This window comes from Labeo rohita, chromosome 11 (genome assembly GCF_022985175.1).
Source record: "Labeo rohita strain BAU-BD-2019 chromosome 11, IGBB_LRoh.1.0, whole genome shotgun sequence".
NCBI classification, from domain to species: domain Eukaryota; kingdom Metazoa; phylum Chordata; class Actinopteri; order Cypriniformes; family Cyprinidae; genus Labeo; species Labeo rohita.
Window position 1 is genome coordinate 26230270 of NC_066879.1, and position 72089 is coordinate 26302358.

At 36.9% G+C, this 72089-nt stretch overlaps 4 protein-coding genes, 1 long non-coding RNA gene and 1 pseudogene across 8 annotated transcripts in view; 2 read left to right on the plus strand and 4 right to left on the minus strand.

Annotated features, from left to right (window-relative positions):
- Positions 1–29046: 29046 nt before the first annotated feature.
- On the minus strand, positions 29047–30642 carry LOC127173430 (uncharacterized). Its single transcript, XR_007828751.1, has 3 exons — positions 30253–30642; positions 30086–30158; positions 29047–29822 (listed from the first exon to the last, which is right to left on the minus strand). It is a non-coding gene; the product is annotated as an uncharacterized LOC127173430 (long non-coding RNA).
- Positions 30643–30746: 104 nt separating this feature from the next.
- On the plus strand, positions 30747–35808 carry trib3 (tribbles pseudokinase 3). The gene is made up of 4 exons (XM_051122533.1): positions 30747–31579; positions 32420–32707; positions 32804–33096; positions 34365–35808. Exons 2-4 carry the CDS (start codon positions 32420–32422, stop codon positions 34825–34827), a joined length of 1044 nt encoding a protein of 347 aa, XP_050978490.1. The 5' UTR covers positions 30747–31579; the 3' UTR covers positions 34828–35808.
- Positions 35809–36501: 693 nt separating this feature from the next.
- Positions 36502–43688, minus strand: maf1a (MAF1 homolog, negative regulator of RNA polymerase III a). The gene is made up of 7 exons (XM_051122534.1): positions 42989–43688; positions 42687–42815; positions 41479–41641; positions 39635–39756; positions 39361–39480; positions 38860–38964; positions 36502–37470 (listed from the first exon to the last, which is right to left on the minus strand). The coding sequence occupies exons 1-7, from the start codon at positions 43069–43071 to the stop codon at positions 37449–37451; spliced, it is 744 nt and encodes a 247-aa protein (XP_050978491.1). The 5' UTR covers positions 43072–43688; the 3' UTR covers positions 36502–37448.
- Positions 43689–45223: 1535 nt separating this feature from the next.
- On the minus strand, positions 45224–55411 carry zc3h11a (zinc finger CCCH-type containing 11A). 4 transcript variants are annotated; one of them, XM_051122606.1, is made up of 17 exons: positions 55263–55411; positions 53881–53950; positions 53593–53740; positions 53325–53444; positions 52520–52643; positions 50674–50862; positions 50402–50467; positions 50220–50321; positions 50040–50141; positions 49887–49955; positions 49687–49782; positions 49077–49601; positions 48920–48987; positions 48455–48836; positions 46784–46947; positions 46552–46691; positions 45224–46461 (listed from the first exon to the last, which is right to left on the minus strand). In XM_051122606.1, the coding sequence occupies exons 3-17, from the start codon at positions 53644–53646 to the stop codon at positions 46251–46253; spliced, it is 2412 nt and encodes an 803-aa protein (XP_050978563.1). In that variant the 5' UTR covers positions 53647–53740; positions 53881–53950; positions 55263–55411; the 3' UTR covers positions 45224–46250. The 4 variants fall into 4 exon arrangements, with proteins under 4 accessions (XP_050978563.1, XP_050978564.1, XP_050978565.1 ...); XM_051122607.1 differs by having other exon boundaries at positions 53593–53950; XM_051122608.1 differs by having other exon boundaries at positions 48920–48984; positions 53881–55375.
- An 8284-nt stretch (positions 55412–63695) lies between these two features.
- On the plus strand, positions 63696–65797 carry LOC127173505 (uncharacterized; annotated as a pseudogene).
- ovgp1 (oviductal glycoprotein 1) overlaps positions 65755–72089 on the minus strand; it is a 10369-nt gene continuing 4034 nt past the window's right edge. The window contains exons 3-12 of the mRNA XM_051123428.1: positions 72046–72089; positions 71890–71940; positions 71596–71761; positions 69927–70051; positions 69713–69833; positions 69441–69623; positions 69239–69355; positions 69024–69156; positions 68821–68931; positions 65755–65918 (exon numbers count right to left, since the gene is read on the minus strand). The exon at positions 72046–72089 is cut by the window's right edge and continues 161 nt beyond it. Of these exons, the coding sequence (XP_050979385.1) occupies positions 65755–65918; positions 68821–68931; positions 69024–69156; positions 69239–69355; positions 69441–69623; positions 69713–69833; positions 69927–70051; positions 71596–71761; positions 71890–71940; positions 72046–72089 (1215 nt within the window). The remainder of the gene's footprint in view (positions 65919–68820; positions 68932–69023; positions 69157–69238; positions 69356–69440; positions 69624–69712; positions 69834–69926; positions 70052–71595; positions 71762–71889; positions 71941–72045) is intronic.

The window sequence follows — 72089 nt, forward strand, 5'->3', positions numbered from 1 at the left end:
AAGTTTATATCTCGCAATTCTGACTTTTTTCTCAGAATTACTTGATGCAAACTTGCAATTCTGACTTTTTTTCATATTTCACAATTGTGAGTTTCGAGTTTATATCTCACAATTCCGACAGCAACTACGATTATTAAGTCAGAATTGCGAGAAACTCGTAATGCTGAGAATATATCAGTCTTTTTTCCCTTTATAACTAATAAATGCAGTTTATATCTCACAATTCTGAGGAAAAAGTCAGAACTGTGAGAAAATAGTCAGGTTTGTAAGATATAAACTCACAATTGCGAGATAAAAGTCAGACCTGTGACATACAAATTCAAAATTGTGAATTTTTTTCTCAGAATTGCAAGAATTGTGACTTTTTTTTTCTTAGAATTACAAGTTTACAATTTTCAGATAATGTACTCACCCCCTTGTCATCCAAGATGTTCATGTCTTTCTTTCTTTAGTTGTAAACAAATTGTGTTTTTTGAGGAAAACATTTCAGGATTTTTCTCCATATAACGGACTGGTATGGTGCCCCAAGACTGAACTTCCAAAATGCAGTTTAAATGCGGCTTTAAACGATCCCAAATGCGATTGTAAACGATCCCATCCAAGGAACAAGGGTCTTATCTATCTTTTTTTTTTTTTATTAAAACGCTCTTATTGTCTTACTCTCCCTAAACTTTGTTTATTCAGGCTCAAGACAGTTAGGGTATGTCGAAAAACTCCAAACTCCAACTTCAAAAATCATTTTAAATTATCCTACATCACTGCAGAAGTTCCGACCCAGCCTTTGCAAAGTGAACATGCAAAGAAGATCAAACATCCTTAACAAAAAAGGTAAAACAGCGATATAGGGCGATTTTGAAGTTGAGGAAGAATGAGATGCGAGTTTTTCGACATACCCTAACTGTCATGAACTGGAAAAAAGAGTCGGGAAGAGCAAGACAAGACGAGTGTTTGACATTAAAAAGTATATAAATTGTATTATGTTTTTGAAAATAACCAATCGTTTCGCTGGAATCATTTACAACTGCATTTGGGATCGTTTGAAGCCGCATTTAAACTGCATTTTGGAAGTTCATACTCGGGGCACCATATTAGTCCATTATATGGAGAAAAATCTGAAATGGTTTCCTCAAAAAAACATAATTTCTTTACGACTGAAGAAAGAAAGACATGAACATCTTGGATGACAAGGGGGTGAGTACATTATCTGTAAATTGTTGTTCTGTAAGTGGACTTCTCCTTTAATAAATTGTGCTGCACGACTAGAGAAAATAGAGAAAAGACTAGACTATCCATGAGCAGGGATACAAAAATGCGTAAGTACATTATGTAGATTTCACAAAAGCCCTGGAGTTGCCAAAAGTCTGTCAGACGATGTGAAACTTTTTTCTTGACAAATAACTGGGATATCTTATAGTGCAGGTAACAGAGAAAAATACAGTACAAAATAATACACATTTTTCATTTACTTGAACAACCGACATTGTAGCAATATTGGTTGAAAACTGGTGAACTTACTTTTTACTTTAGTGTCAAATGCTATTTCTTTGTATTGAATTGTAAAATTTATTAGCAGTTTCTGACTAAAATTTTTTTCTGCACCAATTTTTTTTCCAGTGTATTGCCACATTCAGAACCACAAGTAAAATACTTATTTTTGTCCTGATGACATATCTAAGCTGATATTTATGTCAGAAGTTCATTTCTATCAAATACTTGGTAAATACCCAGTCATGCACTGATCAGTTGCACTACATAAACATATGCACTTTCGTATGACATAAAATGCATGTAAACACGAACCACAGCAGTGCACATGCATGCAAAGTATTTTCGGGGCATTTTTTCACTCAGATCGAGCTCAATAAAATCAATTGAAGGCATTTTATGAAGGCATTTCAGTCCCATTGAATCACCAATCTAAAAATAAATGGATTATTTGGGTGCATGTAAACGTAGCTAGTGATGGATAGGAAAGCACAGCGAGTTTAGCATCTCTCTGCTACTCCACAGATGGGACTGTGATGAAAATATAGCAGACAGACATTACCAAATGACTCTCTTGTCTAATGATAGGTCACATGCTGAGTTGTCGCAATCCTGTCATCATATTGCCCCAGTGATTGCAGTATTCTCACAACTCAAAATCATGACTGGAATATCTTTTTAACACAATCAAAGGAACTTCGTCAAAGAACTTAAAAACGCGTTGGGAATTGGAGCTGATGTCAGCCGTTGCTTCGCAGTCTGACGATAAATTATTCAGGTCAGCTACCTTTTTATGCACTTTTCTGTGCAGTGTTTACAAAGTCTCAATGGGTGATAAATGGATTGGGTAAGTCTCCGCTGTGCTCTGGGAACTAGGAAGTCCAACACATCCATGGGGTCAAAGTTTGACGTACTGCACACAGTCGACCTTCTATGACACAGTGAGAGTGTAGACTGCCGGCTTCCCACTATGGGAAACACAAAGCTTCTTTATTAATAGCCTGGACCGGAATGTGTAAACACTGGCCCCTTCACACTGTGCGTGTGCACACACACACGTACAAAACTCAGTCCATAAAATCAAGTACATTGAGGTGCATAAAGAACATTACATGATAAATATATAAGAGGAATAGTTTTTATGCATATGCATATTCATATTTATTTATTTTGCTACAATTTCACCAAACATTTAATGAGTATCTGATTTCCCCTTCCTGTAAGTTTGTCTCCACCTCTATAATTTGATGATTTCCTGGACCAGTCCAATCATGTCCTGTTTTTAGCTCTTCCTCTTGTCTATAGGGGGTATTTAGAAGATTTAATTGAGCTTAAAAAACATTTTAACATATGTTGGATTATTTAGATGTTTTTATTTGTTTGAAGGTATATTACACATATATTTATTATGTGTCTGTCATTTTTTTTTTTTACTTATAAATCCTGATGTCTTTAATTTTTTCATCCTTCCAAAAAATGTTTGTGTGAAAACAAATGTTAGAATCATAAAGCAACTACTATCTGCATAACCTAGTCAGTGATTACTAGTAAAGTGCTCAAAAACTACATAAACTTTCTTTAAATGATTCTTTATGGACTTGATGAAGTCTATAACATACTTTGGTTAAAATTTCTCAGTGGTAGTGTAAAAAACACAATTTTCAGAGCAAGCTGTTTTTTTTTTTTTTTTGCATTTGCATTTGCCTTTAAATGCTAATGAACTCTGCTCGCCCCACCTCACTCTTCCATGGCGTAATGAGCGATAATGTTTACTTTAGCCGCATTAAGCCGCAAAACTTGCTAACTATCACATTATTAAGAAAAAACCTTTATACTCACTTCTTCTGTAGGTGATGCTGGATCACAAATGATTCACGCAAGCATAGACGCATTTATGTAGATAGCTGGGCGCGTTTCCTTCAAAAACGAAAGTAACGTTAATCCTCTGCGTCTTCAGCATCTTAGATGTCGGGAGTAAGTGATGACTACTCTGTTCATTATTGCATTCAACGACAGAACACCTCAATTGGAGACAATCTTGTCTTCCCCTGCACCAGAGTTGACACAATTGGTGGTCAGACTGTTCTCAGCTCACTCAGGGCGGGTCTAAGTTAAGACGGCCATGTCAGTCAGCTATCGTGAGAGAAGCCTTGGTTTTTGTGATGTCACACAGACAATATGCTGAATGGGTTGATCTGAAAAAGGGGATATTATAAAGATTTTTATCATTATAGAGTGGTTGTGTACACATACTGCTGACACACATTTGTGTTCAAACAACATGCAAAAATGAGTTTGCATCCGATGACCCCTTTAAATGTGCACAGGGAACAAGCTTCACTCTTGTAGTTTGTGCTTGGCATCAGACAATATGCTTTATTTCTTTCCCATCCTCCTTGCAAAGTATACTATTTCACTGGTCATGTCCACACAGGAAATCTGATCCTCTAAATGGTCAGACATCCATAAAGATCCATTATCCTCAACGGGCTGAGCAGTCAATGAAACATCAGTGCATTTACTGGAGGCTCTTCAAGGTCACTGTGAGGAATATAATCCTTCCTGGAAGCAGACCAGTGCTTTATTGACAAATTAGCCTTTGGGAAAAATAATTAGGTGATAGAATGATTTCAAATGCTCTCTAAAACCCATTCACAAGGAGCCTACAGTCACAATATCACACACAAGAATCCGTTTCCACTGACTTCTCAGAGTATTTTGCTATATAAGCAGGTCTTTGCAGTTTTTAGGACTCTATCTAACAGCCGACCTGTAGACTTCCTTTTAGTAACTCAATCTCTCAGAATTGAGATAGCTAGCATGACACAACAAGACATTTTTGGAAGCAGGGCCTAGACACTTTCATATATATTTATATACAGCATGGTCTCCATTTAAAGACAGATTTCCTTCCTGTATTGACCTACACTTAAAAAAAAAAAATGTTTTTAACTGGCTTCTATGGTTCAATGAACATTTCAATCCACTGAAAGACTTTTATATTTCTTTTATAAAAAGGACCAATAAAACAAGAAGTTAATCCTGCGTAACTTTTTAGAAACAGTAAGACCACTTACTTTCTATTTTTGTTCCAACAAAGAAAATAGTTCCCAACAAAGCCAAAGTAGAATCAACTGTTGTGCATCTCGTAGCATTCTTGAAAAAATCCAACTAATTTTTGAATGAACTGGCTGATTCATTCATTGGCATAAAGACAATGGCTGCATCTGAATATGCATACCTTCCTACATAGTGAAAAAACTGTATGTGAAAAGTATAGTATGTTTTTCATTAAAAACAGTATGCAGAAACTACATAAATGACCTATGACTTCCGAAGATATCCCATGAGGCTATGGAAGAGAATATGTAAATAAAAGTGACTTTAATTAATTAAATTAATTTATGAATGTAGTCGATTACACATTACAGATTACAAATAGAGAGTATTTATACTTTTTAATATTTATACTTTTTTATGTATGTAATAATGTGATTTTGGGCTGCAGTGAGTCACTGTGTTTTTTTAATAAACTGGTTGAGTCAATTATTCAATGACTCCCTTATAAACAGTCTGCGTTTATTCCTAAATGAATCTGTGTTTCTTAACAAATCATTTTTTGTAAATGACTCAATAAACACTTACATAACATGCAGAAAGATTCACTAAAAATACCACCACTATACAGACTGGCTGTCTGGAATATGCAAACACAGGCAAGCAGAGCGATATAAAGCAGTGTTGCTCAATATCAGCAATCAAACGAACTATTAAGAAAGATAAATATAATTTTAATTATGCTATATTTTAACAATGTGAGTCATGCTCAATCTAATTTAGGTCTAGGGAAATCACCATAAACAAGGTCATATATATATAAAAAAAATACTGCATCAGAAAATGGGTTTCCCTGCATGGAATCAAACACTATTTAAAAGTGAGATAAACTGATTTAATCTGTATCTCTACTCTAAGTCTTTCCTATGTCGGTTTCAGCTTGAGTCACATGGAGCGACAGTCTGTGTGTTTGCGTGTTTGTGTGCTACATACACCTTGTGACAGAAAAAGCCCTATGGGCTGTGTGTGTACTGTCTCAACTGAAATCAAGAGTGTGTTGGCGAACACAGCAGTGCAACATTCTACACTAATATGACATTTCGAAGCCTTTAGTGCTCCAAAGATTGTTCATATAGCGACAGCCAGGTCTCTGTGAATGCTTCTAGAATGACTCATACATTTGGGCAATTCTGCACAAATCGCAAGCTGCCATCTTCAGGAAGGAAAGCACAATCTTAGAAACAAAACAAGGCAATAAATCAAAGCACGAAACTGTTGCAAACAGCGTCTGCGATTTGAATTTTTACTCGCTCACTTATGAATGCAAACCCTGAGCCAAAAGAATCTACCGAGTTGTAGTTAAAGTGTAATTTTAGAGATTATCCAGGAAATAAAATTCAATAAAATAGCCACAAATTGCAACGGAGGTCAACTAGGGTCATGAAAAAGCCAAAGAGGAACCCAAAGGTATGATTATTCATCCACTATTATGACACTGCGATTCATGGAATGACTAATGCTTTCTGACAGGTTCAAACAGCAGCCCACATAAAACTCCTATGCAACTTTTTCCAGTGAATGTAACCACAAAAAATAAGCCAGCCAGATTTAGACATGTCAGTCTTGATAGGGGAATACCAATCACTGTGAAGACTTCACTCGCAGACAAAAAAAGCTTGTTCAGGCTTTGTTCATAAGAAGAAGGGAAACCCTGAATGTTTCTTTACACTTCGTTTTTCTGGAAACCACAGGAGCGACTGAAAAGAGCCATAAAAAAACAGAAAGAGACTTCCACTTTAGCCCGAGGTGCACTTCCTATGTACCTTGTGCTGTGTGAATTACTGTCTAAATTACCTCCTGGTATTGCTTCACTTTCTTACAAAAGCTAAGTAAACAATTGTCCTCTTCTAAAACCTAGTGAGATATCACAGGTGTTTTAAAAAATCATATAATGCATTAGAAATTAAATTCATTTAGCCAAAATGGAAAAATAAATGTTGATTATAAACCAAAAATTTGGATATTCACTTGCAAGTTACTGTGACGGTTATTATGCCGCCTCAGATGGCAGTGAGGAGCGGAGTTTGGAATGGAGCTCATGTCATCAAGAACAGTAAATTTGCAGTAATTAAAAATATTATTATTCACCTTATTCTTCAATGCAGAAGTAAGCCTATGGGTGGGACTTCCGGTTCATTTTCCACTATAAGGAAATAACAAGAAGAATAACAATGTGCAGTAAACAGTAAAACTGTTTGCACTACAAACCAGTGTGCTCATAAATAAGATAATATATTCACATGATATGGTAAGACACACCAATTTGAAATATCAAGCAGCAAAACAAGGTGTTTTGTACAGCTAAAATACCAAAAGCCAGACCCATTAAGAGAAAAATAAGGTGGATAAGCCTACTATGAAAAAAATGTATTGATAATAATCGTATAATATGATCAGTTTACATATTTCAGCTTATATTTGTTTATACTATTAGGAACATCATAACAAACCACTTTTAGGGTAGATAATTACTTAAAGACACCTTCATTGTGTGTAAGGCCGGCCACTGGTCGGAAAATAACGGGAACTGCAGCTGAACAGTCAGTTAAACTAAATTCATCACAGCTGTCGAGAATAAAAAGAAACATAAAAGAAAAGTGTTGATCGCAGCATTAAATTTAATATCTGTTCATCATGCATGATAAGTATTTTTAAGGGGAGACACTGCAGGCAAAAACACTGTTTTTTCATGCACCTGTCAAGTTTGAGATTAGTGGAAAGAAAACATCCAAAGACTTCCTTTTATAGCACTTTATCCATTTGTGTTAACAGATTTCAAATACAGTACATATTTTTTAAGGCCGTTTTCTGAAAAGGCCGTTTTTTCTCCTACACTGAGCCATAAATCTCCACTGCAGTAGCACTTACACACACCAAACTTTACATTTTTATTCCCATCTATATCCTGAAGGTTTTTACAGAGGGATCTGTTCATATATAATTTGCTTGATTGTATACATTTCATTCCCCTCAAAATTGTGATAATATTGTTTTCTGTTTTTCCTAAGTATTTTCTGAATTATGGAGTGACAAAAATGAGATACTCCAAATTCCCTTTGTAAAAACATTTGACTCTAATATGTCAAAAAATTAAACAAGAATTTGGAAAATGATTTTGAAAATGCTTCATCCAGTGTTTAGTTTTTTTTGTATTAGAAAAATATGCAAATTAAATAATGCTTCATTTGCATATTTAAACCTAACATTTAAAAAACTGTAATACAAAAAATGCTGGCAGTTATCATTGTAATCTATCAACTGGGTAAGTAAGGCAATAACTATTAATAAATTAGAATTTTTTTTTTACGCTATTCACCTGCAGTGTCTCGCCAGTGTCTTTTACATTATAACCAATCACACACAACTCTGTTGAGTTTATGAATGCAGCGGCCAATCAGAAACCTTTTGATGAGTCATTGCTGAACCTCCAGAGGTTTGATTAGTGCACGCTGACTGAATTCTACATTCTCGCGAATTCTTTCATCATAAACAACAAAGTGCAGATGTATGTGTAATGTAAGTAAGTGATTCATTCATCAAACAATATATAGACGGCTTCAATGATTGTAACTCAAGTTTTTTTTTCCTTAAACTTGCCGTTGACTGTAGTCAGTCATACTGTTCTTTGCTCGCTTTCTCTGTAGGCTATAATTTATTCGCTGTCTGAATAACCGTAGAAGTGAAAGTGTTAAAATTAGTAACTTACAATGTTTTTATAAATTATGATCATGTTAAATACAAATCCAGTCGTATTAAAGACTTATCACACCCATATCTGGTACTTGCCTAAAAACACGGATTTTTATGATGTGCGTTGTTAAAGGAGAAGTCCACTTCCAGAACAACTCATAAATAATTCATAAATAATTTACTCACCCCCTTGTCATCCAAGATGTTCATGTCTTTCTGTCTTCAGTCATGAAGAAATTATGTTTTTTGAGGAAAACATTTCAGGATTTTCCTCCATAATGGACTTCAATTGTGCGCCCGATTTTGAACTTCCAAAATGTAATTTAAATGCAGCTTCAAAGGGCTCTAAACGATCCCAGCCGAGGAAGAAGGGTCTTATCTAGTGAAATGATCGGCCATTTTTTTCAAAAAATAATTTTTTTTATACTTTTTAAACACAAAAGCTCATGTAGTACAGGCTCTGGGATGTGCGTTCACGTACTATTGAATCACATCGAAAGGTCACACGGAACGTAGGTGGATCTACGAATGCGCAAAGACTACGAAAGTGCAAGTAAGGCAAACGCTGTTTACAAACAAAAGGTACAACGATGTCGGACGATTCTGAAGTTGTAGGAGAAAATAAGATGGAGTTTTTCGCCATACTCTACCTTTTTGAGCGGGAGTACACAGACAATGAACGTGGTGATTCGAAGAAGTGATTCGTAGTAGTGATGGGAAGTTCGGATCATTTTACCAACTCTGACCTTTGAGCCTCGTTCAGCAAAATGAATGAATCTTTTCCCAAGTCATTTTGTTCATTTTAGCAAAATCAGCATCACATGACAGCCCTATTAGATGAACGAATGACTCGAAAAACCCAAAGGCTCGAAACAGGTGAACTAATTCCAGTACAGAACTTAATAGGACGTTGTGCATGCGCGGCTGAACGAATCACTCCTCGAGACGACTCATTCTTCTCGAGTCACATTAAAGATTCGTTCAAAATGAGGTCGTTCAAGAACGACCCGTGGATGCGCATCCCAGAGCCTGTGCTACACAAGCTTTTGTGCTTAAAAAGTATACAAATTTTTATTTTTTGAAAACAATGACCGATCGTTTCCCCAGATAAGACCCTTCGTCATCGTCTGGGATCGTTTAGAGCCCTTTGAAGCTGCATTTAAACTGCATTTTGGAAGTTCAAATTCGGGGCACCAATGAAGTCCATTATATGCAGATAAATCCTGAAATGCTTTCCTCCAAAACCATAACTTCTTTATGACCAAAGACAGAAAGACATGAACATCTTGGATGACAAGGGGGTGAGTAAATTATTTGTGAATTGTTGTTCTGGAAGTGGACTTCTCCTTTAATACACTGACATTAGGCTACTTTTAGCCTTACCTTGGAGTTGGTTCTCCTTCCGATCATGACCTCCACTACTAAGTCATCACCTGATGCCATTACAATTAGTGTAGCTCAAACAGTACAGCATAGTTTTAGCAACACAAAGGTTGTGAGTTTCATTCCCATGAACTGAAAAAAAACCACATTAAATGGAAAATCTCACCGTTTGGCATGCTATCACTCAACTCCTTTTACTCTTAAACCTGTGGAATGATTCATAGATTCACTGATCTCAAATCAGCTTTTTAATTCTGAACTGTACACTGTTAAGAGCCACACACCCAATCTGACTTCATGTCTGCATTTGGTGCTAACAGTGTCAACATCAATCTCACCTGACTCACATCCTGCAACTCCCATGCAATCACTTAAAAAGTGCTTTTTCTCCCTGTTGTTACGTTTATCACATGACTGACCCTCCTTCATTCATCCGAGTCGGCTCACTTTACGTGAGTGTGCGGAGAGGTGAGCATTCCACTGTTGGTCATCGTTGCACAGTGATTGCAGATCGTTACGGCATGGTTAAAGACGGGCCCGCTTTTATTGCAGTGAGAGACAGTGCTATTGCCTGGAATTGCATATGATCACATATTGTACAGTGATATCTGCCTGTTGTGTCATCAGACGGATTTAATGCACGCACTCTTTCTCACTCAAAGCACTCAGAGGTCTTTTTAGTTTGACATACTGTACAGCAAGTCATTTGCAAGTACTTCTGGGCTTTAAAAATGTCACACTGCTATTTGAAAGCAGGGCATTCACGGTGCAAATTTAAATTTCTCAAATCATAGCATGTGTGTAGCTATATATAATAATTCATTAATCGTTTCTTTGTTCTGTTTCTCACCCTCAAGCTTTTCTTCATGCTTTATTCTCACTTTGATTGTCTAATTCCATGACTACCATTATGCCTAAACCTGCTATTGCCCTCTGTTTACAGATGGGGCATTACTGTGACCCCCTGAGCAGAAGCTTGTGAGATCCAAAGAACAGCCTCAGACTGTCGGTTGTGCAAGCCTTCCCCCTCCCCTGCCAAGCCCCCGGGGGCTGGATACACTGTATGTACACAGCATTACCTCACCTCCGCTAGCCGCATGTCTCGCGTGTCTAGAAGAGCTTGACTTACAGGCACGAACTGAAAGAGAGAGGGAGGGAGTTCGCACCTGAGAGGGAGAAGGGCAGGGTTACGCAATGGCCCTGGGATTGCTCAACCTTCTCACTGCCTACAGGAACTATGTCGACACATCAGGCTGGGAAAAACAAAGCATGGCTGAGAGGTGACTATGGCGACTATTGGTACACAAACCTGCCATCAAATATTTCAAACTCCGATGGGAATGAATGATTGTTAAGGCTTTAAAGGAATTGTTCACTTATCGTGACATTCCTTCTGTGAAGGACAAGATTAGATGTTTTTTACATACTTACAATAAATGGGAACTGGAGATTCCAGGCCGGTGTTGTTATAGTTGACTAGAACCAAAAGTCATTGTTAATTGAAAAATTAAATTAAATTAAAATTTTAAAATGTTAGACTTAAAATTTAGAAATGTTGCCTTGGCAGCTAACCAAAATAAAATACGTTTAAACTGAAATTCTAAAATAAAAAATTCTAAAAATAAATTAAAGCTAAATAGAATTTTTTTTTAAATTACATAATAAAAAAATAAATAAATATTCAAATTTAAAAATGAAACAATGAAATAAAATATAATGAAATAAATAATGTTACATGATAAACTTTTTTATTTTTAACAATACTTAGAAATGACTGAATTGGCAACTAACCAAAATAAAGTAAGTTTAAGCTGAAATACTAAAATTATTAAAACACAAATAAAAATAAATTAAAGCTAGATATAAATATTTTTAAAAATGACATAATAAAATAAAAAAAATTTAAAACTTAAAAATAAAAGCATAAGAATATATAAATAAAATAAAATAATGTTAGACGAAAAGCTTAATTTTAAACAAAAATGAGAAATTACTGAATTATTTAAAATTTTAGAAATGCTGCCTTGGCAACTAACTGAAATAGAATAAGTTTAGGCTGAAATTCTAATATTAATAAAACGCAAATTAATTAAAGCTAAATAGAAATATTTTTAAAAATTACATAATAAATAAAATAAATAAAATTATTAAAACTTAAAAATAAAAGCATAAAAATAAAATAAAATAAAATAATGTCAGATGAAAAACCTAATTAAAAAAAATTTAATTCACCGAATTTCTTAAAATGTAGTCTTGGCAACTAACTGAAACAAAACATGTTTATGCTACAATTCTAAAAAGACTATAAAAAAACTATAATGACTATAAACACAAATAAAAATATATTTAAAGCTAAATAGATATATTTTTAAAAAAATACATAATAAAAATGAAAAATAAATAAATGAATAAAACTTACAAATAAAAGCATTCAAAAATGTTAGATGAAAAACTAAAAAAAAAAAAAAAACGTAAAAATTTGAAATGACTGAATCACTTAAAATTTAGAAATGTTTTGGCAACTAACCAAAATATAATAAGTTTAAATGGAAATTCTAAAATGACTAAAACAAATAAACAAACAAAACAAAAAATAAATAAATTACTTAATAAAAACAAATAGAATAAAATAAAACAAAATAAAAAATGTTGGATGAAAAACTTAATTTTAAACAAAAAACTGAAAAATTAGAAATTACTCGATTAGTTAAAATGTAGAAATGTTGCATTGTTTTAGCTGAAATTCTAATTACTAAAAAGCAAATAAAAATAAATAAAAGCTAAATAGAAATATTTTAAAATATTTTTTAAAAATGCATTTTTTTTTTCAATAATACAATAAACAAAATAATTTAAAATATTAATAAACAATGCGATAATATAGAAATAATATTGATGCAAAACAGACCAATGAGAAAGCAAAAATTTCTTTTTTAAATAGGTCGTACAAACATTTTTATTTTTGTTATTATATTTGTTTTGTTTCATTGAAAAGACAATTCTGGAAAAAAAAACTACTTAATTCTTGAACAATACACCACAATGTTAATGAATTGTACATTTTTAAAGGGTGATAGATCCTGTTCCCATTCACTGCAATAAAGTGAAGTGACTAGTGTGTTATTAAAGGTTTAGAAGAAAGTTGGGTCTGGATCAACATTAAGGTAGAACAAACAATAACAGAACTGTCATTTTTGGTTGAATTATCCTCTTAAGAGCCAATCATGCACAACACCTATAAACTAATGAGTTGCTTTGTCATGGTGGTACAAGGTGTTTAGTCAGCTGCGGGTCAGCATTAGGTAAATGTTCTCTGGGTCAAAAGTTGAACGAGGCGTTTGCGCCGGGTTTGTTATGGACATGTTAGACCTTCACATCCACCTCTGCTTCTGTGTGTTGACAGCTCATTGTGAAACCGCTCTGGTTAAAATGAGGAAATTACTAGGAAGACAATATCCTGGAAACAGGATTCCGCACAGCACACATATTTGCACCATCAAAACGGCGTGGCATTTCCATGAAGATTTCACAAACGCCTTTTGAATGTAATATAATTGGGAGTGAACTTTTTTTTGAAAGGCATCACAGTTTTTTGGCGACTGCCTTTCTCTGCTAATGGCAAAGAAATGCAGATTCCTTTCATGTTTTGTTGATAGTCTCTGTCGCTATCGTTTTAATCTCACTGATATGATGATATTTGAATTGCATCATACAAGGCATGCTCTGTTTTCTCCCAGCTGGAGCTCTGCACTGGAAAAAGTATGTCTTTGAGAGCGTGAACCCGCTCAGATGTCACAAGCATGCAATTTTGATGAGCTGCAATGGGAAAAGCAGAATCATTCAGTGAGTGACAGAGAGCGCACGAAAGAAAGTTGCAGAACAGAAAGATTAGAAAGAAAGTGAGATGGAGAAGGACAGAATGGGAAAGTAAGACCTTCAGTATTATAAATACCACTGTGAAGCGTTACAGAGAGTTTCATCAGAGATAGATACAATGTAGCCTGCTGCCACAACCCTAAGCTAACAAGCTGTCTTTGGATACTGCTGAGCCTCTGTTACATTTGGAGAAAGGATGATAAAAGCCTTCTGTAATACTATAATAGAGTTGAGAGGTGATGCAAAATAACATAAATCATAACACGCGTCTTCGTAGCCAGCAGGCATAGACTAACATATAGTAAACAAATTATTTATAAATGTGAAAACTGTACAAAAAAAAAAAACAAAAAAAACAATTGTGTCCACCAATTCAGTCTCTTTAAAGCAATAGTTCTTGCAAAAATAACACTGCTGTCATCATTTACTCATGTCGTTGCGAATCGTTCGAGTTTCCACAATAGAAGACAGTAGGAGAACTTTAGCAGAAAGTCTAAGCTGCTGTCTCACATTTATTGAAAGTGGATGAGGACCAACGGATGACAAGCTCCTAAAAAGACAAAAAAGCACCGTAAAAATATAAATTTAATCCATATTTCAAGGAATATGAAATCTAAGATGTTATCTTTTTTTTAACAAATACAATGTTTTTTTTTTTAGTACTGTATTATTTATTTATTTACATTATTTATTCATTCATACATTGATTCATTCATTTACATTATAATTTAACATACAATAATTACATACTACATTATTTAAAGTATTTTTTATTGCTATATTAATAATGTATATATTTTTCAGTCATTCATTCACATTATTAATTTACCATAAAATAATTACATGCTAAATAATTTTTGTTTTTTAAATAAATGCAATGTATTTTTTTTACTTTATTAATTTATGTATTGTTTGTTATTTATTTATTCATTCATTCATTCATTCATTCATTCATTCACATTATTAATTTATCATAAAATAATTATATGCTAAATAATTTTTGTTTTTTTATATAGATACAATATATTTTTATTATTTTATTATTGTATTATTAATTTATGTATTGTTTTTATTTTATTAATTTAACCTAAAATAATGATATCCTAAATAATTTTTGTTTTGTTTCAAACAAATACCATGTATTTTTTTTATCATTTTATTATTGCATTGTTAATATATGTATTAGTTTTATTTACTTATTTATTAATTTATTCATTAACATTATTAATTTAACATAAAATAATTATATGCTTAATTATTTTTTATAATTGTATTATTAATTTGTGTGTTATCTGTATTTATTATTTATTTATTCTATTCATTCATTTACGTTTATAATTATATCCTAATTTATTTTTGTGCTTTAACAAATACTATATATATATATATATATATATATTATTGTATTATTAATTAATTACTTTATTTATTTATTCAATCTTTCATTCATTTACATGATTAATTTTACATAAAAATAATTATATGATAAATATAATTGCAAAATGCTTTTATTCATTCTTTAATTTAGATGATTAATTGAACAAAATAATTATATGCTTAATTATTTTAGTTTTTTAAACAAATACAATGTCTTCTTATTATTATATTGTTCATTTATGTATTACTTTTATTTATTCTTTCATTCATTCATTTACATTATTAATTTAACATAAAATAATTATATGCTATATTATAATTATAATTATTATAATCATAATTGTTTAACAACAAATACAATGTATTTATTATTATTTTATTATTGCATTTTTTTCTTTATTTATTTACTTATTCATTCATTTACATCTTTATTTAACAATAAATAATTACATGCTAAATATAAATAATAATGATTTTTTTTATAAAAAACAATGCATTTTTCATTATTTTATTATTGTACTATTAATTTATGTATTTATTTATTTTTATTTAAATTGGAATAATTATATGCTACATTTTTATTTTGAATATAGTCCTATATACATCCTGTATTTCAGCAATAAATCAGTCGTGTTTCATAAAAGAAAAATAATCATTATGTTGAACAACATCAAACATCAAACATTATTTAGCATGTAATTATTTTATGTTAAACTAAAAATGTAAATGAATGAATGAATAAATAAATAATCATATAATAAAAAATAGGTTTTATTTGTTAACAAAAACTTAACCATGTTAATATCGACATTAACATCTAAAATGCTCTTAGACAAAGGATGTGTGTTAGACAATTTAATGTTTTCCTGAGATATCTGTACTGTGAATCATGTGTCTATCTTACATAAAGATATAAGCACAAACAACATCCTTCCTCTCCTTCCTCCCGATTGGCTGACAGGATCACACCGAAATGTCATGACAGGAAGACATTCCGCAGATACCAAAATAAACAAGAGCAGAGCACCACAACTTACAAAGACATGCTACCAAAGAGGAAGAGAGCAACACACAAGCACACATGCTAAATTGTTACTTAAGCTTGTCTCGTTCGTAATTAAAAGGAAGACACATATTGCAAACAACTATGAAACTGAAACTCTTTTTGAGCTGGAAAGTCCCCACGTAACCTTTCATGATGGTATCAACTAAATATTTATCAATCATTGACTAAGATGCCAGCCAGATGTAGGGGCATAACCTGAAAGATATCTTCACTTTTGTTTTAACTGCACGTGGTGTGACTAGAACAGCACTCAGGCCTGATTTCTGCTTTTCCAGGAAAGACAGAATCGACAAGCCTGGCACACTTCACTGATGCTGTGGTTGTGGTTAAATTATTTGGGTTAGAGATAGTTTTTAAGATACAGATATAATGAGAAATATATGAGAAGAGTGAATGGATACAGGCCTCAAGGAGCTAAAGGACTCTGTGGCTCCTTGCTTCCTGTTTCCCACTGACGCCTGTGGAAGTGCGACCCTAGAGGAAATCCTTGTACTCTAGGATGGGCCTGTCTGAACTGGAAAGTCTGATAATTGTATCCTGAGTCCTGGCTGCTGTCCCTGCCCTGTCTCCTGGGTTCCCACTGACAAGATCTGGTCAGTTCCCAAACATTCCTCTGCAGTTGACATATGCTCACTTGTACCATATGATCAGTAGCAAAGGCTAATCGATCAGATATCACTAATAAAATGCAAGCTCACAGGGGAATCTCCACATGAGGCAATCAGCAACACAAGAAATGGACACTATAGATTCAAACTGTGGATTAGCTCAGCAATACAGTAGAATTTCTTTTGCAAAATTACTACATATACAATGAAAATGTCCAGAAACAGAACATGAACAACCAAAAAAAAAAATCCCTCTTAAGGGTGCATCAGTGTCAGATGTTTAAATACACACAGCGGAAGTCGTGGTTTCCCTACATTCTGAAAAACCAAACCACCCACAAAAAAGTGAGAAAGAAACGGGAAAGGCTGCAAAACTTGTTCCTTGTTTTTGCACTTCTCTTCTAATTTCCCAGCATCACTGGTTATCATGTTTAATGATAGTAAGGAGACTTTTTTTTTACTTTTCTGGCTAAGACCAAATGAACAGAAACCTTTCTACCCTGCACTTAAAGGGACAGTTCACCCAAAAATTAAAATTACCCCATGATTTACTCACACTAAAGCCATTCTAGCTGTATATGACTTTCTTCTTTCAGACGAATACAAACTGAGTTATATTAAAAAAAATGCAGAGTCTTCCAAGCTTTATAATGGGAGTGAATGGGTGTTGAGATTTTGAAGTCAAATAAAGTGCACACTGCGAATCGATGTGTTTAATAAAAATATCGTTATTTAAAACTTTATAAACGGTAATCTCTAGCTTCCGCTAACTGTCGTGCGCATATTCACGAGAGAGTGGCGTTCCAGCGGATGACGTAGGTGTAGCGTAAGCTCTGGTGAGAATATGCTAGTCTCATGAGAACCAAGATTTGTTTACAGCAAAGGAAAACCAGTCTCCTCTTGGCTTATATCGAAAGCATCCAACATTTTTCTTTACAAGTCCTTGTTTTGTACTTCTAAATCTGTGTTTTGTTTTGCTGTCTCCTCTGTGCATCCGTGTTCGCCACTTCCGCATTCGTCAGCGTATTTGTCTACGTCGTACATCATCTGCTGGAACGCAACTCTTTGTGAACATGCATACGATAGTTAGCGGAAGAGATTGCGGTTTATAAAGTTTTAAATATGGACATTTTTCTTACACAAATGCATTGATTCACATCAGAAGGCCTTTATTTACCACCTGGAATTATGTGGAGTACTTTTTATGATGGATGGATGCACTTTATTGGATTTTAAAATCTCAACACCCATTCACTGCCGTTATAAAGCCTGGAAGAACCAGGACATTTTTAAATGTAACTCTGATTACACCTAGGATGACTTAAGGGTGGGTAAATCCTGGGGTACTTTTCATTTTTAGGTGGACTACCCTGCAGAAAAAATAGACAATAGACACCATCACAAAATCTGTAATGGTTTTACTGGTTATAATGGAACTTGTACAGGTTTAAATGGAAACTGTAATGGACCCTGTTTTTCTGTTGGTGACTTGTTAAAACCAATACATCTTAATGGAAAATGTCCCAAAACACACTACAGGAAACCTTTTTTTTTTTTTATGGTTTTAATGGTTAAAAGTTGATGGTTTGTAATGTTTGTTACAAATTGTACAGTTGTATTTGTAGTGAAAACCATTCGAATTTTCTGTGATGGCTCTATTGTTTTTTTTCAGCAGGGAGCATCTTTAAGCATTATTTTTTCATCCAAAAATATTGAAACATACCTTATTTATTAACATTTTGTTATGAATATTGTAGTGGCATATTGTTTTTGTCTCTTTTTGTACTAAAAATTTTGATCAAATCAAAATCAAAAGTTGTATCTGTTATTATGTTGTGATGGACCTGAGCTAACTTAAAGGAGAAGTTCACTTCCAGAAAAAAAAAAAATTACGGATAATTTACTCGCCCCCTAGTCATCCAAGATGTTCATGTCTTTCTCTCTGCAGTCGTAAAGAAATTGCTTTTTAAGGAAAACATTTCAGGAATTCTCTCCATATAGTGGACTTCAATGGTGCCCCCGAGTTTGAACTTCCAAAATGCAGTTTAAATGCAGCTTCAAAGGGGTTATCTAGCAGAACGATTAGTTATTTTCTAAAAAGAAAATTGACAATTTATATACTTTTTAACCTCAAATGCTCGTCTTGTCTAGCTCTGCATGAACTCTGTGTATTCCGGGTCAAGACAGTTAGGGTAGGTCAAAAAACTCCCATCTCATTTTCTCCTCCAACTTCAAAATCATCCTACATCGCTGTAGAAGTACCGACCCAGTGTTTACAAAGTGAACATGCAAAGAAGATCAAACACCCTTTACAAAAAAGGTAAAACAGCAATGTAGAATGATTTTGAATTTGGTGGAGAAAATGAGATGGGAGTTTTTCGACATACCCTAACTGTCATGAACCGGATTACGCAGAATTCACGCAGAGCTAGACAAGACAGGCAGGTATTTTTTTTTTAAATAGCCAAACATTTTGCTAGATAAGACCCTTCTTCCTCGGCTGGAATTGTGTAGAGCCCTTTAAAGCTGCATTTAAACTGCATTTTGGAAGTTCAAACTCGGGGGCACCACAGAAGTCCACTACATGGAGAGAAATCCTAAAATGTTTTCCTCAAAAAAAAAAAAACAAAAAAAAAACAATTTCTTTACGACTGAAGAAAGAAAGACATGAACATCTTGGATGACAAAGGGGGTGAGTACATTATCTGAACTTTTCCTTTAAACTACCAATAAACAGTTGTTTTTATTAACTAACATTACCTTATTGTAAAGTGTAACCAATAAATCTAATATAGAAACTCTTAAATAGATTTAAAAAAACTACATTTTAAACCAAATGTGATATGGAAATAAAAGACTTTCTTTGTATACAATAACCCACATTCTACCAAAACAAACTGGATTTTTTAGGGACTCCCAATGTAGACTGCTGTCTAAGCAAGTACAATTTCCCAAATTTTGTAATGTCACCACAAAGGAATTCCTGCTTTCATGACAGTAACTGCTGAGCCACACCTTCCCTATGCGTCTTTCTCTCCACTCATGCTGGTCACCAGGGCGTGAAGAGTAAATCACATGAGCTACGTTGTGCTAAACCTTTGTGGTCTCATAGACTGGAATTCAATCCAAAGTTCAGTCAGAAAAACATGAAAGTCAACCTACAGCTGGCATTGGCTAAAAATATTCTCTGGCAAATGTGTTAATGTTTAAATCCTCCAAAATAAACTTCAAACATTTCCGATTCATTTCATAATGAGGAAAAGACCACACTTTCATTTTTTTTTTCACCCAGCTGCACAAGGAAGCAAAAGAACAGGCAGGGGAAAACACGAGAGAAAGTGTCGAGGGACAGTGGCAATTAATGAGGATGGGACTGCTTGTGAAAGCCTCTCATGCTCCTCATCTCAGTGGGGTTAAGCAGGGCTGTAACTGTGACAACAACGGCTGCTTCCTTCTCCAGTTGAGGCAATTGAGCAGAAACTTTTGCACTTTCCTCCTCTCTTCACCTTGTTTTGCTGTCTCTCTCTAAACTTTAACGCCAAGCAATGTTTGACTCATTCCATTTGGCCTCTGGTTTCATCACATATATTATGAAAGGCATGTGATTCAGAGAGAAACGGAGCTGACTCAAAAAAGCTGCTTACGTGTCTGGGAGTGGGATGGAATTTGCAATGTGTCTCGCTCAATATAGCTGTACAGCAATGGCCAAATATGATAAAAACAAGACCAGTTTTGCAGGAATTACTGCATTTTTAGGGCCCAAAAGCCTGTTATATTCAATAAAACAAATAATCATATTGATTTCATATGAAGCTGGGAAATAACACACTGGGATCACAATGAAAAGAGACTGATCATTCTTTCACAAGGTCAACCGCTTCATAAAACAATCATGAGGTACTATACTTGAATTGAAAAGTGTGAACTTTTTGAATGCCTTGTAAAAGAAAGTGTAAGAAACTGTGGCTGACTCATTCAAGAGGCTGACAAAGAGAAAAACCTATGCCTGTGCTCCGCTCTGGAACAGTTTCTTAACAGTCATGTGCTTGCTCTTCTATATGATGGAAGAGAGAAAACATTGTTAGAGTTTTCAACTCTGTGTTGAGTTCATGTCTCGCTTTCTGCGAAAAAAGAAACATGGAGGTGCCTCTGGCGAGAGTGTTTGTGATTTCAGGGAAAACCTTACCGCATATACCACACCAATTATCTTGATCTAAGGACACTTTTGTAACAGCTCATCTTGATCGCAGAGCTTTTGTGTCCCTCATGGCACTTTACATAACTATGAAAACCTTACATAATGTTGCCAGCATGTTAATATTTGTGTGATTCATTAATTTAGTTATTATGCGATAAAAATATATGCAATTAACCATGACCCCTTTGACTTTTAAGCAATTTAAGACTGACGCACACTGACCACTTTCATGTTTATTGCATTCAAACATAGTTTGATGAACATTTCGCAGACTGTGATGACGTATTTCCACAGTCTCTTCTGATTGCCATAATTGAGCTCTCTTAAAGGGATAGTTCACCCAAAAATGAAAATTCTGTCATTAATTACTCACCCTCATGTCGTTCCAAACCTGTAAGACCTTCGCTCATCTTCGGAACACAAATTTAGATATTTGCGATAAAACCCAAAAGCTTTCTGACCCTGCGTATACAACAATGAAACTTACACTTTCAAGGCCCAGAAAAATATAAGAACATCGTAACGATGCAAACTACAAAACTACAAACCATGCGTGGTGGTACTCTCATGAATGTGTGTCAAAGACAAAAAGTATTCTCGTAGCTTCATAAAATTACAGTTGAACCACTGATGTCACATGGACTATTTTAACGATGTCCTTACTACCTTTCTCGGTCTTGAACGTGGTAGTCGCGTTGCTGTTTACGCAGGGTCAGAAAGCTCATCAAAAATCTCTTAATTTGTGTTCTGAAGATGAACGAAGGTCTTACGGGTTTGGAACAACATGAAGGTGAGTAATTAATAACAGAATTTTTGTGTGAACTATCCCTTTAATATAAGGATAGAGATGGAGATTTTCTTTACTCTCCCATTCACCACTACAGAGTGCAACATTCGAGTTCTGGCAGTAAAAAATCCATTCATTATATCTATATGGGCATTCATTTTTAACAATATATTATAGACAGACCTACTGTGAGTTACGAGGTATAATATGAGTAATATTTGTGTTTAAAATTGGAGTTCCTGGTGAAAAACTACATTACCCATGATTCTGCAGAGACTCACCACCAATCAGAGAATCACTCAAAACTATGCAACTCTCACTCAACCTATGTTTGTACAATATACGTATTTAAAAAAAAAATTTAAAATAATTTAATTCAAAAGTTTTATATTTCTCCATTTCTTTTTTGTTTTATTTTGATTTTCTATTATGTCTTTTGCAATGCTCATGAAATTGTAGTTCCCCCATTAAAGCTGTTAGATACACAGTCTTGTATCTTTGTCTTTTTGACTAAATTTCAAATAATGTTTTGCTTAAAAATCCACCTTGTAGCTGATTGGTTTGGTTCATAGCTTATAAAGCAAGACTTTTTTTAAATCCTTGAAATTACCCGTCTACAGCGCTGCCATAGATGACAGCAAATATTACAAAATATCGCGATTGACTATTCAGTACGTGTTAGGTATGTAGACATGCACAGTACGTGTTGATTTTAAAGGCAAGCGTGAACAAATAGCACGCCAACTACTGGCCTGGCATACGTAATAGAGCGTTTTTGGCAGTTTTCGCAGATATGTGTAAACGTGAATTGTTTTGAAAATGCTGCCGTGTATATGTGAAACTTTTTAAAAACGCAAAAGGAAAAATCTTTCAGTTTCTGACTACGTCATTGTTGTGTAAACGTAGCCTTAAACACCTTGAATTATATTAATTTAAGGGCTTCTCACAGCATATATGAGATCACACATAATCAACTCAATCTAATTATTTAAATTTTTAATTCAAATAAAAATCTTATTTTATATATTCAGAAAACATCTAAAAGTACAGCTCACAGAAACCTAAAAAAATAGGTCATACCACAGAAAATGTGACACTTTTAAAATGACTCAGCAAGCACGGTTATGACTTTCCACTGTTGTTTCGCCCCCTGTCTGATATACTAAATAAAGTTCAAAACCTCTGTGTCTCTCTGGAGAGTTTCGGTTATTTCACACACAAATCACTATGGCATTAATGTGGAAGGACTCAACGTTACGTTGAGAAAGTTTGAGAAACTGCTGAGGCAAGCGATGTGTCGTCTGCTGGAAGATTAAGTAATCGTCCAGCTTAAATTTCCTCTAAATAGAGACTTTCTACTCAGCAGAATAGGAAGTTAATCAATTAGGTACTTTTGTGTCACATTTCTTATACATAGTATTACATACTGAACAAATTTGTCTGTTAGCTTAGCGTGTGCGTCCAATCAAACTGCCACATGCTCAAGCTTATACCTCAGTTAACCACTGAATTTTTACAACCACCTGAGATGTCATTCAAAAAACGGTTACGTTCTTAATTTTACAAAAGATACAAGTGTTTACAAGAAACATACAAGTGTTCAACGTGCATACAGAGTCTTATAGCAGACATTCAGTTCCTTCTTGTTTATTGGTTTTATTGCAGTAATTCAGCTGTTTGAAACCACAGTCCACCTCAGTGACTCAGCAAATTATAATGCAACCTCAGTCTGTTTGCAAGTTCAGCAGGTCTCCTAAAAACACCTTCATAATCATAATACTTACAGGCCTATATTTGTGACTCACAATGAATGCAACTTTACATGAATCTTTAGAAGTGCTACCCTAATGGTTTCGCTGATAAAATCAAAGCTACCATGATTACAGTCTTACTATCATTGTCGTGCAATTGAAGATTAAGACTATATGAGACTGAACCCGATATATTAGCATATTTACGTTGGATGACATTTGCAAAGTGCAGCTTACTAACTGCAAATGCTGCTATCAGACTACTAGGAAACAAAACAGAGATAACAGACAGGCCGATTGAAAATAAATTATGGTTGTTTCCCTCACACACATACACCCACCACATGCTGAACACCAGCTTCTACCCACTCACAAGATTACTGTACAAATGGCACCAGCTCTATTTTCTAAGAAGATGTCTTTGGTACACATAAATGGAGAAAGCCACAGCTAATAAACAACACAGTGCCCTTTACATTTAGACACATACAGAGAAACCACTTGTCACTTGTATTTAGCGTCTAACAAACAGTACAAAAAAATCAGTCTTAAAAGAAATTCCTTTCAAACAAAAGATCCGATGCGCTCTGTTAAGAAAGAAATGCTAAAATCTTCCAAAGTGAATATAAACGGGTGTGTGCATGTGTCAGAGGTTTTGACGTTGTTTTAAATATCTCCATAGTGATATTTTTAATTATGTTGCATATTCAACCGCTCTATCAATCTACTATTACCCCTGCAGGGTATGTCAGTAACACTACTTTGAGAAGAGGATTACAAACTGTGCACACCTATGTTTAGATCCGAAACTTTAGAGTTTGATCTATCACTGCGTCAGCTAGCTTGGGTTACAAGCTCAAGTGGCGTGATCATTCAAACTGCACGTACACCCTAAAACGTATTTATTTCCATGTTTTAAAACCATTATTTGGTCACATCTTATCTTGCCCAGGCCACAAGTGAGCACGGACTGCTACTGGTGCCCGCTTCTAAACAACTGACGCCCATGATTACAAGCCCGGACTGTATCCTTAATGCTCAACAGCAAGTGCTCAAGAGAGGGGGTAGGGGGGGGGTTAAATGGGGGTGTTACATGAGAGAGAGAGACACAAAGCCCAGTCCAGACGGAAGTATTCAATTTATTCAGGTCTCAGAACAGCTGTTGCCAAAATAGCTTAGTGATTAAGAGACCAAAGGCTTAAAAGGACAAAATCTTCCAGAGCAGCCAGACCTGGTGGTTACAGTCAACAGACGGCTGGACGGAACAAGCAATATAAACATTCAAGAGGTCATTAGTAATAAACCTGTGAGCATTGTTCATTTCAGTCAGCACTGTCTTGATGTTTCACAGTGCATACAGTTTCAGTTTGATGGAACATTCCAGTAAAAATGCATACTTTTAAATGAATAAAGAAGTATGTTAAACATATATTTATATATACGTGTGTGTGTGTAAGTTACTTTTATACATCCATCTTTTTCCCCGAGTAACCGCTGAGCGCCGTCATGATGGATTCTAACTTCCGTTTGGGTGCTGTCGTGTTCCGTTCTCCATAGAAATCCATGTTAAAACAGAGTAAAAAAGATAGACGGAATTAAACTGAAACCTTTTCAGTATAACTAAATATAAAAATGTGCGCAAGGTTAAGCTGTGCTGTTGCTGGCTGCCACAGCAATAAGCTTAAGGAACTCCTGTTTTGCATACCAGACAAAAGAAAACGAGCATTGCTTAAAGCGCTTAAGTTAACATACTGTGCTTGAAATAATAAAATAATGTGCGCTCTTATTATTTTGCAAACAAAATCCCGCAAACTTCACTCCCATTGGGAGGTGTATGTATGTGCGCTCATCTGTTTTCAAAGCTAACTTCGCGTCACTTCATGTCATCCATCAACTTACTGAACGATGACAGGTGAGTTACTACAAAACGACGGTCATTACGACACTATAAAGAGTTCAACTATGGTGACATGTGCTTTATAAAACCATTCTCATAGGTTTAGCTTTATATTACCATACTACCGTTTATATTATACTACCGTCTTGTAGAAGACGTCAATTTGACTACAAACAAAGAGACCGGAAACGTAAAGCATTGTTCCAGTCGGGCAAAACTAACAGACAAAAAGAAATGCAGAAAAAAAGTGGATTCATGCAGTATTTTTTTCCCCAAAATCAATCAACCAAGAAAAAACTACCCATACAGGGCTGCGTTTCCCAAAACCAACTATGGTCGCAAGTTCCGTCGTTACTAATAGATTTCAATGGGCCTAACCACCATAGTTAGCTAACGATGCTTTTGGGAAACGCACCCCTGGTCAGTACTTGTAAGTTTCATATATATCAAGAGGCTGGAATCTCTTTGAATTGTCTTGCACATTTACAGTTTTTTATATTCTTTTATATTTCTGTAATAGTTTCTATTTGTCACAGTAAAAACGTCTTATATGTCTGACATACAGATAAGCTCATTATGCTAATTACATGCTTAAGTAACATCCTATTCAACAATTATTTCAAGCAAAACCAGAATGTAAATGGGTCATTCTATAATTAGGGGTACGTTTAGAATTTGATAATGTGAAGAAAAAAAGTTTTCCTTTTCCTTCCTTAGCTGCTTTGAAACAATTTATATTGTATAAAGTGCTTTATAAATAAAGGTGATCTGTAGGAATATGTGCATAAAATACCATTTATGTTTGCTACCATCCACCATGTTACCTGTTACATGGGTAACATAGTTGACAGGTAACTTAGTTGACATTTTTAGTGTTTTGGGCCTATACTCAACATGGAAGCCTAGAACCATACTAAGCATATGGTATGTTTAGAAATATATTTTCATAAACATTTAACTAAGTTTTAGCTCAATTTTCTTGTTAAAATTGGCAGCAATAATACTTGTGTAACACTGTTGACAGTCAATTAATCCACTCTTGACACATAGTTGCTAGTTTAAACAATATTAGGGGAAAGAGAGAGAACATAACTTCTAGTGTTTCATCCATGTGCTGCTAGAGGGAATATCATCATACTGTGCAAAGTATGCGAGAATGGGACAAACCATTCCTTTTTGAGGGGGGCTTTCTAGTGGGTAACTTAGTTGACAATGGTTTTTCAGACACAAATAAAACAAGTTATATCACAATAAACACATTATTTTTGAAGTGCACACCCAAATCTCTTGATAACCTAATCTAACTGAAAGCAAAACTATTAAAGACATTTATATTTGAGGTAATTGTCTTGCTTAAATGCAGAGTATAGAATGAGCAACTTTACAAAACCTAACAGCTGAATAACAGGGTTGTATGTGATATGAAGAACAATTTTGAACAAAAGATATAACTTTTTTAATATATAGTAGTGTGGTTGGAAAAAAAGTTAATTGTGTACTAGAAAATTAAGCATATGGGCTTTATATTGATGAAAATATATTAAAAATATACTTCACGGACATGAGATGTACCCACAATTATAGAATGACCCATATAATCTTATGTTAATGAGACAAGTCTGTTGATTAAAAAAGCAAGAAAAAAGGCTATAGCCATATTTAGAAAAGAATCTCTTTCATCCTTTTGTGAATCCATTAATGAGCCATTAAGAGGTCAATAAAGTCAATACACACACAATACACATTTAAGCTTTGAAATCAGATAGGGCTGTTGGGCCCAACTACACAGAGAACACTTAACTGCTGGAAATGAAAAGACTTGCCACTTTACACTTGTGATCTAGAAAGATAGGGTGGAGGTCTGTTTACAGAGGACCACAGTGGAAACCTAAGCAGAATAAAGAGCATCCCTGAATACACATAGCAGAAACCGTTAAAGAGTTTAAAAGAATCAAATGACTCCACCTTTCGAGTTGATATTATAAATGCAGTTTCGTTTTTTTTCCCCCTCACAAAGCCACTTAAGGCCACTTTAAGACTTGAAAACACCCAAAACAGGAGCACAAAGCCATTCAGCGAGCCATTTAAAGCTCTGAGTAACTTGTTTATCTGAGAGACCGCTCACGGCTGAGGAATTTAGACTTTCACAATCTTTCAAAAACACTGCGGATGATCCAGAGCAAGGCTTAAAAAAAGGAAATAACCTGCTGACTGCTGTCTTTCTCTCTCTTTTTAAAGCACACGTGATGCTTTCATTAAAAGAACTTGCAACAGAGTGACACAATCTTCCAGACGTGGCCTTTTAGCAGTAGGCTAATAATCAGAAATGAGCTGATTTCTGATCCTCTTCTAGTCCAAGTTGCTCAATACTCTTTTAAGCACTTTCTGCTGTGTAATGTATAATTGGTATGCTGATGGCAGAGTATTTTGGTTTTGGTGAGAACTAAAATGATAATCACCCACCCATAGTCTACCAAAACCACTCTGTATCTATTGTAAGTGATTATTTTAGGTGTGAGTTTCTTTATGTTTACATTTTAGCATATGCTAATGTTTTTTCAGCCTAGGTGAACTGTTTTAAACTCTTCCACACACATTTATCAATTAATAAATACTTATATTTGCATGTTTTCTTGCAAAATAGGTTATGACTTAAACTAAAACATAACCTGCACTGTATGAATAACGTTTCTGACATAGTAAACTTGCTCGGTAGCTCACGTGGTACATTTGAGATCTATTGTGAAACACGAGTCACAATAGAATCATAGAAACAGGCTAAAAATGGCATTGTTGCCTCACTTTTATCTCACGTTTGCTTTTGTTGAAGTTATCAGTTATTTTTAGGGTGAGGTTTAGTGTTGATAATACATTATTAAATAAAGCATTAACCTTTTTTCGCAACTCACAGGTACATTTTGTTTCTGAACTGCCATGATATGGAATAAAACACTGCCAAATTCACTTTGTCTGTTTTGGATAACACTGAACGTGCTTTTAGCACCACTTATTAAATATTAATCATTTCATTTTCAAACTGTTGCGATGCATAGACAACCAACATACAGTTTGCCTTACATAACCAGCTGCATATGAATAGCTTTTCTGACGTAGTAAACTTGCTTGGTAGCTCACCTGGTACAACTGTGATACAGAACGCTCAACTACTGTATAAAAACAAACCTTACGAGAATTAACCATGGTTTTACTATAGTAAAACAAAATATAAAATTGTAGTAACCACGTTTTTTTGGTGTATTGACTACCATTTGTATAAGTTTTAGCACAAATACCATGGTTAAACTATGATTAGTGTAGCAAGTTGATATGGTTAGCATGTTTTTTTTGGTTTTATTTGTAGTAAAGCCATAGTTAATTTTCATAAGGGGGGGTCAAAATAAAATGTTTCCAAATTCACATTTGTCTATTTTAGATAAAACTCAGCTTGCTTTTTGCACTACTCACTGGAGATTTCACTTTACAACTGCAAAGCTTTTGAGAAGCAAACGTGCCTGGGTTGATCTTTTCTCTAGTTTCAGTATATAAAATAAAATCTTCCTTCAAAGAAACAGTTACAAAGTGAAGTTCAAATAGTCTCTTTTAAGTGTTTCCGTTATGCTAATAGCATTGCTACTAACAAGATTAGCCAGTTAGTTGCGGAAGTGGTGGAGCACGTCCTCTAGAGAGACATCTGTGAGCTTATAGCATAACCCACTCAATCACACAGCTAATCCAATTAGACATTGATATACAGGTCTGCCCCTTTTTGTAAACTAGGCTAATTCAGCGACGTGTCTGTGGTTGAGTGTATTTGTGTCTGTGTGTGAGAAAAACTGACGCAGGGCCAATACGAATAGGTCAGCATGTCTTTCATTAAAACCAACTGAGATATAAAGAGAACAAATGTGCCCTTTTTGCCCAAAGGCTGTCATCAGCTGGTGGAAACCGGAGGGAGGATATTCGTGACTTCCTGATCACTTCGGACCAGCGCTTCCATGGCGGTAAACCACCATTAGTGTCCATCAAGATGAGACAGAGCCTTTGTGAGGACATTGCTTGTTCCCATGGTGACAATATGTCTCAATCCAGAATGTGTGACATCTGTGTAGACACAGACAGGAAGGAGATTTCTTGGAAATAGAGTCATATTCATTCTAACAATTCCTTCTCTGTCAACACGCCAAGAAGCTGTGCTACAGTTTTAACTTTCAGATGGTGATATATTAAAATGTTATGACTCAACCGTGGCTGTCAAACCAAAGGATTTAAATCAAAGAAATCCCCTGAACATCCATCCATCTATTTAGTGCATTTCGAACAGTTGCATCTGGTGTCTCGAGGTGCAAGATTAAACGATAAAACGCAACATGCAGCAAAAACGTTTCCATTTTAAGGAGTGGTTGGTCTCCCACTCAGGCCTCTGATGGTGGAACAGCCCAGGAAACCTCTTTCCACCCACACACACACGCATGAAACCTCTGACTCAACTTGAAACCATGAGCGCTGTGGAGGCATCCTGCTGACTGCCTGGTGCACCCTGCCTCAGGTTACAGGCTTTGTCGCTGCAACCTGCTTACTGTAGGTCATCTGTGAGATAAACATGCAGGGCACTAAATAACCAGTACACCAGCAATAACACAGACTGAAATCAAATAACACAAAATTCAGTTAAAATTCATTAGGTCACAGAACATGCCTTCCTAGAGGAAATTTACCTCAGGGAGGTTTCAGTTATGTTTTACCATTTATTTAACAGCTTGACTACAAATAGACCTAAAATAGACATACATGTTGACCAACAGTAGCCTAAGTCTTAAAACTTATTTGATGAAAAATGTTCAAGTTCATACCAAAATGTCTGACTTTTGTATCTCTGCACATCTGAACACACTTTGAGGCATTGTTGAGATCCCTAGAGGAGACCTGAGAAAACGATATAAATATATTTAGGAGAAACAATACATATTTCTTTCCTATAGGTTCATATTTGGTATTTTGTTCTATTTCTGTCAGCTACCTGCACGTCGCGCTGACAAACACTTGATGTGCAACACCAACATTGGTATTGAGTCATACACAGGGGTGGGGCATTAGTCTTCAAAACGGCAAAAGGACCAACTTAACATATATTTATAGCAACATATATAACGTAACATATTTATAGCAACACATATAGCACATATATATCGCTTTATACTACATTTACACGACCTATCGCATTACTTTATTTCCTGCGTTACTTTCCTTTGTCGTTGAATTCATAAGTAGGCTATTGATAGCACACTGTGCACTAAATATTCGCTGGTTTTGAAAACGGCCAATGTGTTATGCTCAGCGGTGTTTACTGTGTAAAATTGGCTAAGCGTTTCTATTAAACCCCGAGCTTTGTGTTTGCAATCCCCTTGCAAACTTCAGCAGTAGTGCGTACTATTGCGAAGCTCTGTACTAGATGTCGTCAGACCCGAGGGGCGGAGCCAAGATGTCGCAATCTTACTAAGAACAGCATCATCGAGTCAGGCTGGTGTAACACACTGAGCATATTAGACGTGCCCAGCCAAAGTGAGACTTTACAGTCGGACGGTCAGGCTGAGGGGCCACGTCTGATTTGTGATCTCATTACTAAAGGGACCTTTATTTCGGCAGCAACAAAAGACCAACTAAAGGACTACTTTTTTCATTTGCGCTGTCACCAATTCGGACGCGTCCTCTGTTTCAACTTTCTTCGGACAATTCCTTGTTTGTCGTATCTTAAAACTTCCAGCTAAGTACGTTTTAGAGCATCTTGAAACTGTTTTATTTATCCGATACTAACCGTGAATGATCCTAAACTTCATCCGACCACCAAAGGACGTTTTACCAACAGTGAAAATCAAGATCCAAGGAAATATTGTCCATGCAGGACGCGTTCATTCAGCGGGAATAAGGAACAAAGACATCCGTGCCAACAACTGAAGATCTCTTGCTTTTGCCGCCAGACTTACAAGAAACAATTTGCTCAATCTACAAAACAAAGAAAAGGACAGATCACGCATGAAGAGAGGCTGAACGTGCACGAATATCTGCAAAACACATTGAAGCCGGAGATACTTTTCAGATCATCTACTGTATAAGGCACGGGCGTCCTTTCAAACTGACTCATATTTATTCTGCATTCATTGGAGACGACATTTTCTCTCTTGTGCTGAGACTTAACTACAGCTGACAGTTTCCCAGTGCATATTTCATAATATTTCACGTTTTTCCCCTGTGGAAATGTTCTCTGACAAGTAGACACAACTAAGTGCGCCTGTAGTTTTCATTGTTCTGTTTTGGAGAGGAGCGGGTCCTTTGTCTAAAGCAGCGAGGTAAGTCCTGTAAACCTTTAAGCATTACATTAACCTCTAGAAATCACCTTTTAGCATATCCATCCAAGAGTCCTTAAGATTAGTATAATTATTGATCAACTTTCCCATTTAGACGATTATTGAGAAACATTTGGTGGTTAAACTTTACATGGAAAGTGATGCAGCGCATGTTCTATGAACTTTTCAACTTACACTTTACGTCCTATTATTAAGCATTTTAAGCACATTACTTAAGTTCTTTATCGAACTATAAACTTTGACGCAGTGGTTTACCCATATGCTGGAAACTGCTGGTTCTGAAAATTTAGGTTCGAGTCCGACGTGAACCGTGTGAAGTTCTGAAACCTCTCACGTGTTTAAAAATCAGCGTTCTAAACAAAGAGGAAAATACTATTTTTAACAGAACAAAAAGTTAGTTTAAAAATGGTGAAATGGAAGAAACTAGGCTACGTCATTTTATGACGTACGCTTGAATGTGTAATAACTTAAACACTGTATGACTCACAGGCGCCGAGCAGCATTTCGAAAGGAACTTGAGTCAGTATGATCAAGCAACACTGCTCATCACATAGTCATTCAACAGTTTTAAATTACCTCCTTCATTACACAATATTAATGAACCTCCCAATCTTGTTTAGTTAGTTGTTTCTTGTTTAGCGTGAGAGATTATCCCACGGTTAGTGTTGAAATGTGGCGCAATAATCAAATGCTTTCATTTTATCAATTTTCCATGTCACCTTTGTGCACAGACTCCGCATTCCTCATCCAATTAACCTTTATGATATGTCAAGTCATGCTATTGCAAAGTCATGAACTTACACTGACTTGTTTTTGTCACAGATGAGTATGAACCTGTCAACTCCTACACCACCACTGCGACTGAAGCGAGTAGACTTCGAGGACTCTCACAACACCGATACCTTCAAATGCAAGCGCCGCAGGCTCAGCCAGCCTCCTTCCCCAGGTCTCCCGCCCTGTCTTCGCCCCCTGTCCCAGAGCCTTGAGCAACCGGGGTCAGAGAAGCACCACGTCTCGCGCATCGGACCCTACATCCTGCTGGAGGCCACAGAAGGAGCTCAGACGTTTAGAGCGGTTCATCAGGTCACAGAACAGGAGTACACATGCAAGGTGAGCCGAGATGCTTCAGAATAGTGGATTTGAAGTTATGGAACCTCTGTATAATGGAGGATCAATAACCATCTTGTTTTGGTATTTCTTCAACAGGTGTTTTCTATTAAGAAGTATCACGAGTTCATCGCACCCTACACGCGACTGCTTCCACACAGCAACATCTGCAAGATTTCAGAGGTGGTGCTCGGGGAGAGCAATGTGTACATATTCTTCGAACGTAACTATGGAGACATGCACTCGTACGTGCGCACCTGCAAGAGGCTGCAGGAGGATGAGGCAGTGCGTCTGTTTGGCCAGATGGCAGCCGCGGTCGCGCACTGCCACGAGAACGGTGTCATTTTAAGAGACCTTAAACTGCGCAAGTTCGTGTTCACAGACCCACAGAGGTGAGTTACTCAATTTTATTTTTTAATTACTAGCTAGTCAAGTCAAATCTGCTTGTGGTTGCGGGGATGCATGATAATAAATGCCACATAGGCTATCAGCGAATATGTGACCCTGGACCACAAATACCAAGTAGGATGGGTATATTTATAGCAAAAGCCAAAAATGCACTGCATGGGTCAAAATTATTGTGTTTTTTTGCCAAAAATCATTAGGATATTAAGTAAAGATCATGCTCCATTAAGATATTTAGTACATTTCTTACCATAAATATATCAAAACTTAACTTGATTAGTAATATGCATTGCTAAGCCTACTTTTTTTTGTTTTTTTTTGTTTGTTTGTTTTTTTTGTACCCTCAGATTCCTGACTTATAATTGTATCTCAGCCAAATATTGTCCTATTCTAACAAACCATAGATCAGTGGAAAGCTTTTCTTAGCTTTCAGGTGATGTATAACTCTCAATTAAAAAACTAAAATTACCCTTATGACTGGTTTTGTGGTCCAGGGTCACATTTTACATTTCGATTACCTTAGTTGTCATCTAATGCTATTTATCTAATTTAATTGTAGCATTTAAAATGACATTGTAATTGTAGCATTTAAAATTGTGTTTTATTGAAACAGTACAAATTTTAATATTGGTTATTTAAAGAAGACAAATGATTATCAACTTATTGGTATTGTCACTGATATTAAAATTCTGTATTTTTATTGCCATTGTATAGGTGTAACAAGATTATTCCATAAAGTAGCTGTTAAATTTAAACTAGTGCTGTCAAACGATTAATCGCATCCAAAATAAAAGTTTTTGTTTACATGTGTGTACTGTGTATATTGATTGTGTATATTTAAATACACACATACATATGCATGTGTAAAATGTTTATATATTAAAATATTTATATATAATATAAATATATACATGTAAACATTTTCAAAATATATACTGTATTTGTGTGTATTTATATTATCGCGATTAATCACAATTAATCGTTTGACTGCACTAATTTTAAATATATAGTATAAAAACTTCTATTAACTACTATATAAAATAATGTATAAATGTATTACAGATTAATATAAAAACAAATAGTTAAATAATAAATAAAGTAGTTAAAACATAAAATACAGTATATATTATTACATTTTTACAACCTGCATGACTTGCATAGGTGTTACCTCATCTCGCTCACCTAGCAAATATTTTCCATTCCAAAGCTGGACCTAGTTACCAGATGGCTGATAGATGTTCTTTTGTTTCCTCAGAACAAAGCTGGTCTTGCAAAACCTGGAGGACTCCTGTCTTCTTAACGGGGATGACGATTCGCTGACAGACAAACATGGCTGCCCGGCCTACGTCGGCCCGGAGATATTAAACTCACGAAACTCGTACTCAGGGAAGGCTGCCGACGTGTGGAGCCTTGGTGTTGTTCTCTACACCATGCTAGTAGGACGTTACCCATTTCAGGACGTGGAACCCACAGCACTGTTCAGCAAAATCCGCAGGGGTGCGTTCACCATCCCGGAGACTCTTTCACCCAGGGCTAAGTCGCTGGTATGTTGCATGCTGAGGAAAGCTCCCTCAGAGAGGCTCGAGGCTGGAGATATACTCTTTCACCCGTGGCTCCACTGTAACAACAACGTATCCCTCCACCAGCACTCCAGCACCAGACACTCGACCGATCAGGTGGTGCCTGATTTCGAACCAAATGAGAATGGAGATTGTTAATAGGCCTTTTCATTCTGTTTACCCACAATCGGGGGGATTGGACTCTACGGAGAAAGAGAAAGAGGTATGCAGAGTTCAAGGGCATCAAATGGAAGATTCCAGAAACCACAGCAGGTTAATAACAGTGCTGTGTTTTACCCAGTGAGGAACTGCTGAGGTGTTTGTAGTCTTTACAAACAGAAGTGACTGTTTCTTACCTCTCAAGATATCCATTTGTGGTGACCTCTCCAAAAAGCAGACTTTCGTTCACGGCACAGCTTCGTTCCTGAAAGAAAATCACGAGGCTTGTGCACAGTTTTAACATCAGTATTGTCTAATCAGTGCATGGATTTCCCATCGTACACCCTTGTTGTGTAAATTTAAAGTACCTCTAACTTAATTCCTGGTATACTTGATGCACACTTCGTGCCTTTATGTACTGTTTACATATTTTTGCAGTGGAAAATACAGAGTTGACTATTTAAAGTGCCTTTTTTTCCCCAGTAAAACAGCCAATGTTGTTGTCGGACTTGTTGAAGTACCAAAGATTTGAGTTTTCCCCCCTCCGGTCTGAGCTTGTGCATCTGCAACGGGTCAGCACAAGTGCTCATGTTTCCTTTTCATGTGAAGAATTCAAAAGGGTTCTGTGTTTTCTGCGATTCTCTTTTGTAAATGTGTTTCCATCTGTTAAACTATGTATTTGTGCTGTAGAGCAGGTTTAACCCTGAAGGGATGTGGGGCGAATCGTGCGCCACAGGAAACGTCCATATAATGGTTTAGAGGTGTGCCTGTCGAGCGAAACAAAGGCTTTACATACGTTATCGTTTGTGATGCCTGCATGCAATGCTTTGACCCTTTTTTTGTTAAAGTACTTGTCATTTTGTAGATATCTTTTTGTTACTAGCGAGAAGTGGACACTACATTTGTTGTTGTTTCAAGGGGTGACGTACCTACAAACAAGTATTTTGTTGTTGCCAGTACAAATAAAATGAAAAATCAACACTCTTTTGTTGCTTACTGCTTTCTGAAGTAAAAATAGCAACCGGTGCACCTTAAGTCAGTAGATATTTATTTGACACAGCATTTTGAAAATAACTAAAATAATTTAAAAGGATATTCGTAAAAATGTGTTAAGCTGCCAAGAAAGAAATGTATCACAAATCTGCATCCAATGGGGCTCTTCCTTGAATTTTTGTAAGACTATTACTCAAAAAGACATTTGTAGAAATAATGAAATTAACTGCTCATATCCTGTTCTTATACTGCTGCAGCTCTAATACATCAAAGTGCTTGAAATTACAAACATAGATGGGTCAGAGTCAAACCTAAAACAGAAAAGGAATTCAGCAAGATTGCGACTTCACCACAAATGGCCAGATCTTTAAGAGGCCCTCCAAGACATAAAAGTGGACAATATGAACTATAGCGCTCATCGTGAGCAAGCGTAATTGAAGCCACAGTAGAAAGACTAAGCAAAAGCACTGATTCTGATCAGACAAATTCATTCAATATGCCAAACGGGATGTAATAAAGTTTAGTAACAGCCAGACACCCACTCAAAGTTTACAGATATCAATATCTTTCCACAGAGCCATGTTAGATCTACAGCTATAAACACACAGGCAAACAATATAAAGAGTCATTTTAGTCAAATGTGTTGACGGACACCGGAAAATAAGTCACCACAAACAGGTCTTCATGGAAGAAAGCGGAACTGCTGTGTTTACTTCACATTATACACCTCACAAATGTTACGAAATCCAAATAAAAACCAGCAAACAACAAACAAAGGCTTTATAAAGTCTAAACTTTACAGACTCATCATGGTTTTCCTTTCACATCTTTATAAGCTTTGGGGGCACAAAAAAAAAGAAAGTTGATTCATAGGTCAAGACACCAGTGAATCTACTAGGTGACGTTCACGCAGATATCGGTTTCAATATCATTTTTCCTGAGGCAAAAAAGTTGCAGGAAAATGTATTAAGTCATACAAAAAAATACACTCATCTGTTCACTTCTATTATAATAATAGAGGGGGGGGAATCAGGAAAAACAGGATCTTGATATATATATATAAAAAAAATGGAATTATGGAAACTCAAAATGCCTTAAAACTTAAACTTAAAAGCAGTAAAGGATAAAAAAAAAAAAAACAGAGACAGGAGACTAAGATGTTGAAGGATGCCACCTAGTGGAAATACAAATACTTGAAGTTTACAGAGCCATAAAAACTAGTGGAAATAATGAACACAAATTTAAAAAAAAAAAAGAGAGGTTTGGGTAACTAAAAAAAAGAGTGAGAGAGGGAGAATAATACCTTAACTGCATTCTTGCACTCAGAAACAAACAAAATGACCTCTTTGGAAAAAAAAAATTAAAAACAAAATAAGACAAAAAAGATATTACAAAACTTATCACATGTTTCCTCCAAAGGAAGGAAAACAAATCAAGGGAATGCAATGGAATGTACACAGAAAAAAGTAAAGGAAAATAGCACTTGAAGATTTCTGGATTACAACATGTCTCCATTCCTAAGAAATGACCAACAATATAAAAACAAGATAAAAAGATCAAAAAATGATGGCAGGCATTGAAACTCAGGCAAGAGATGCTGGCTTCGGACGACAGGGTCGAGGGCTTCATCAGGCACACAGTGCACCATACCTGTGGAAAGACCCATAAATCCATCACTGACTTCAAAGACACAAGCCGACGCTTGTCAGGCTGGTAGTATCATATTGTTTGCAGTTACACCGCAGTGCTATTTTTGGCTGTTGGCCCTCTATTAGCAAACACACAGGAACCACATGATTTATTTGCAGACATTTTTCTCTCGAATTTGAATGATGATACATAGGGCTGGGCGATAAATCACGCAATATGAATTTCCTTGATAAACGAGGTTGATTATATTAAATTATATGAATTAAATCATATGAAATGTTTCATATAATGTTTATGCGGCAAAGGTGGAAAAAAAAAGCGCTAGTCAAAGTGTGCCACTCAGACCGTTTATCCGCTCGGATCAAAGTTCAAATGGCAGCATGGCGCGAACTTACTACGGCAGATGCGTTTACTCGCTGACGGAGTCTCAGTTACTAAACAGTACCAGTGTGAAGCACTTGAATTCAGTGAAACAGAATGAAGCCAGATGAAACAGTGCTGACAAACAGGACAAACACGATATAGTCAGAAAGTTTTTTAGTAGTAGCAGTAACTTCACAGAGGTATTGTGGCAGAAATGTGGGCAAGTTATATTTGTGTCGAATTTTAATATAGACATGTATTAAATGTATTGAAGGAGGAGTAATGTAATATAATTACAGTATTTTTTTGTGTTTACTGCATTTATACTAAATGTATTTAGACTGCTGTTTTTCATACAAATACCTAGGAAACATATTACATTTTTACCATGGTATTGAGGTGCAATATTTGTGGTTTTAACTGTTATTATAATGATCTATGGATAAAACGATGGAAGAGAAATGGTTAATTTAAAAACACAACCTCAAACAGTCAGAATAATTAAATTTCACCATATAAAAAAAAAGGTTACAGGTATTACTGATTTTGATAATGAACATAAATCTATATCCGCATCCTAACTCAAGCTACTATCAAATGTGTATTTCTAAGAGCCAAATTTTTTTTATATTATTATTATTATCATCATTTCTTGATCTGAAACAATATTACTCATTAAAACATGCAAAACTAAGATTTTTTTTCTGTTAAGATATTTATTTTATTTTGGAAAAAGTGTAAAGAGTTCAAAAAACATGAAGTTTGTCATGTTCTGACCATAAAGAATATTTTAAAGCCACATTTAACCATCTGATTTTTACAACTTTTACATTGCAAAAATCTGCCTTTAAACTTTCAATAAATAAGAATTTGACATTTATCGTGATAATTGTCGATATCGACTGATAATTTTTTGGCCATATCGCCCAGCCCTATGATACAGCAACAGACGTGGGTGTTTGTGACGCAGTACTTCCTGGAGAAGTGATAACAAATGATAAAAGTGCAGTTTGCATAGTTCCTCACCTCTCTTCATCCATGTTGCCCTCTTCCTCTTCCTCATAGCTGCCCTCGTCCAACTCCAGATCCAGTTCAGTGCCGATGCCAGAGTCTCGTGGAGCCATAAAAAGACTGAAAGACCACAAAAACAAAAAGTCAGAGCTCACTAAATTTTTTGTTCTTTTTTCCCCCAAGTTGGACCAGCTGATCTTTGCTTTATGTGTCATGTGATCTCTCAGAAGTCATACTAATATGCTGATTTGCTGCTGAAGAAACATTTCTTATCAATCTTGAAAACAATTGTGCTACTCTGTATTTGATGAAGAGAAAGTAAAAAAATGATCTTTTCTACATTATAAATGTCTTTACTGTCACTTTTGATCAGTTTAATGCATCCTCACTGAATAAAAGTATTCTTCCACCCCCACAGAACATAATACACTAATAATAAAGTCATTGTCTCTGTCATTATAAGAGACATATGTGTTGATGCTGAATTGTTTTTTAACTTGACATACAGATCCTCACCTGACAGATCGGCATGTGAAGAACACAATCCTTTTCAGTCTTTTGTTATAAAAGAAGTAGTTGAAGGACCACAGGTTGCCTTCTTCCCCATAAGGGTCTGAATCCAGGTCTGGATTGTAGCTGTCAGAAGAATGTAGTCAGAAGTTTTTTTAAAGCATTCTGAATAAGTATTTAGTATTTAGAATTTAGTGCTATATTATTCAAACACTATTAAAAAATTCTTCAAATTTTAGGTAAACCGGACTGAACTTGGGTTTGAAAGCAGAATATCTACCTGTATATGTCACATTCTGCAAGGCTGATCTCCTTGTCAAGGGCCTCCCATAACTGAGGCTGTAGGTGACTGAAGGCCTCACCCGCAGCAGCTGACAAACTGCTGTTCACTGCATTAAACACCTACACAAATCATAAACCATTTAATAAACCACAGTTTTATAACAGTTTTCAAAATATCCCTCCATATGTAAATCAACATGACGGTTTTATTTGAATAAAATTAATTTATATTTTAATATAATTAATTATTTAATTATTTAATTTATTAAATATTATTAATTTAATTAATGTAATAAACATAGTAGTAATATTTAATAACAACTATAATTATAACTATTATTTATTCATCTGCCAGGTATTAATTTTAGTAGTAGTAGTATTTATAGCAATATTTATAATATGAACTGTTTCATATTCTAATAGTGATAAATTCTAAATATTTTATTTGTAAATATTATAAAAATATAATAAATACTGTATTATTATTGAATATTATATTGTTGTTGTTGTTTTGATTATTACTATTATTATTTTATTATAGGGCCCCAGGTATTATTTGTACTATTAATAAAAATATAATAATAATAATTATTATTATTATTATTAATAATAATAATAGTTCATTGTGCATTTTGAGATAATATTGTGTAAAATAAGTGCATATGTTATTTCAGAAATTGCAACCATTTTACGTAAAAATTACTCAATTAACACTGAGCTCCTGGTGCAAATTACAAATACTTATTAGTATTTATAATATGAATGGTACAAACTGTTTTATATTGTAATAATAAATGATGTATTCATCAAGACTGCTTATCCACTGTAGGGTCCCAGGTATTATTATTACTTATTATTACTAATATTATTTGTTTCAGAAATTGCAACCATTTTATGTACAAAATTACCCAATTAACACTGGGCGCCTTGCTGAAATTGTAGCCTTTGGTGCAAATTATAAATACGTATTATTAGTATTTAAAAGATTAACTGTATGAATATATATATATATATATATATATATATATGTATAATATATATTCTAATAATAAATGATAAATGTATTGTTTATAAATATTATAAATAGTAATAATAATAACTTTTATTACTATTTAATATTATTATTACATATTATATTGTTGCTGTTATTACATATTATATTGTTATCTGTCCATTTTCCAGACTGCTTATCCTCTGCAGGGTTCCAGGTATTATTATTACTATTAATAAAATTTTTTAAAATTTAATTAATAATAATAATTTTTTCATGAAATGTTTATGGACCCGTTTTACGAGATGCACCATACTTTGTATTATATCATCTTTGCAACGAATTACAAAAAAAACTAGTTAACGCTAATGCGACAGTGTTTCTAATCATACACTAAATATTTATGATACTCTCCCATTCACTGCTTTCAAACACAACTATGACGACTTCCAGTGTGGAGAAACCTGGAAATGTGTTAATATTGTGTTAAAAATAAGTGCCAAATGTTGAAAAAAAAAAAAGAAGAAGAATATTTACGCAATTAACACTGGGCTCCTTGCTGAAGTTGTGGCCTTTGGTGCGAATTATAAATACTTATTAATATTTTGAATATAAACTGTATGAACTGTTAACTATTAAATGTTATATTGTTGCTGTTGTTTTTATCATTACTGTTATTATTATTCATTTTTCTGTCTATTCTCCAGACTGCTTATCCTAAGTAGGATCTCAGGTGTTATTATTACCATTAAAAATATATAATAATAAGAATAATATTAATATTGTGTAATATTGTGTAAAATACGTGCATGTTGCTTCAGTAATTGTAATAATTTTATGTAAAAAAGTACCCAATTAACACTGGGCTCTTTGCTGAAATCATGGCCTTTGGTGCGACTAAAGTCGTAGTCCGGCCGGAAGGATTCATTGAGAGTGGCGATGAGGTAAAAGAGCGTCTTTCTGCTGCACTTGTCCGAAAGAGGACCTTCTCCATCATCCAAACTGTGACTCAGTCTGAAAGTAAAACATCTTTCAGTGAACGTGCAATGAAGATATTTGTATTACGTGTAAGTGAAAGGAGAAGTCCACTTCCAGAACAAAGATTTACAGATAATGTACTCACCCCCTTGTCATCAAAGATGTTCATGTTTTTCTTTCTTCAGTTGTAAAGAAATTATGTTTAAGGAAAACATTTCAGCATTTTTCACCATATAATGGACTTGTTTGAACTTCCAAAATGCAATTTAAATGTGGCTTCAAACTATCCCAAATGCGATTGTAAACAATCCCAGCCGAGGAAGAAGGGTTTTATTTAGCAAAACGATTGATTATTTTCATAAAAATAATACAATTTAAATACTTTTTAATGTCAAACGCTCGTCTTGTCTCACTCTGCCTGAACTCTGTGTTTTTCCGGTTCATGACAGTTAGGGTATGTCGAAAAACTCCCATCTCACGTCTTCCCTCAACTTCAAAATTATCCTATATTGCCATTTTACCGTTTTTGTTAAGGGTGTTTGATCTTTGCATGTTCACTTTGCAAAACCTGGGTCGGTACTTCTGCAGCGATGTAGGATGATTTTAAAATGATTTTCGAAGTTGAGGGAGAAAATACAATTGGAGTTTTTCGACATACCCTAACTGTCTTGAGTCAGAATACACAGAGTTCAGGCAAAGCAAGACGTTTGAGTTTAAAAAGTATTTAAATTAAAATTTTTTTAATGAAAATAACCGATCGTTTCGCTAGATAAGACCCTTCTTCTTCGGCTGGGATCGTTTACAACCACATTTGGGATCGTATGAAGCCGCATTTAAACTGCATTTTGGAAGGTCAAACTCGGGGCACCATATCAGTCCATTATATGGAGAAAAATGCTGAAATGTTTTCCTCAAAAAACATAATTTTTGACTGAAGAAAGAAAGACATGAACATCTTGGATGACAAGGGGGTGAGTACATTATCTGTAAATTTTTGTTCTGGAAGTGGACTTCTTAAAGGGTTTGATGACTTTTTTGGATGAAATGCTCATCAGTACCTCAAGAAAAGACTTTGACTTACTTGTTGGGGCTGATTCCTGAGCTCTGAGGAGGAGACAGAGCCTCCAGCACATGCGGCTGCCCTTCCTGACAAAACTGCTTAAACATCTGCTTGTCATCACCTGCCATCTTACAGGAGTAGCTCTCAATACTAAAGACACATCACAACAGTGTCAGCAGACACAGAGAGAAAAAAAAAAAAACTGCAAATAACATTGACACCAGAAGAGTGTGAATAACACGTTCTTTACTTAGTTCCTCTTTATGTCACCTGATAGTGTTCAGATATGTAAATGTGTTTTGAAACAAGTATTGAGCACTTACCGTCCAATAATCTTACAGTCTCCCGTTTCAATTGTAAGCAGACTGTTTATGGCCTCAAAACTTGAGTTTTCCAGAAGCTTCATGGTTTATTCAACTATATCATATATATTGACAGAACTGCAATGACTCTTTACCGCCACTAGATGTCAGTCTTTTTGATAAACAACCATCGGCCAGTTATTCCGCCGTTACACCAAACCAAAACAATGTTTACCACGTTAGTTTGGAGAATATACGGCACAAACAGAAAATTATCAATAATAAAAAACTAGCCAACACTGGGTTATAATTAAATAACCACTAACCTCGATGTCTCCTACAGAAGCCCCTTTAAAATCTCTTAATTTCGAGAACAAACGGCTCTCTATTAACTTCAAATGTACAAAATAAGCCTCCTTTGCAGATTCTTACGACCGCGTAAATAATCTTCGCCGGTTGCTTAATGCACTTCTATGTCTAATAAATATCTCTTCCTTTTTACTGTGAAATTTCCAATACCTGCCATTAAACAAGCTAAAATTTAGAGGGAAATTATGCATCCCAGCTATTGAATCAGAACTTGAGGAGAATTCCAAGGCTTATAAAAGCCTTAATCCTCGGTTTATGTTTGTCTATTTGTGTGGAAGAATGACAACAACAGAGGACGAGCGTTTGTGTTGCAGTTTTCGGTCGCTGTAATACGCAGTTTTCTTTTTCCTGTTTTTTTTTTTTTCGGTTAGGATGTCATAGTAATGCAAGTGTTACATGTTTACCGACACCTACTGGATTGGGGTTTAACAGCGCTTCTATTTTTTCTTCGAATCATAACGAGGAAATACGGCTTTGAATGATACAACCACGAAAAGAAAGTATAAAAAACATGGTAAAACAAAGCTGTTTAACAGCGTATTATTATGCGTTCGCATTTGTGAATTTCGGTATTCTTAAGTTGCACCTCAGAAGTCTTGAGGAAGTATTGTAAAGCACACAAAGGCTTGTACTGTTCTCATATTGTGGACATAAACATAGGGATAAAAATAGTTCATATATTTATGATACAGTAAAAGGTCATAAGTTTTACAACAGGAAGATTTTTAATGTTTTTGTTTGTTTGTTTGTTTTTTGTGTTTTTTTAAAGAGGTCTTTTCTGCTCATCAAGTCTGCATTTATTTGATCCAAAATACAGCAGAAGCAGTAATATTGTGAAATATTTTTACTATTAAAAAAAATGCTTTTCAATTTAATATATTTTAAAATGTAATTTATTCCTGTGATCAAAGCTACATTTTTAGCACCATTACTCCAGTCACATGATCCTTCAGAAATCGTTTTAATATGTTGATTTGCTGTTCAAGAAACATAAAACAACCAAGTACATTTTGTCAGGATTATTTGGCGAATAAAAAGATACAAAAATCAGCATTTATCTGAAATGAAAAGCTTTTGTAACATTATACACTATACCAGTATACTGGAAAGAAATTATAGAAATTAATACTTTTATTTAGCAAGCATGCTTTAATAAAGACATTTATGACGTTATGAAAGATTTCTGTTTCAGATAAATGCTGTTCTTTCTATTTACCAAAGAAACCTGAAAAATTCTACTCAATTGTTTTCAACATAACAATTATATATATATATATATATATATTAGAGCAGCAAATTAGAATATTAGAAAGATTTCTGAAGGATAATGTGACTATAAGGATGCCAAGAATTCAGCTTTGAAATCACACTTAAAATATTTTAAATAGTAAAACTATTTTTAAAAATGTACTGTTTTTTGCTGTACTTTGGATCAAATGCAGGCTTGGTGAGCAGAAGAGACATAAAAAACATTAAAAACTGTACGGTTCAAAAACTTTTGACCAGTAGTGCACATGCTACTGTTAATTTTCTGATGTGTTCTGTGGACTTATTTAATGGATTTAAAGTACAAATGTCTAAGAAACATATGCTGAGACTTACATGCTGCAGATTCTAAGATATTGGAGGTTATTTTTAATTAATCTAAAAAAAAAAAAAAAATCGCAATGACTGAAAAAAAAAAAAGTAGGTGGGATGTTTTTATAATTGGAAAAAAATGGCTGTTGAAACTACTTCTGCATCCCAAACATAAAATATAACAGTAAAATATTTTATGTAGCCTGAAATGTTTTTAAAAAGTTATTTAAAAATTCTTAAATACTTGTTACCAATGCATAAGCATGCTTGGTAAACCATGTTAAAAACTGAAACATTCTCAAAACAACATTCTCTCATAAAGATTTTATTTACAAAGATGATTTTGAAGAGGTGCAAATAAAGAGAAGGCAGACGTCGCAGCAACGGTAACATTTCACATCTTAGGTTCTTAATGCATGATGTCACACAATTACGGTGAATAAAAACAAATAAGACATGGACGGCCGAGACATTTCCAAAGTAAACACAATATACAGAGTAAGCGAACATTAGCAAAGCTGAAGTATTTTCCCTGAGAACACCGCTTTGTATTTACGTTTCATTCAGAAGTCTGAGAAGGAAATTCACTGCTAAAATAATTTCATATTTCACAAGGTGAAAACGTAAATGGTCCACAAGGGAATTTCATGTAGCATAAAATGTGACGATTCACGCTGAAATGAAAGAGAGGAAGGAAAGCAAAGCCATGACTTGGAATTATCGGTCAGATCGATAAACAACAGGGCCATAAAACGTTTTGCCTACATACTAGATTAAACGTGAGTGAAGACCTGTTAAAACAAAAATGTCAGCCAAAGAACATTTAATGGATCATGAATGCATGTAACTCAAAATGAAGACTAAGAAAGGTGTGGCCTTGATAAGCCTCTAAAATAAAAAGTGATTTTTCTCGGCATACACAGTACACAACTGAAAACGTCCTGTCTTTGTAATACATAATGAATGATAGTGCTATAACAATTTCCAATACAATCATTATACCTGAGGAAGCCTTACAATGGCTTGTTAATATCTTCAACAGCTAAATAAGACTTTTTTTTTCCTTTTTTGACAGCTTTAGGTTGTCAACTAAAAGAAAACAAAAGGACAAAACCTAGACACCACAGCTGGTGTTTCTCAAGCACTATTTGATGAAGAAATCATATTTACATTGACAAGAATTGGAAAAAAAAAATCTAAAAGGAACATTAAAACAGATCTATTAGAGTTTGAAAATAAAAGTCTTAATTTAAAATGTGGGTTAAATGATGTCACAGTCCTTTCAAAATTCATAGCGGCAGTGTTTTCGTAAGTAAACCGATGACATCGCTCATGTCTAACTGTCAATCATCTCTGAGAGTTCTAAAAGGAGGTCGTCCTCTCCCTTGCCCGACTCCAATTCCAAGTCATCCTCGAGGCGATCGTCAGTAAATTCATCTAACAGGTCTTCAAAGTCATCCACTGATGAGCTGGTAACAGCAGGAGTACGAGAAGTAGCAGTGCTGGACCGCCGAGAACGCTGCATGCTGGGTGTTTTGATCACAGGGCTACAGAGGAAAAAATAAATGTTAATGTTACATTAATTTTTATTATTAAAAAACCCTATTATCTGAAATACATGACAACATTTCCCATACCTTTGGGGGACCGCAACAATTTCAGGTGATGTAGTACTGGCGGGCTCAACGCAGCTCACAGGCACCATTTGAACATCCTCTGTGTTGGAAGGCACCTGCTGAGTTTCAGAGTTAACGTCTGGAGAGGGTATTGACGCTGCCTGAAAGAGAGTAAAAGATATCGTAAACTCACCAGAAAAAAAAAATTGAAAAAATGTAAATAATATTAAATAATAAATAAACCTACTCTTACCCTATGCCGTTTGTTGGGAGCAACTAGCGAGGAAGGTGTTTGACAGGCAGTGTTGAGAGGTTTCACTTCAGCAACAGCAGAATGAACTTTTGTAGCTTTCCTCTTTTGGCTAGGCTGGGGTGCTGGCTTCATTACTGATGGCTTCACATTCACCTTGGGCTTTACTGAAATGCAAACAAACGCAGTGAATTGAGTAAGCCATTTGGAAAAGAGTTAAAGGGATAGTTCACCCAAAAATAAAAATTCTGTCATTAATGACCAATCCACATGTCATTACAAACCGAGGAGACCTTTGCTCATCTTTGGAACACGAAGAAAGATATTTCTGATAAAATCTGAAAGGTTTCTGATCCCGCATAGACAGCCATGCAACTGACATGTTCAAACCCCAGGAAGGTAGTAAGGACATCGTTAAAGTAGTCCATGTGACATCAGTGGTTCAACTGTAATTTTATGAAGCTACAAGAATACTTTTTGCACCCAAAGAAAAAAAAACACGACTTTATTCAACAAATTCTTTTCTTCTGTGCCAGTCTTTGCGAGAGTACCACGATGTGTGCGAGTGGTGCTGCTGAGGCAGGAGCTGGTGTTCTGATGTACAGTTGAGGTCAGACACTTGCATCCCCCTATCAGAATCATTAAGTGTTATTATTTTACCAAAATAAGAGGGATCATACAAAATGCATGTTATTGTTTATTTAGTACCGACCTGAATAAGATATTTCACATAAAAGATGTCAGGTCCCACAGATTTTCAAATTTGAAGATCAGGGTAAATTTAACTTTTGTCTCCTGGGAAACATCTAACTATCTCCTGTAGGGAGATACTGAAGGGCAGTACTAAACGAAAAAACATTTTTAGGCAAAATAAAACAAAAAATAATGTACACATCTCCATTCTGTTCAAAAGTTTTCACCCCCAGCTCTTAATGCATAATGCCAGCATCAGTGAGCATTTGAACCTGCTGTAATAGTTGCATATGAGGCCCTCAGTTGTCCTCAGTGTGAAAAGATGGATCTCAATATCATAGAGTCATTGTTGGAAATGGTTCAAATAAACAAAAATGCTGGAAAAATAATTTGTGGGACCTAAGGGATTTTTCTGAAGAATTTTTCTGGGTCATTTTTATAAATTCAACTTATTTTCTCTTGTTGACTATGTAAACATCTTTTACATGAAAGTCAGTACTAAATAAACAACTTGCATTTTGCATGATCCCTTTAATTTGGGTAAAATAGTTAACATTTTTAATGATTCTGAAAGGTGGATGCAAACTTTTGACCTCAACTGTACAACCCAGATGCATCGCGCTTTGTTTACAAGCAGAGAAAGACGCACACTGTACATAAAACAGTCTTTGTAAGCATCCGAAAATTTCGACAGGTAGGATGACTGACTTCGAGTTTGAACCGGTTTGAAACGACACAAGGGTGAGTAATTAATGACAATTTTAATTTTTTTCAATTTTTGGGTTAACTATCCCTTTAAAATTCTACTTTATACAAACAGTTATTCATTATATAAATTTCAGACTTTAGTACTGAAAAACAGACTTAGTATTGTAAACATTTTACATTTCCACATTATATTTTAAAAGCCTCCTTTAATAGAGTTAAATAATCAGTTAAAGGGAGATTCAATATGACTGTCAACTCATGATAAGTTCTTACCCTTTGTCTCTGTTTGAATCGTTCCCTCAGCTAGCTGGACAGGTATCACGGGGGACGTCGAGGGCTTTGGTGTGTTCGACGGAGTCGGTGTGTTTATCAATGGAGTCTTGTTTCCAAAGCGCTCAGGGGATTTTTTCTGGGGCACCACAGCAGCAGGAAGCGGAGAGCTCCTGTGTTTGAGGGCAACCCGCTGTCTCACTGTGGTTTGGGGCTGGGCAGAGGGTTCAGAGGATGGTGGCGGTGAGGCAGCAGGTGCTGCGTCTTTCTGGTTGCTGGAGGTGACTTGCTCTTCCTGCAGCTTGCGGAGTCTCTTCTCTCGCATGATCTCCTCAAAAGTTTTCACTTTGACAGTCTCACTTGAGGGATTGTCTTTTCCATTTGCCTGCGAGTTAAACAGAGAAAACAATAATTAATCTAGAAACAGTAACATTCTCTTAGACCGGCTGTCTTGTGTTTGAGTCTTACCTCTGCAGCTGCTTCAGGTTTCGCATCAGGTGCATCTGATTTTGTCTGACTCACAGTGGATGCAGCTGCTGGAAAAAATTGTGAACAGCTACATGAACACACATCCGATATGAAGTGATTTTTCTACATATTTGAAACATGTATGTGTCTGACGTACGTGAGGATTTATTAATGCGTAGAATGCGCCTCTTTGGAGGTCCACTTGACTCTGCTTCTGTTGAGGTCGGGGTCTTATCGTCTGTGGTCTCTTGAAGCTGCGCCTGCATCCGTGCTGCCTTTTCCCTGCGTATCTCCTCTAGTGTTTTTACTCGTACCTCCCCAGCTGTCACAGGAGCCTTGACTGCAGCTCCAGCAGTGGAAGGTCCTTCGTTGCTCTCTGGGCTTTTGGCTGTGTTCACTTCCTTGGCTTTTTTCTCCTGCAATTTTTTCTTTTCGTGAAGGATTTCCGAGAAGGTCTTAACTTGAGGTCCGCCAATTGGTTTGATGCTTTTCTTGGACGGGCTCAGCTCCTTCACTGGCGTTTCTTTCACAACACGCACAACTTTACTCGTGTTGAGGCTTCTGGCTGCCTTCTCTTGCCGAATCTCCTCAAGGGTTTTTATACGGATATCTCCAGATGATTTCGGCTCGCTGTCGGTGCTAGGCGGAGCGGCAGTCAATCCGAGTCTGTCACGCACTGGAGCTGAAGAGAGTTATTAACAAAAATTATGAATAAGATAGAAAATACCTACACAGCCGTAGCTGGCGCATTAAAACAAATCACTCACCTTTTTGTGGTAGCACGTCTGTGGAAGACTCAACAATTCCACCGAGACGTTCAGCAAGGCTTCGTTTTAAAGGTTGGTCTTCCTCCACAGGCGCATCTTAATTAAAACAACATCTTCATGTGTCAGTTTTTATAAAAAGGGACCACAGATACATAAACATATACTCACGATGTGAAGCAAACGTTTTTTCATAAACTTACCTCTTTTTAAAACTCTTTTCCCAAGTCTGTCTGCAATTTTTCTTCTTCCAATTTCATTAACAGAAGAATCTACAACAGATTTTAAAAGGGTTTTTAATATATTAAATAATGAGATACTGCAAAAACCAAAATTCAACCTTGTAGTCAACTTACCAATGGTGGCATTGTTAACTTCCAGACGTGAGAGAGATCGAATGTTTTCCTTTTCAATAGCAGAATCTTTGTTTTGGGCAGAGCTTTGCATAGCGGACTGCCCTGGAAACAAATGAAAAGTAAATATCAAATGATCCTTCAGATGACTTAAAGAAGCAACAGTGCTGAGAGTTCACTTACCAGATTTCTTCAGACTGGCCATGAGGGCTTTCCTCAATCTGATCTCCTCTAATGTCTGGATACCAAAGTTCAGTGAATCATCTGCATGACAATTAGATGTAGCTAATACAATTAGATAATGATTAGATGTAGCTCTCAATAAATAAAAGAAAATGTCTACAGAACATGGGAATGGTCTTTACTTTTGCTTGTGATCATTTTCCGGGGTGATCCTCCAAGAGATTCATCTCCTTCCTCTGAGAACTGATCTGCAAATATTGAAGTAAAAAGCCTGAGCATTTCTAAACCTGGGATGCTGACCTCTACTTCTAAAGGTCCATCTGGAGATCACAGCACCAACCCTAATTAAACACACCTGAGCCAGCTAATCAAAGACTAATTAAGAGTTGGAACCAACCACAAATGGGATTTGACACTCCTGTTCTAGTTAAACATCTCAAAAATGTGAGCTTACCATCTTCATCATCGTCATCGACAGGGTTGATGACCACTGGTGGATGGGTTGGACTGGGGACATTCTCTTGGGTGTCAGTTCGAATGACTCCTCTTAACTGTGGGTTAGTGGGGTTTGCAGCGGGCGCAGGGACTTGGTTGACTTGGTCCTCATGTGAGGTCTCTTCCTTCTCCTTTCGCACTACTTGCCCTGTTAAAAAAGACAAAAAGTCATTTTATATGATATTATGTTAGATTATAATACAATCAGCACAGTTCAAAACACTGTAAAGTAAGGCGGCCCCCTAATAATGAGAAGAGGCTTGGTCGACCAAAATTGTATTAGTCAAAAAAAAAAAATCCACAGGAAGCCACACAGTCTGGACAGATCAATAACTGCTGGTCTATGTGGCAATACAGTATATCGGGTAGGGCATCCAAAAGCTCTACTTGTCTTACAGACACGAAAAATACATAGTGAAATGTCTACTTTCAAATGAACCATCATTACTTCTGCCGGTGAGCTGTAGCAAGCGTTATGCATGCACTTGTGCGCTTATTAGGCTATGTAGGCAATTAAAGACTCATTATTATGATTTTAATGGTTTATAAATAATTGTGCAATGGACTACTTGCACAACTACTTCCACGTTTTACTTATTACGGCTCGGGGTTTCCGGTTAGCATTTAGTCCACCTACATACAGACAGTTTCTCATGAGAACACAGATTACTACTACATTTTAAGGGCTGATATCTCTTTAAAAAAACAATTAGTCATATTTTCTGAGTTAACATAAATTATCTTCAACCTGCTGAAATGTTACTGTAAATATATTTCCCCTCCGTATGTGCATTAGGAATAATAAATATAATATAATAATAAATGATATTTCCCCATTAACCTGCCGCATTCTCATGAACAGTATTTTTCTTTTACTGATCATATTTCCTACCTGTTGAATGTACAGTTTTAAATGAGTTTGACTGATGAACACCCTTATGAAAATTAACCATGGTTTAACTATAGTAAAAGTGACATGTTTTTTTTTTTTTGATGTTTTTACCATTTGTATAAGTGTAACAACACTTTTACCACAAATAGTCTACCATCGTTAAAGTATGGTCAGTGTAGTAAAACCCGAGCTAATTTGTTAACTTAAATTGCAATTTTTGGTTTTATTTGTAGTAAAACCATGGCTAATTTGTTTGTGTGTGTTGGCGAGTTCCGAGCCCCTACTACTTATTCCATTGTTTAAAATGGCTGAATGAATGTGCGGTAACTGCCTTATTTGACAATGTTAAACATTTAAATAATTTTCAACAGTAACACGTTAACAGTGCGACTACTTTGAATATTCATATTTTAGCATTAGGCTACATATAGTAAAATGATGACAGAATATGACACAGAACAGTGACTAACATTTAATACAGATAAATAAAGGTTCATTATGATCCTATTCATCAGATCTCACAAACACTGCAGCGTCGCGATTAGGCCACTAGTGTACAGCACTGACACCTTGTGGTGAAACAATCACATATGATTTACCAGTCACCGCTTTCTCAGATCGGTTTATGTTGGATTAAAACTTCACGTTCCGCTGAGTTTGGAAAATTCTGGAAAATAACTATCCCATTAATAATCAGAATGTGTCTTCTCCTGTCCCCGGATTTTGAAATTATCTACAAACTCTCATTTTATTAGCCGTTTAAGTCAACTAGATGATTACAGCACACTGAAAAATTACATAACCGGAAATAACGGAGCCGTAATATTTCAAAACGGAAGTGCGTCACGAGACTACTAGTCGACCAGAAAAATCTTTAGTGGAGGGTAGCCCTACTGTAAAGACAACCAAATACCTTTGTCTGGGGCAAAATAATTCCCATCGATGACACGCGGCTTCTCATGATGGAAAGCACAGTGAGGTTTCTGGCAGCCAGCCGGCTGGTTCTCCCAATAGCATGCGATTTCCTTGCGATTTTTCTATAAAATTAATAACAGGGTGGATCATTATTGAGGTCCAATTTGAAAAACAATGGAAGAATCTTAAAAGATTAGTTCACTCCAGAATTAAAGTTTCCTGGTAATTTACTCACCCCATGTCATCCAGGATGCTTATGTCTTTCTTTCTTCAGTTGAAAAGAAGTTTTTTCCACATAGTGGACTTCAATGGGGATCAGCAGGTTGAAGGTCCAAAATGCAGTTTCAATGCAGCTTCAAAGAGCTCTACATGATCCCAACCGATTTTGAAGTTTTAGGAGAAAATGAGATGGAGCTTTCCTACCGTACCTTTCTGAACCGGAGTACACAGACTAAGAACCAACCACGAATAACCCTTCTAAAGTGAATACGTAATGCGTGAAGTTAAAAAATGCGTGGTAGAAAATGACCAATCGTTTTGCTAGACAAGGCCCTTATTCCTCGGCTGGGATCGTGTAGAGCCCTTTGAAGCTGCACTAAAACTGCTATTTGGACCTTCAACCCATTGATCCCCACTGAAGTCCACTACATGGAGAAAATCCTGGAATGTTTTCCTCAAAAACCTTAATTTCTTTTCAACTGAAGACATCTTGGATGACGTAGAGGTGAATAAATTATTAGGAATTTATAATTTAGGGGTGAACTAATCCTTTCACAAAAAAGGTTTTGGATTTGGGCACAAACCTTTATTTCCATATGCCGAAACTTGCAGACGGCACGGAAGCACCTTTGCTCTTGCCACAGGTTGCAGACCGTCTCGCTACCCATAGCGGCCTCGCAGTGTCGAAAAGGGCAACTGTCACCCTTTAAAGGCAAACCGCAACACACATATGTGTTTCATATTACTTACATTTTATTATATTTAATTTAATTACTTATTTAAAGTTTCAAAATCAGCTTTGAACAACAGGGAAATTTCTCAACATATGATTATTTACACTTTTTGTTTTACCTTAGTACAGGTGGAATAGTAGTAGAAGTAGCAGTCATCTCCTTGCATGGTCATTCCGGCACAAATATGTAGTCTTCTAGGTCAGGAGCTCTTCAGTGATGCTGGGATCTCGTCCGGGACGCCTGCGATAGGGTCCACGCGAATCTCCCTGTTTAGAGTGTTACAAGCCTATTCATGCTCCTGTTGATCCTTTCACATTTTCACTTTCACATTCTGTCCTGAATGCCGCAAAATGATGGCTGATATTTAAATACTGGAGAGAAAATGCGTTGCAAGAACTTCGTTCACCTGCAGTGGCTGAGACGTTCCCTGGTGATCTCAAGCGCTTCTTGAAGAGTCGCTCCGCACTGTGTGGATCCTGAAGGAACACTTGACTGATGAGTAAAGAGTGAACAGGGGGAGATGGGGCAACTTTTGCCTCTCTTAGAGACTTGTTCCCATCAGACTGCTGTGTTAAAATTGGCAGGTGGTGGAAAATGTCCGTCTTTTTTTTTTTTTTTTTTTTTTCTCCAATACTGTTGTTAATTGACTGGTGAGGGGGTTTTGGGGGAGTTTTAAAAAAAATCCTCAAACTAGATGTTGTCAAAAAAGAAGAGCCGAGGGCAAAAAAAACAGGACTGGATATCTTGGAGATGTTGGAAACACAAAAAACGAGGGATCTCTTCTACGTCTCCTGAAGGCAGATGGAATATTTAAAGGGGGTAGACTGGAACTTTTAAAAATATGGCCAATAGAGGAAAGCCAAAAATCAATGGTGAGATTAAAAAAAAGCAGCAATCTTCAGGGAAGCTAATTCATTATCCATATCCTCTGGAATGAAGGACAAGATCTTGCATAACCTACATTTCAAAAGAAGAGACAAAAACACTCCCCATCTGCTGAACAATAGGTTATCTGAATAAGGATGGGAACACAATATTTCTTTTTGACATGGAAAATATTCTCAAAAGAGAGGCAGCATGTTTTTGGATTTATAAAACATGTTGAGACACAATAAAAAGAGATAATACACACAATTTCAGATTGTGAAGACAATTTTGTATTTTAACTCATTTTGGTTCATTGTGGTTTAAATCATATTTATCAAGTTTTAAAATTGGTATTATCTGAATAAATATTGTGCGGATTTTGCATCTGCACCTGTAAATTTATGGTGCGGTTTACAAAATCCGCGCATATTAATCTCAAACATTTCAGACACATTTTTACAGATGAAACATATATATATAGAACATAATCAAGACGCTCATAAACAAAACAAAACTTAAACAGCGAAAACGATTTAGACTCGAATTTCGGAAAAACGCTTAAGTTCGATTAAGATGAAATACATTTTGAAACAAATCCACTGTTTAAATCAAATATGTTTTTTTTTCATTCGTCATGTTAGGCCTTAGTGTCGTGTCTGGTGTGATTTGTTTAACTATGAAGGTTGTTAGATGACAAACACTGAGACAAACAACGTGTAAAGAACAAATAATTTTTATAGATTTAACTCTAAAAGCTGTGTACGTGAAAATAACACGCCGTTCAATGGCTTTCGAATAGCATGATGCTAACTTCAGGTAGCATGTTGTTAACTTTAACACGACTAGTAGACTAAACTAAAGTAAGTAAATAAATGAATAAAAAAAATGTTCAATCACTTCAAATAAAGCGTTCACAATTACCAGTTTATACCGACTGGAATTAAGTATGTTCGGTATGGTTCATGTAGAGTGGTCGGCGCTCCTGGACTGGACTTATCTCTTCTCAGCTTCACAGGCGAACAAAATGGCGCCTGGCTATCCCAGGCAGGAAAGTGCTTGCATAGACGTCAGTGTGACGGATAGACTCGTTAAAGGGATAGTTCACCAAAACAGTACGTTTTGTATTGTTGTTCTAAACCCCTACGGGTTTCTTTATTCTGTGGAACACAAACGGTGAACTTCTCCATGCCTGTAAAATAAGTTTTGGCAATTCCTTGGTTAAAAAAACAGCATATGCTGGTAGGTATGTTTGATGCTGGGATGCTGGTTTAAACTGGTCCTTTGCTGGTTTTTGCTGGTCATGCTGCTGGTCAAGGACCAGCATGAACCAGCAAAGGACCAGCTTAAACCAGCATCAAAACATACCTACCAGCATATGCTGGAGTTTTCACCAGGGTTAGGTCAAGCCAGAAATAAAATCACAATATAGTATCATAAAAGCGGTCCAAACGACTTGTGCGCTATATCCCAAGTCTTATGGAGCCGAATCTTAGCGACTGGATGAGGGACTGAAGATTTATTTAAAAGAATATGTGTTACACACAAGAAATGTATACATTTTTAAAAAAGAAAATGGGAGCAAACTTATTATTAGAGTTTAAGAATAGAGTGAGAGATCAATCAGCCATATTAGCGGAACTGAACATAAACCAAAGGGAACTCGAAAATTTTCCTGATTATTGCTGCTGAAAAAAGGGTCAGTTACTGTCATGTTTTGGGCTGTACTGATCGGTCAGACCGGATAAAACATTTGGAGTAGGCATAGCGGGGAGTGGGGTAAGATGAGCCAGTGGGTAAGTTGACCCACCCCCTGTATCTTACCAACTGTACACTTTTACTGTCGTGTGACCATATATTTTCTGCCAGACTGTGAAAAGAAGAATTCCACAGGAGGAGTGGAAGTCACCCATTTACTTTAAAAACAGTTTTTGGCTCAAAGTATGTAATGTCTATTACAGCAATATAATGGCTGTTACAGCAAAGTACATTACTCAGGTCTGAAAATATTCATGATGCATTTTGGTGTTTTAGCAACGTATAAAACCATGCACATCTAGCTAATTAATAGCCTGAAATGCTAAGCAAACTAGTTTTTTTACAAAATGGCAGCAATGGAGCTAAGTGAGCCGAATGCTGTGGGGTAAATTGAGCCAGCATTTTAACTTACCCTACCATAAGGCACTGAAATTAAACCAGTATTTTAATGTGATATTACACAACTGGTTTAGTTTATCATTTATATAGATTAGAGCTGTTAAACGATAAATTGCGATTAATCGCATTCAAAATAAAAGTTTGAGTTTGCCTAATAAATGTGTGTGTACTGTGTGTACACACACAAATTAATGTATATATTTGAGACAAATATGTTATTTATGTACAAAATGTTATTTATATATAAATTATATAAAAGTTATAACAAATACATGTCTTTGTAAATATTTCTTAAAGGGGTCATCGGATGCCCATTTTCCATAAGTTGATATGATTCTTTAGGGTCTTAATGAAAAGTCTCTAATATACTTTGATTAAAAATTCTCAATGATTTTGTAAAACAACACCCTTTTTACCTTGTCAAAATGAGCTCTGCAAAAATCATCTCATTCTAAGGCGTTGTTCCTTTAAATGCAAATGAGCTCTGCTCACCCCGCCCCTCTCTTCTCTCTGTGGAATGACCTTCTTGTTTACTTTAGCCGCATTTAGCTGCATTGTAGCCGCGTTTAGCCGCTAAACTTCCTAACTACCACGTTATAAGGAAAGGCGATTGCAAAGATTCATTAAAAAACGCTTATACACACTTCTGCTGTAAGTGAAGCTGGATCATGAATGATTCGCGTGAACATAGACGGATATATGTAGATCGGGAGGCGCATGCCCTTCACAAACAAACGTAATCTACTGCATCTTCAGAGGCTCAGATGTCGGGAGTAAATGTCGACCACTATGTTCATTATTACATCCAGCAACACAACACCTCAATTGCTCAATCGGAGATATTCTTTTCTAACTTAGATCCCTGCTCCTGCATCGAAACAAAGAGGGCGGACTGTTAGAGCTGATCCAAGGTAAAATGCTCATGTCAATCAACTATCGTGGGAGCGGCCTCTGTCGGTGTGACGCCACACCGACAGGCATCTGAGAACAGCTCAATTTGAAAAAGGCGATATTATTTTTACAGTTTAATTAAAAACCGCTGCATGGATTTTTATCATTATAGGGTAGATTTGTACATACACTGCCAACACACAATGTTCAAACATGAAAAAGTGAACTTAGCATCCGATGACCCCTTTAAATATATACATGAATGTGTATTTATATATACATAATTACACACAGCACACACACATTGGGCAAACTCAAACTTTTATTTTGTATGTGATTAATTGCGATTAATCATTTGACAACCCTAATACTGTTACGTGTCGTGCTGGATGGACGAGACGGGAAACGAGATACGATACAAACAAACACTTTAATATAAATCTTCATACGAATCAGGCAGGAACAGACAGGAACAGGCAGGAACACAACGATACATCCTCACACTCCAAAATAACGTTAAGGACCGACAGAGAACTCAAAATACAAACAGACTTATAAAGGGTAACAGATAATTACAAATACAAGAGACAAGGTTGCTGAGAGCCGTGGTGGAGCCGCAGGGTCGGAGGGCCGAGGCGGAGTTCTGGACTCTGAGGCTGGAGGCGGAGATGAGGGATCCTCCAGCCCTGACACCGATGGCAGCTGGCAGACCGCGGCGAGCCCACTGCACAGGCGGTGGGCTGAGGGTGAGCAGAGGGGCTGTCAGGGGACAGCGGTGAGCAGACAGACGTTGACATAGGCAGAAGAGGGAGGGTGGGTGGGAATTCCATACAGGCAGGTATAACATGACAGGTAGATATTTCCATAAAGAAGTCTATTAAATCCCCAGAGTTATTTTCTAGAACTTCAGTAGAAAAGTCAATTAAGTCCCCAGAGTTGTTCTCCAGCTCACGCCCAGCAATGGTGCAGTGGGCAGGGCTCTCCATAGCCCTCACTTGCTCCATGTTGCGCTCCCCCGTCACGGTAGCTGTAGCCAGCTCTCGCACCTGATCGGACGTGTAGGGCTCTGGCTCTGTGGCGATCTCTGGCTCTGTCGCTCGTGGCTCTGGCTCGTCATCCGCGGTGGGCTCGGGCTCAAACTCCGCGTGTCGGGATGCTGGTTGGCTGGGCTCTGGGTCCTGAGTGGGGCTGGTGTCATCCTCCACAGTCAACGAAGATCTGCAGCACCCACTCGATGTAATCGGCGATGCTCTCTCGTGGACCATCCCCGGACAGCTGTGCTTTGGTGGCGATGTTAAGTCCTGCATGGTAGAATGTGCACAAGCTGCTGTCCGGGTAGTGCGCGAGTGGTGCGAGGTTCACAAAGTCTTTAGTGTGGTCGACGAGAGAGCGATTCCCCTGCTCCAGGAGAAGGAGGAGGACGGCGGGGTTATCCATAACAAAATAACAAAAAAAATAAACACTGAGAAAAAAACGAAAAAATAAAGCAGGGAAACGCCGGGGAAAAACTGTTTCGGTCGGTTCTTCTGTTACATGTCGTGCTGGATGGACAAGACAGGAAACGAGATACGATACAAACAAACACTTTAATATAAATCTTCATACGAATCAGGCAGGAACACAACAATACATCCACACACTCCAAAATAACATTAAGGACCAACAGAGAACTCAAAATACAAACAGACTTATAAAGGGTAACAGATAATTACAGACAGGTGAAGGGGATGACGATAATGAGGACTAAACCAAAGTAAGCAGAACGACGGGGGGAGACAATGGGAGAAACCAATGACATTTACAGACATGAATGTGACAAATACAGATATTATTTGTAGTTTATTTGACAGGCCCAGTGTAGAAGTGCACCAAATCCTTGTCTAAAAAGAACCAGAAAATGTTTTCCATCACATTATAATCAGATATATCTTTCCACCTATAGTCCCTAATGGCCAGTTCGAAGCTGCAGAAAAGCTACCATGCCAAAAATCTTTTGACTAAAATGTTTATTAGTTTCAGTGACATTTATTCCTTTATTCTAATTCAGTTTTTTTCTTTAATTTTACTCAGCAAACTCTCTGTTTAGTCTGTTTAACATGGGTTAGAATCAGATTCAGTCAGATGGTCAGTTTACATCAGTTGGTACACCCTACCCCCTGACTCGGGTCAACTTCCCCCCACCCTGGGGCAAATTGAGCCACAGGAACCCTTTTTTATAAGACGCCATATTTTTAGAACCCCTTGTCGTAGATACATTTTAATAGTTTAAAATGATAGGAAACATTCTGAAAACTTTCATTGTACTTCTGCATCATTTTCCCTTACCTTGGGGACCACATAAGTAAAAAATGGCTCATCTTACCCGAGTCTCCCCTACTAGACTAGCCAAAGGAACAAACTAAAAGGTGTTTGTGGTTGGCCAGACTGAACCAGGATTTCCAGGGCAAGAACCTTGACAACATTCGAGTTTGTTCTTATTTTAATGTATTATCTTAATCATAAAAACACTGGTTTGTAGTACAAACAGTTTTACTGTTTACTGCACGCTGTTATTTTTTTGTTAATTCCCTATAGCGGCTAATGAACCGAACGTCTTACGCTTACTTCCATGTTAAAATACCCTAATGAAAAGAATAAAAGCAACTTTTTGTATGATGGATGTGTAAATGATTCCAAGCATGAGATCCAAGCAGATGAGTAATGACTCTCAGAGATCAATTTTCAAATGAAAAAACAAATGTACTGAATAAAAATTATTAATACAATAAAAAATATAGTTAATACGATAAAAGAATGTAGAATATAGTCAATAATTTATACTAAAGTGCAACGTTTTCCAAATTATAAGGGATGAAGTAGTAAATATCAGAAGAAAAGCCACAAAAAAAGTAAGATGTAAGCAGAATGCAAGGAGAGGGGGAAAAGTAAACTGAACAGATGAAAGAAGAAAAAGTAACGAGTAAAAGTAAGCCATCAAAGTAGGCACAAGGAATATATGCCGGAAACTTACATCCTCCCAAACTGGTGTTAATGTCTAATAAGAAAAGATTAAATAGACTTATCTATGTCAGTCATCCATTGTGTCATATGTTGTTGTAACAACTATAGGTCAGGATAGGTCATTGTGACCAGTGAAATGTTGCGGTTAAAAATAAATAGATGTGTTGCTAGAAGTGGTTTTCACACCTTTCGAACAAACACACCAAAACAAGCACTTTCAAATGTCATCATACATACACTGTGTGCAGAATTATTAGGCATGTTGATAATCTGATCATATTTTTTTTCCAAACACATTTTACCAATTCCAAACCACATCAGTCTTAATAACTACTGTTAATTTTGTATTTAATCATTTATGTGTGATATATAATTGTCCATGAAGGCTGGAAGTGAAAAACTCCTTATATTCAGGTGTGCATAATTATTAGGTATGTTTTCTTTTACAGATAAAATGAGCCAAAAAAGATATTTAACCCAGACTGAAAAGTCCAAATTATTAAATGCCCATGAGAAGAATGCAATACTAATGCATTACAAGAATTTGCAAAGTTAAGGCTTGACCATTGGACAGCAAAATGCTTGTTGAATCTGCATGGTCAGAAAAAACAGGTGGAGAAGAAAAGATGCATGTTAACTGCAAAAGAATTAGGAATTAAGGTGAAGAATTAGGTGTGACACCATCAGGAACAGTTTAGTCTCCAGCGCCACCATTTTCCAGAACTGCAACCTACCTGGAGTCTTCAGAAGTGCAATGTGTCAGGTTCTCAGAGACTTTGCTTGGTAAAAAATCCTAAAAAAATGCCCCTGACAATAAGAATAACAAGCTGACGTGTTGTGAAATACATGAAGACTGTTTTTATAGGCTTTATAGACAGATAAGTTGAGAGTGACTCTTGAAGGACAAGCATCACGTTCTCTTGTACCTCTGATTCAAGAATTTATCTTCCAAAATCTGGCAGTAAGTTTTGGGAGTTCATTTTAGTCCATCTCTGCAAGTCAGACTTTTCAGGATAGGAGACTAAACATGAACTCCCAAAATGTACTGCCAGATTTTGGAAGATAAATTCTTGAATCAGAGGTACAAGAGAACGTGATGCTTGTCCTTCAAGAGTCACTCTCAACTTATCTGTCTATAAAGCCTATAAAAAAAAAACAAAAAAAAAAACTGTCTTCATGTATTTCACAACACGTCAGCTTGTTATTCTTATTAAGTCAGGGGCAATTTTTAGGATTTTTTACCAACAAAGTCTCTGAGAACCTGACACATTGCACTTCTGAAGACTCCAGGTAGGTTGCAGTTAAAATAGTGAAAACGGTGGCGCTGGAGACTAAACGGTTCTGATGGTGTCACACCTAATTCTTCACCTTAATTCCTAATTCTTTTGCAGTTAACATGCATCTTTTCTTCTCCACTTGTTTTTTCTGACCATGCAGACTCAACAAGCATTTCGCTGTCCAATGGTCAAGCCTTAACTTTGCAAATTCTTGTAATGCATTAGTATTGCATTCTTCTCATGGGCGTTTAATAATTTGGACTTTTCAGTCTGGGTTAAATATCTTTTTTTGGCTCATTTTATCTGTAAAAGAAAACATGCCTAATAATTATGCACACCTGAATATAAGGAGTTTTTCACTTCCAGCCTTCATGGACAAACATCTATCACATATAAATGATTAAATACAAAATTAACAGTAGTTATTAAGACTGATGTGGTTTGGAATTGGTAAAATGTGTTTGGAAAAAAAATATGACCAGAATATCAACATGCCTAATAATTCTGCACACAGTGTATAAAAACACAGTTCTCTTTCATCATCTCGTGTTCGAGATCCACCTATGGGAAGGGCATCCGTACCTGACCTCTGCAGAAGCATCCAATTGCACCAAGTCTGGCTTGACAGACAGGAGCTACCTTTCCTCAGTTGACATTCGCTTCTCGCGATCTCTGCATTTACACAGTTCGGCTGGATTTACACTGTGCACGGAGTGTCTTCAGGAGGACATATCTGTCTGATCACCCTCCGCCAGACGTGACAGTCGTCTTTCAGCCAGGTTAGCTGCGTTCTACCTCTTTGAGCCGCCCACGCTCTTTATATTCTTCTCCCTTCCACGGCTGCCCGCCACGGATTTTTCCGAGTTTTTTTTCCGAGATGTCGCTCTCCAAATCCGCTACTCCCGGGAGCATCTCATCACGGGCCTGCCCGGCCGCGTGTGGAGCTCTCATTGCCGCCAAGGACTCTCACGAGTTTTGCGTGGTTTGCTTGGGCCTCAAGCATGCGGAGCAAGCTCTGGCTGACCCGGAGCATTGCAGTCATTGTCTCCTGCTTCCCAAGAAGCTCTTGCGACGTCGCTTGAAGGTTGCGGCGACCCAGTGTCTGGAACTCAGCCTTTCCGACTCGGATGGGGGACACGGTGACGGCGACGCGCTTCCGGGGGCCTCCCAGGGCGCGACGCCTCTCAATTGGGCTGAGCTGCCTAATCCTGCATTTCCCGAGGAAGACATTTTCTCGGGAAACCTTCCGTTCGTCAATGAACCGGCCGGTTCCGGCGATGATGGCGACGCGGGCTTGCTTGGGGTCTCAGAGGACGAGGAGGCCATCCCGCTCTCTGGTGTCGCCCAGGTTAACCCCCCTGCGGTCGTTCCCCAGTCTATCCTCCTGTAGGTGTGTGAACGAACGGCTGCTCGTCTCAACATCGAGTGGCCGGCCCCACAGAGCGCCACCGACCAGGAGAGGGACGTGTATGATGGGAAGGTGCTGGGACCCCCTCCCGGCCCGAGGAAACAGCTTTTTCCCGTCCTTCCAGCGTGCGCTAAGCACATGCGGCACTACTGGACCGATCCGCTTGATTTCAAGCACGGCTTGACGGGTCTAGAGGTGAAGGATATGGCGACTCTCGGCATGGGCGACCCCCCCGCTGTTGAGCCGTCGATCGCCAGGCACCTCAACCCCGCTCAGGGCGGGCTGCTCGCCCCTCCGAAGCCAGTGCTGCCAAGCAAGATGGACCGTTTTTCCGCCTCTGTTTATCAGGCGGCCTATAAATCATCGGCCGTGGCAGTCAGAGCGCTAAACGTGTCCTCCCTTCTCTCCACTTACCAGGCGGAAAATTTGGATGATTTGGGGCAACAGCTGGACAAAGGATCCCCCTCGCCTACCCTGTGGAAGGAGATCCTTATGGTAAATGACCTCGTCCTCCGGGTGCGCCATGGCGCTTTCTGTGGTGGGGGAGCGCGCACTCTGGCTCAACCTGTCAGGGCTCCCCGACAGTGAGAAGAGGCGCATCACGGGTGCCCCCGTCGAGCCAGGATGGGGTGCCACACAGGAGGGCAGAACAGTGAACGGTGTGTGGCCAAACACACTTCACTCAGCCCACATAAATTATTTGGAGCTCTTCACTGTTTGGAAAGCTCTGAATCACTTTCTACCCCGTCTGCAAGGGCATCACGTGCTGGTGCGTTGCGACAACACCACAGCCGTGGCTTATATCAACCGCCAAGGGGGGATGCGCTCTTCGAAACTCCATGCCCTAGCTCACAGGCTGTTAGTATGGAGCAGGCGACACTTTCTGACGTTACGGGCGACTCATGTCCCAGGCGTTCTGAACAGAGGCGCAGACCTTCTGTCGAGGGGGAACCCACTCTATGGGGAATGGCGCCTCCACCCTCAGATAGTGGGGCAACTGTGGAGGAGATTCGGTCAGGCAACCGTCGATCTCTTCGCCTCGCACGAAAACGCCCAGTGCCCTATGTTCTTCTTGCTACGGGACGAGGACGCCCCCCTCGGCGTGGACGCACTGGCCCATCCATGGCCCAATGTGCTTCTCTACGCATTTCCTCCGCTATCGTTAATAGCGCCCACCCTGGTCAGGGTAAAAGAACGGAGCCTCACTCTCATTCTGATAGCACCCAGATGGCCCAAATCTCCATGGCTGGCACAGATAGTTCCTCTTCTGTATGCACAGCCGTGGCCACTCCTGCTACGCACGGACCTCCTGTCTCAAGCGAACGGGGAGATCTACCATCCCCACCCAGACAGGGTGGCTCTCTGGGCCTGGCCCGTGAGAGGGCAAACTTAAACACGTTGGGGCTCCCCCCACGGGTTGTCGCTACCATTCAGAACGCCAGAGCCTCCTCCACACGCTCTCTTTACAACTGCAAGTGGCGTGTGTTTGAGCAGTGGTGCGATGAGCGCCTGCTGATATCATATCAGTGCTCACTCACTGCTATTTTGAGTTTTTTGCAAGACCTTATCGATGGTGGAAGATCTTTTTCCACTATTAAGGTTTACTTGGCGGCTATCGCCGCATGTCATGTTGGGTTCGATGGCACGACAGTGGGGCAACACCCCCTCATTCGTAGATTTATGAAAGGCGCCCGCCGCTCGCTTCCAGTCATTAAAAGAGTGATTCCAGAATGGGACCTCTCCATGGTGCTGGAGGTCTTGTCTCAATATCCTTTTGAACCGCTGGGAGACATTTCTCTCAAGCTTCTGTCTCTTAAAACAGCTCTGCTCCTGGCACTGGTATCAGCCAAATGTGTCAGTGACTTGCATGGACTCTCAGTTCATTCCTCATGCATGAAATTCTCCATCAGTGGGGATAAGGTCCTTCTAAGGCCTAACCCGGCCTTTATGCCAAAATGCTTCCCGGCATTTGCGTGTGAGGTGATTCAGCTTTCCGCTTTTCATCCTCCTCCTTTCTCCTCTTCAGAGGATAAGAGGCTAAACGCTTTGTGTCCTGTTCGCTCCTTACGGGTTTACATTGACAGGACCAGCGCTTTCAGGAGGAGCAACCAGCTCTTCATTTCTTGGGCCCCCCCAAACACAGGGAATCCCATTTCTAAGCAACGCCTCTCTCATTGGCTTGTGGAAGCCATCTCCTTGGCATATGAATCTAAGGGAGTGCGTCCTCCAGAGGGCTCACTCCACTAGAGGCATGGCCTGGGCTCTGTTTAACGGGGTTTCCTTGCAGGACATCTGTGCCGCTGCAAGCTGGGCCTCACCACACACATTTGTCAGATACTACCGGCTGGATGTCACCCAGACCCCGGTAGCTCATTCTGTTTTGGGTGTGGGTTCTTCGATGGGTTGCACCCTCGGACCCTCAACACCTTAGGCTTGAGTGGTCCAACTCAGCTTATTCATGTTTTAAGCAAGTCATCTGCCCCCCCCACATCCTTATGATGTGTACATATATTATTATTAATATATCAACATGAGATGTGTGGCCATATCATGTGCATGTTACCACAGTTCATCCCTTCATGACTGGTATTCATGCTCATTGTGGGGGTCTGATCCTTGGTGACGTGTCAAGCACCGCCTCTCCAGGTGACCGTCCTCTGGCTTACAGGGCCTCACTGTGGGTCTATTGGGCAACCGGGGAGCTGTCCATATCTCCCATAGGTGGATCTCGAACATGAGATGATGAAAGAGAACAATAGGTTACTGTCGTAACCCCGGTTCTCTGAAACATTGAGTGGAGAGATCCACCAAGTTTGCCCCGCTTGCTGCGAGAAGCGAATATACTCACTGAGGAAAGGTAGCACGTGCAGGGGTTTTATGCGTCTGGTAAGGGGCGGGCCCTTACCTCCCAGTGGGCACGCGCTCCTGTCTGTCAAGCCAGACTTGGTGCAATTGGATGCTTCTGCAGAGGTCAGGTACGGATGCCCTTCCCATAGGTGGATCTCTCCACTCGATGTTTCAGAGAACCGGGGTTACGACAGTAACCTATTGTTTCTGGAAAATAACTTCTAGTACCGTTAATGACTAATTCTGGGAAACATTATTACTCACTCAGGCAGTAACTGAAAGATGTCCAATATCTAACAAAACATCAGTAAAGAAGATATATCTTTCATATATGAAGTGTACATAACATACATATTTTTGGCGAATACTACAAATAAACAAAAATAAGTGATAAGGATTAAAAACAACCCAGTGCTGGATGAAATATGGACAAACCCAGCGATTTGGTTAAAATGTTCAACCCAGCTTCCTCGGTTAACTCAACTATTCCTTAAAAAATGACTATACAGGTGCATCTCAATAAATTAGAATGTCGTGGAAAAGTTCATTTATTTCAATAATTCAGCTCAAATTGTGAAACTTAATAAATTCAGTGCACACAGACTGTGAGATTCTCTGTGGGGTTCAGGTCTGGTGAGTTTTCTGGCCAGTCAAGCACACCAACACCATGGTCATTTAACTTTTGGTGCTTATGGCAGGGTGGGCAGGTGCCAAATCCTGCTGGAAAATGAAATCAGCATTAAAAAGCTGGTTAGCAGAAGGAAGCATTAAGTGCTTTAAAATTTCTTTGTAAACGGGTGCAGTGACTTTGGTTTTCAAAAAACACAGTGGACCAACACCAGCAGATGACATTGCACCCCAAATCATCACAGACTGTGGAAACTTAACACTGGACTTCAAGCAACTTGGGCTATGAGCTTCTCCACCCTTCCTCCAGACTCTAGGACCTTGGTTCCCAAATGAAATACAAAACTTGCTCTCATCTGAAAAGAGGACTTTGGACCACTGGGCAACAGTCCATTTCTTCTTCTCCTTAGCCCAGGTAAGACGCCTCTGGCATTGTCTGTGGTTCAGGAGTGGCTTAACAAGAGGAATACGACAACTGTAGCTAAATTCCTTGACACGTCTGTGTGTGGTGGCTCTTGATGCCTTGACCCCAGCCTCAGTCCATTCCTTGGGAAGTTCACCCAAATTCTTGAATCAATTTTGCTTGACAAGTCTCTCAAGGCTGCGGATCTCTCGGTTGGTTGTCCATCTTTTTCTTCCACACTTTTTCCTTCCACTCAACTTTCTGTTAACATGCTTGGATACAGCACTCTGTGAACAGCCAGCTTCTTTGGCAATGAATATTTGTGGTTTACCCTCCTCGTGAAGGGTGTCAACGACTGTCTTCTGGACAACTGTCAGATCAGCAGTCTTCCCCATGATTGTGTAGCCTAGGGAACCAAAATGAGAGACCATTCTGAAGGCTCAGGAAACCTTTGCAGGTGTTTTGAGTTGATTAGCTGGCATGTCACCATATTCTAATTTGTTGAGATAGTGAATTGGTGGGTTTTTGTTAAATGTGAGCCAAAATCATCACAATTAAAAGAACCAAAGACTTAAACTACTTCAGTCTGTGTGCACTGCATTTATTTAATACACAAGTTTCACAATTTGAGGTGTATTAATGAAATAAATGAACTTTTCCACAACATTCTAATTTATTGAGATGCACCTGTATTTCTTGCTTAAAATAAACCCAAAATAGGTTGAAATAAATATTTATTAATATGTTTAATAAATGAACATGAATTAATAAGTTATATAAATAACTTTGAATATATAATAATTAAATATTTTTTTACATTTCTTATTATTATTGCTGAGTCCTCTAGTAATTATGTGTCTAATTTTTAATTTTTAAACTATTATGTGTTCATCTTAAGCCAATAAAGTAATTTTTTAAACAATAGTTGAGTGAATTAAAAGTACCCAGACATTTAACATTTAAACATTTAACTCAAACGCTGAGTCAAAACAACCCAGTGCTGGGTGAAATGGGTTGTTTTGACTCAGCGTTTGAGTTAAATGTTTAAATGTTAAATGTCTGGGTACTTTTAATTAACTCAACTATTGTTTAAAAAATTACTTTATTGGCTTGAACCCATAATAGTTTGAAAATTAAAAATCAGACACATAATTACTGAATTTTTGATACTGAAGCATAAATCAAAAAAGAATAAATCATAAATGAACACATGGACATGAAAATCAAGGAAACTTATAACAATATTGATTATTTGGATACACCACTTTTTAATGCATTATTTTTAATGACACCAACAATACAATTTTTAACAATTACGAAAAAAATACAAAGAAAGATAAAATAATAATTAGCTTCATATTTTCCAGTACATGCATGCAACAATATATCTTCTTTTTTACATTACATTTTTGTCAAATTTGTTTTTTTTTTAAACTGTTTTAACATTAAACAAATGTTAGTGAGCTACTTTTCTATGCTACATTAGTTGACAATTGACTAAAATGGCTCAATTAGGCAAATTTTAAAACTTAGAATTAAGAAACGATTTCACAGCTATTCACAAGTACTCCACATGCATCCATATGTAGGCTACAACCTTAGCATTAAGCTTATGCAGATTTTAAAAATTGTGCTGTTTTCATATTAAATCAGCATGTTACTCCTAAAATAGGCAATGCCACTGAGTGAGGAGACTTGCACTCCCTAAAGTAATAAAAATCATCATCAGTGATGCTTGGGGTGCACCAGAATTATTTAAATCAGCAGGGGTGCACCAAGTGATATTTGTCATTTCTCTAGTACAGCTATAAAATGAGTTCAGGGAATCCATTCTGTGATAAAGTCCATCTGATCTGTTTGCACAGAACTTACTTTTTAATGCTGGAAGAGAGCTGAGAATCTTCACACATGTTGGTGAAGAGCCCTTACCAACTGTTGCAATAGAGCTTGTAGTCATGGAACCGTCCAATTCATCATTTGCTCCTGTAGCAAATAAATAATTCGATATCACAATCTGAATATAAATAACCATTCTAATAATCAGTGCACTAACAATGTATTTATGCAAATCTCACCAAGTATTAACCATTTCTTCAGGAGGTTGATTAACGGGTAATTGCCTTGTCCACAGAAATATCCAGAAAAATCATCCAGGTCCAAAGCCCATACAAATGCACCCCCAAAGCCATGTTCCCGTAAGTATTTTATCTTAACAATAAAGAGCAGAGCTGTTATTTTTTATGTAACATAATCTATAAATGCAAGCATAAGAGTATGTAACAGAATGTACCTTAATCTCAAAGCTCCTCAGATTATCAAAGCCCACCCAGTCACTGCCTTTAACAGAAAAAGGAACTTTCTGGTCTTCTATCCACTGTACTTCACCACCACTCAGGAAAAGACATATCTTGTAAAAGGAAAATTTTTCTTAACTTGATATCTCCAAACAAGCATTTGCAATTTTAAAAAATAGTCTAGAAAAGATGTACTACTTCAAAGTAAGACCACAAGCCCATCTCTTGTGTATACGGTCCAGGAGAAGCCAAGTTATTGGCTGGTGCTCCAACTCCACTCTCAGAGGAGGTGAGGATGAAGGAACGTCCATACGTGGCAAAACCCATCAACAACTTCTCGGCAGGAGCTCCTTGGGACATCCAGTATTGTAGTGCGAAATCCTGCACCAAAGATGAAAACATACAAACTGCCCAGTAGCAAATTAAAGTTATTTTGGAGCCTGTGCTCATATAAGCGTCAATTTGCTTACGGTGTTTAAGTTGATATTCTCCTCGTCATGGCTGCCACTGTACAAAGGGCTGTGATGTCTTGCAGTGCCATCTTTAAATGTATGAAAATCAAAAGTCTTGACACTAATAAGGTCCAAGTACCTAAAAAAATAGCATTTTTAGACATTTTGTTTTTGTTGTGTAATTTTTGTAAATGTCAGAAGACAGCACTGACGCTGAGTGACATGCACGCACTTTGAGATCTCTGGAATATCGTAGCTCCTTTCAATGACATCCTTTTGTGCTGAAACAGTTGCTGTTAGAATCAGCCTCGCATCTTTGTTTGACTGGCCTTCAGCTAGAAAGGCTTCTAGAAGTTCCTGAAGTTTCACAAAAGTTTGTTTAGTCCTTTAGCAAATATTTTTTTCTCATTTAAGCATAAACCTGAAGGATCATGTGACACTGACAATTCAGCTTTTATTTCACAATAATTAATATAATATTACACATTATATGAAATATTTTACAATATCACTGTTTTTGCCTTGGTGAGTGTAAGAGACTTCATTCGAAAGTATAAAACAATCTGAACAACCCTAAACCTTTGAACGGTAGTGTATATACTGTTGAAGTCAAAAGTTTACATACACCTTACAGAATCTGCAAAATGTTAATTATTTTACCAAAATAAGAGGGGTCATATGAAATGCATGTCATTTTTATGTAATACTGACCTGAATAAGATATTTCACAAGTCCACAAGAGAAAATAATAGCTGAATTTATAAAAATGACCCTATTCAAAAGTTTTAATTCTTAATACTGTGTTACCTGAATGATCAACAGATGTTTTTTTGTTTTGTTTAGTGATAGTTGTTCATGAGTCCCTTGTTTGTCCTGAATAGTTAAACTGCCCACTGTTTTGCAGAAAAATCCTTCAGCTCCTACAAATTCTTTGGTTTTCCAGCAATTTTGTGCATTTGAACCCTTTCCAACAATGACTGTATGATTTTGAGATCCATCTTTTCACACTGAGGACAACTGAGGGACTCATATGCAACTATTACAGAAGGTTCAAATGCTCACTGATGCTTTAAAAGGAAAAACAATGCATTAAAAGCCAGGGGGTGAAAACATTTTGAATTTGAAGATCAGGGTAGGTTTAACTTATTTTGTCTTCTGGGAAACGTAAGTATTTTCTGTAGTTTCTGAAGAGCAGTACTAAATATTTAGGCAAAATAAGAAAAATGCACACATCTTCATTCTGTTCAAAAGTTTTCACCCCCTGGCTCTAATTTTATCGTTTTTCCTTCTGAAGCATCAGTAAGCATTCGAACCTTCTGCAATGAGTCCTTCAATTGTCCTCAGTGTGAAAAGATGGCTCTCAAAATCATACAGTCATTGTTGAAAAGGGTTCAAATACACAAAAAATGCTGGAAAGCAAAGAATTTATTGGACCGGAAGGATTTTTCAGGACATACAAGGGACTCATAAACAACTATCACTAAACAAAACAAAAAAACATCTGTTGATCATTCAGGTAACAACACAGTATTAGGAAATTAAAACTTTTTAATAAATAAATAAAAAATAAAAAATCATTGAGGTAACAACACAGTATTGAGAATCAAGTGTATGTAAACTTTTGAACAGGGTTGTTTTTATAACTTCAACTTCCATTTTCTCTTGTGGACTATATGTAAATATATTTTATGTGAATTATCTTACTCAGGTCAGTACTAAATAGAAAAATAACATGTATTTTGTATAATCCCTCTTATTATGGTAAAATAATTAACATGAATATTCTGCAAGGTACATTTAAACTTTTGACTTCAACTCTATTTCTGTATTTATGTGACGTACCACTAGAATTTTACACAGATGAGGTCTCTCCTATATGAAAACAGATTTTTAATTTTAACCTTGCACAGTAGAGTGAATTTCAGCTTATCTTCTGGATGTGTGTCTGAAGAGCCTTTGTGTTCCCAGTCCAGATCCAGCCCATCAAAGTTATACTTCCTCAGAAATTCGATAGAAGACTTTATGAATGTCTGACGGTTTGTCCAGTTGGACAGCATAATGGAGAATCTGGTGTGAACAAGTAAATTCATGACTACTTATTTCACTATAACTGGTTAAAAAGTTTTGTAAGATATAAAATGGTATGTTACCAGTAGAGGGCAACTTTTATTCAGAAACAGAAAGAGAACACTTACTGGTTTGAGTCCTGATCTCTGACTGACAACAGGGTTATCAGCTGAGGATTTCTGAAACAAACATTTATATCAGGTCTTTGCCACACACCAGACATTTAATGAATCAAATCTGAATATAAAACTAGAAATGTGTCTCTGAGCTACAAGCAAACTTACTGGTTCTTAAGTGCATTGAAGGCTGAGTAAAGGGTCACATCGTT

What these genes read in the sequence shown, in the direction of transcription:
- zc3h11a (XM_051122606.1), bottom strand. Translation starts at nt 53,646, where the DNA reads ATGACCATGCAAGGAGATGACTGCTACTTCTACTACTATTCCACCTGT. An exon ending in GAAAATGATCACAAGCAAAA is followed by an intron (nt 50,322 to 50,401) that starts GTAAAGACCATT and finishes TAATTGTATTAG; the next exon opens with CTACATCTAATTGTCATGCA. An exon ending in AACCTGAAGCAGCTGCAGAG is followed by an intron (nt 48,837 to 48,919) that starts GTAAGACTCAAA and finishes TTTAACTCGCAG; the next exon opens with GCAAATGGAAAAGACAATCC.
- trib3 (XM_051122533.1), top strand. Translation starts at nt 32,420, where the DNA reads ATGAGTATGAACCTGTCAACTCCTACACCACCACTGCGACTGAAGCGA. An exon ending in AACAGGAGTACACATGCAAG is followed by an intron (nt 32,708 to 32,803) that starts GTGAGCCGAGAT and finishes TTTCTTCAACAG; the next exon opens with GTGTTTTCTATTAAGAAGTA. An exon ending in GTGTTCACAGACCCACAGAG is followed by an intron (nt 33,097 to 34,364) that starts GTGAGTTACTCA and finishes TTGTTTCCTCAG; the next exon opens with AACAAAGCTGGTCTTGCAAA.
- maf1a (XM_051122534.1), bottom strand. Translation starts at nt 43,071, where the DNA reads ATGAAGCTTCTGGAAAACTCAAGTTTTGAGGCCATAAACAGTCTGCTT. An exon ending in TTCACATGCCGATCTGTCAG is followed by an intron (nt 38,965 to 39,360) that starts GTGAGGATCTGT and finishes GTGGTCTTTCAG; the next exon opens with TCTTTTTATGGCTCCACGAG. An exon ending in GGCAACATGGATGAAGAGAG is followed by an intron (nt 37,471 to 38,859) that starts GTGAGGAACTAT and finishes GTCTTTCCACAG; the next exon opens with GTATGGTGCACTGTGTGCCT.